At 38.6% G+C, this 72,089-nt stretch overlaps 1 protein-coding gene across 1 annotated transcript; it reads left to right on the top strand.

Annotated features, from left to right (window-relative positions):
• Nucleotides 1–35,606: 35,606 nt before the first annotated feature.
• Nucleotides 35,607–37,301, top strand: LOC140865589 (2-oxoglutarate-dependent dioxygenase 19-like). Its single transcript, XM_073270270.1, has 4 exons — nt 35,607–35,907; nt 36,078–36,316; nt 36,443–36,770; nt 36,859–37,301. The coding sequence occupies exons 1-4, from the start codon at nt 35,671–35,673 to the stop codon at nt 37,105–37,107; spliced, it is 1,053 nt and encodes a 350-aa protein (XP_073126371.1). The 5' UTR covers nt 35,607–35,670; the 3' UTR covers nt 37,108–37,301.
• The last annotated feature ends 34,788 nt before the right edge of the window (nt 37,302–72,089 follow it).

Here is a 72,089-nt window from a genome sequence, read left to right on the forward strand (position 1 = left end):
TTTTAACTACGTACATAACGTTTAACATCGGTTTTACAACCCCAATTAACTACATTTTTTCACCGTAGTCTTTCAACGTTTTTGTTGTAGTGATGATAAGTTCAAGCATAATACTTTTTCGATTTAGAACTATATAATATTGAACAAAAATCTAAACTTTGGAAAAGATGCATTGCACAATTTGTAATAAATAATAATAAAAAATAAAATGGTTATATAATGATAAAATTTACTATTAATTATATATTTAATTGATTAAAATAATATTTTTAATTAAATAACTCTGAAAAAATATTAGTTATTTTATCTTAGTATTAGTTATACGGAAAATATATTTTAATATTAAATTTTATCATTATATAAGCACTTTATTATTTTTTATTATTTACTGCAAATTGTACAATATATATTCTCGAAAAAATTAAATTTTGTTTCAATAATATATAGTCTTAAATTGAAAAAGTAAGTTGGAAACACGAAGTGATTTAATAAAATAATGATAGTAAGAATTATGGGCAAAGTTTTTTCGGTGAATTTTCTACTATCACGTACGAGAGCCATGCATGTTCAAACCATAGAAACTTGACTGCAAAGAGGCACAAACGTGGATGAATTACACATATATATTGAGTTTATTTAATATTAATCAATAGATGATATCATAGTAATAGTAATATAGTAAAAAACCAATCACGAGAGCCATCAAGTTCATGCATCTACATGATGAAAGGCTCGAAAAGCAAACTTGAAATACGTTTCTTGATTTTAGGGTTCTAATTTCCATGCCCATCTCCATTCTCGTATATATACATCGACATTTTACTTAAATCCGCATCAATTTCTGCAAATTCACAATAATCTTTCTGGTGCAAATTCTTGTTCATCTTTTTCCAGGAGCTGCGTATCAAACCCCTCACATGCTCTTCTGCCTCTTTTTTGGATGCACCACTTTGATTCATGTAACATTGGATCGCTTTTGGTGTATCGCCTCTTTTCGTCTCCTCCTAGTTAATTGAATCATGATTAGGGGCGGAGCCAGAAATAGATACTAGGGGGGGGGGGGGGGGGCAATTAGAGTTTTAAACAAACCAAGCCGACTCGCGAACTTTTCAATCCGGCTCGAAAAAATATTCGATTCGGATTCGAATTTATCAAACTCGAGCCGAACTTGAACATGTTCGAACTATTAGTCGAGCCGAACTCGAGCCGAAAATATATTGTCCGAAAGCTCGCGAGCCTTTATTTAATATATATATATATAGTTATATATTATATTATATAAAATATAATAAATTTATTGAAAGTTCGCGAGCTGGGTCGTTATTTCCGAATCGAACTCGAACTCTCTATCGAATCAAACTCGAGCCAAAAATTAAAAAAAATTCGAGCTTCGAATATCTCAATTCAAACTCGAGCTCGATCTCGAATACTGAAATTTTGTTATAGTTCGGCTCGGTTCGGCTCGTTTACAGCCCCAGGGCCAATATCAAACTCGAGAAAGATCAAATATTTATTATATATAACAATAAAATTTTAAATATATTATATTAATATCAAATATTACATCAACATTTGTTGGGAAATTTAGTTTTGGTATTTACAAAAGAAAGCCAAACTACTCGAGCAACTACAAAAGGGCTAAACTGATATTCAGGAAATGATGCCAAACTACTTGAGCAACTACAAAAGGGCTAAACTGATATTCAGGAAATGATGACGTCACTATGAACAACAGATACAGTTTACATTGCAAAACTGAATCACTAAACTGAACCATCAATGACCACACTAAAGGGATACAAAGCAGTTGACCTCGCTAAACTAAATCCATCAGTTTACCCTTGCCAAACTGATTGTTTCTGGGATACAAAGTAGTTTACCTCGCTAAACTGAATCCATCAGTTTACCCTTGCCAAACTGATTGCTTCAGGTGTCCACAACAGTTTACTACCGTGCTATTTCCGGATAAGATCATTCGTACTCTGACATCTTTGCAGAAGGTAGTGCCGTGATACTAAGGGAATGTCGGCTCCAGAAATCGTTGATGATAGTGACAAATCCAACGGGAATAATTCAAATCTTATCAGAAGGACAATTCAAACTTATGACCGTTGGCAATCCAAAGGGTATAAATAGAGATCTTGATCAACATCAGAAGCATGGTAAAATACGCACTGAAAACTCTGTCATTCTTACGAGAACACGAAAAGCTCTTTACGATCAAGATTCGATCAAGGAACTCGAAGCACAAACGTTCAAAAGAATTATTCTGATCATTGAAGGGCCGATCTTTGTGCTAAGAATTTCGAGTTACATTTACTCTATTGTTATATCAGTCTAGCACTGAAACTAAGGTGTTATTCTAGGAGTTCTTGTTTAGGCAGTGTTTAAGTCCTAAATTAGATTGGGTTTGTGCAAACTACTTGTATAAATCAAAGTCTTCTATTGATATCCTTCCGACGTGGAAGAAGGGGTGACGTAGGAGTATTTGAAATCTCCGAACATCCATAAACAAGTACTCGTGTCATTTCAGTTTACTCACCATTAACACACACCCTAAACTAATATTCACTCAGTGTTTTAAATCTGCAGCTTGACATATTTCCGCACATATTTTGTTTGCCAAACTACATCCGACACTAAGATAAGTCTCGAACTCATTCATTAAACCGATTGAGTTTAATATTTCCTACTAAACTGCTTGAAAGTATATTCACACCCCTCCTGTCTAGACTTTCAACCGATCTTAACAACATTCATCATAAAAAAATATAAATATATCATTATTTATCGAATCTATTAGAATTTAAATATTCTCTTTGCAAATCACGAATATCGTCTACCACTACAAGAGAAATATATCAACTTTTCGAAAATTTGATTCTCAATATACACCAGCAAACAATCATTAATAATTTCACCTTTCATTATATTATGAAGCCTAATTATGACTATATTTCTAATATAATTACATATTTAAAAAATCAAGAAATCAATATATTTCAAAATACCAAGAATCTCTCGAGTACATGTTAGAAATAAATGAATCAAAGAAAGTTATTTTAAAAAACCCATAAACTTTGCCTATTTCTCGAACACCGTATCGTCTGGCTCCATTAGAGATGCGTGAGTTGAAGCAGCAGCTTCAGGATATGTTGGACAAGGGTTACATTCGTCCTAGTGTTTCTCCTTGGGGAGCACCTGTTCTGTTCATGAAGAAAAAGGATGGGCCTATGCGTCTGTGCATTGACTATCGCCAGTTGAATAGAGTAACAATCAAGAATAAGTATCCTTTGCCTCGTATAGATGATCTGTTTGATCAATTGCAGGGTACTTCAATTTACTCGAAGATTGATTTGAGATCTGGATATCATCAGATGAGAGTCCGAGATCAAGATATAGCCAAGACAGCATTTAGAACCAGGTACCGACATTATGAGTTCTTAGTAATGCCATTTGGGTTGACTAATACACTGGCTGTATTCATGGATCTGATGAATAGAGTATTCCGAGAATTTCTGGACAAGTTCGTCGTTGTATTTATTGATGATATATTGGTGTATTCACATGATGTGAATGAGCATGCATATCATCTGAGGCTGGTGTTGCAGACTCTAAGGGATAGACAGTTGTACGCCAAATTGAGTAAGTGCGAATTTTGGCAGGATCGGGTGGTATTTCTTGGCCACATTATATCCAAGGATGTTGTGTCTGTAGATCCGAGCAAGATTGAGGCAGTAATGAACTGGTCGCGTCCGACGACGGTAGCTGAGATCCGTAGTTTTCTGGGTCTAGTAGGATATTATCGTCGTTTTATCGCAAATTTCTCGCAGCTAGCTCGACCTTTGACACAACTTACTCGAAAGGGCGTGAATTTTGAGTGGTCCTCAGAATGTGAAGAAAATTTTTGTGAACTTCGTAGATGGTTGAGTTCTATCCTGTGTTGGCTTTACCGTCTGGGTCTGGAGGGTATGTAGTGTACACGGATGCTTCTCTTCAGGGACTGGGATGTGTCCTGACTCAAAATGGGCATGTGATTGCATACGCCTCAAGACAATTAAAAGTTCACGAAAATAACTACCCAGTGCATGATCTTGAGTAAGTAGCTATTGTATTTGCGTTGAAGATCTGGCGTCATTATCTTTATGGAAAATGATTTGAGATCTTCACAGACCACAAAAGTCTCAAGTATTTGTTTACTCAGGCAGAATTGAACATGAGACACAGACGTTGGATGGATTTGCTTAAGGATTATGACTGTGAAATTAAGTACCATCCAGGAGCTGCTAATCTCACTGCTGATGCTTTAAGTCGCAAGGTGCGAGTGTCTGCACTACAGACTTGTTCTGTGGCAAGTGCAATTGAATATTGTTGTTCTTCAGGTTATACCTTCAAGCATAAGAAAGGTATGCAGAGTATCCTGATGTTTGCGATCTTATCTGCGCCTGCTTTGTATTTTCGGATTCGAGACGCTCAGATGGCTGATCCGAAGACCCAGTGTTTGGCTTGTTTAGCCAGGGATGATAGTTCGTCTGGATTCCACTATCAGTCAGATGGTTTTCTTTATTTATCTGGACGTATTGTTGTTCCGGAGGATGATACTCTGAGGGAGAAGATTTTATCCCAGGCTCATCGTTCTAAGTTGAATATTCATCCGGGGAGCAACAAGATGTACAAGGATTTGCGTTCTAGGTTCTGGTGGAAAGGAATGAAAAGGAGTGTGTATCAATATGTTTCTAGATGTTTGGTTTGTCAGCAGGTCAAGGCAGAGCACCGATGACCTGGAGGGTTGCTTCACAGTTTACCTATTCCTGAGTGGAAATCGGAGTTGATCACGATGGACTTCGTGACCCATTTACCGGTGAGCTCGAGGAATTATGATGCTATTTGGGTTCTGGTGGACCGACTCACCAAGTTAGCACATTTCATTCCTTATAATCGGGACTACAGTTTTGACAGGATGGCACGGTTGTACATCCAGGAGATTATTCGATTGCATGGAGTGCCTGTGAGCATTGTCAGTGATCGAGACCCCAGGTTTACTTCCAGGTTTTGGGGGAGTCTTCAGCGTGCTATGGGTACTACTCTTAGCTTGAGTACAGCATATCACCCAGAGACTGACGGACAGTCAGAGCGCACGATCTTTACTCTTGAAGACATGTTGCGAGCATGTTCTATGGATTTTGTTCTAGCATGGCAAGATCAGTTTCCATTGATTGAGTTCACGTACAACAACAATTACCATCGCAGTATTGGGATGGCTCCGTTTGAAGCTTTGTACGGGCGACAATGTCGTACTCCACTGTTCTGGGAAGAGGTGGGGGAGCGACAGTGTAACGACCCATTTTTATCTTAAATGATTTTATTAGAGTTAATCGGTGATTACAGAGTTCTCAAGCCGATTTGATTTTGATCAGGGTCTTTTTTGCAAATTTTGGAAATTTCAGGGACTAAAACGCAAATAGTGTTTTTGATATATTATCTACACTTGGAATTGATTGGGAAAAGTCTTCATCTTCCTCTCCAAACCGATATCCACCATTAAAGACGCCTCAAACCCTCTTCAAGCTTTCAGAATCCAGTCCGAGCTCGATCCGGCCGTTGGAATTTATTTCTGAAGGCAGATTATCGATCACTGCAGTGAGAGCTCTGTTATATTGTAAGTTCTTCTACGATCGGATACATTCTAGTTTTTGGATGTTGTTAAAATCGTTCTAGATTCGAGTATGTTGTTCTAGACAGAGTTCTGATCGTTTATTATCTGTCGGTTTTGAATTAGAGCGACGTTCGGATTTGTTATGATTTTTGGAAGCCATTTTCGAAAATGTGGATTTTGAGATTGATGGGTTTGCTTTGTTATTGTTGTTTTGGGCATTGATATGAGGTTATATTGGTATTGAACTGCTGTCTGCGTTTCCAATTTGTTCAGTTTATAGCTGTTATGCCGTCGGTTTGAGTTTTGGGGTTTTCGAATCGTTTTTGTATTGATTGAAGCCTTGGCTTGAGAGTGATCATGGTTGTTGATCAACTCTTGTATTCGTACAGATTCGTTGGAGTTGTCGAGCCCTGTGTTAGCAGCATTGGTCGTCGAGAGTTGGACGAAGAACGGTAAAGAGACTTCATTGAACCGTTGTTTGTTGTTTAGGTTGTATAGTTGTTGATACAATCTTTTGTTGTAGCTTGTCCGAAGTTGGATCTACGACATTGAAAGGTAAAAGCAGTCATCGTAGTGGGATAGCATACTCGGGACAGTTGGTTCTCGAGTTTCCCTTTCAAATCACATATTGCATCTACACTTGTTCTAGCATGAGGAACTTGTGTCTTGTTGATTGATTTTACTTTTGACTATGTGGCTTATGTTTTATGTTTCTGTTATGCATTCATCTTGAGCCTACGTTGATTCAGCGGGCAGAACCGTCCTTTTTGTTTGGACGTTTGGGAACTATGATTGAGTGGCCTAGGTCGTAGTCGTATCGCCTAGTGCTAGCATACTCATTATGGTTGCTCAAAGTCTAGAGGAGTGAGATATGTGGCACCACCTCGATCGGGATAATCGGTGAGTCGTCCCATGATCTCATCCTCGGGATCCCAAAAGCACAGCAGCAATCATTTCATTACGTTGTTATTGATTGTGTTATTGTCTTTAAAGCATGTTTATTGTTGTATTACTTGATATGTTGCTTTTACTGGGATTATCATTCTCACCGGTTATCCGGCTGTTGCTTTGTTTTTGTATGTGTACTTGGCAACAGGAAGGGCAGGATCAAGTCAGCATAGACCTGGTTAGCGTCCAGAGCAAGAGATAGAAGTGAGACTCGTTTAGAAGTCGAATCAGCATGTCAACCTAGTTATGTTTTGCGAACATGTTTAGTCATTCGAACTTCTCGTAATTGTTTTGTAAGCAAGAATCGATGTAGGTACTACCGTATTGAATGTTTCTCTTCCCTAAACCTTACTTGTATTGTTATTGGCATGTCAAATACTTTTAATGCAAGTGTTTAGGTTTTGATTGAGCTTATTTCAGTGCCTTAACTCTTCTGGGCGAGAGGACGGCGCGGGTGCGCGGCCTCTTTGCGAGGTATGGGCGCGGGCACTCTTTCTTAGAGCGCGGGCGCGCTAGTTTTTGCGCAGCATCAGCGCAGGCGCGCTGCCTTAGGCTCGGGCGCGCTGGTTTTAGCGGAGCTTAGGCGCGGGCGCGCTGATGTCAACGCGGGCGCGCGAGCTTTGTTTTAAAAAAAAAAATTATTATTGGTTTCTTGTTTACTTATCGATTGTAGTCTGATATTAATTGATTAGAAACGAGGTCTCACATTAAGTGGTATCAGAGAGATAAGATTCTTGGTTGAACTAGAGTGAGCGGGTAGATCGAGTCTGCATGTATTGGCTCCTCGCATGTGTTGAATTATTTAAATTGTATACTTAATTCCATGCGAGCATGCTTTATTGTTGAGAATTATTTGAATTACATGGTTATGTGATTTACTTTTTATAAAGCATGATCTACTTGAGATATAACTGCTTATGTTATCGACGGGTATCCGGTTTTTCTGAGCGGTTGTAAAGAGGGCACCGGTTGTAGCGATTGAGATATCTTGTGCCCTAACCTTTATTATTCAGATAGGTCCTCGTCGAGTGATAAACAGAAACACACCGCTAGTTATCCCTGCGACTGAGCAAGCTAGCACTGAAGTTGATAAGTTGGATGCTTCAGCAACGCCTATGGCAACCTTGCTGAAGAGGTTTCAGTCGTTCAATCCGCCGTTATTGATGGGTTCAAAAAATCCAGTTGACTGCGAGAGTTGGTTGGATGATATCGATCAGCTGTTCGATTTCATTGATTACACAGATGACCGTAGAATCAGGTTAGTCATTCATCAGCTACGTGGGGTTGCTAAGAGCTGGTGGATCATGACAAAGAAAGCAATGGAGAGTAGAGGTACGAAAGTTACTTGGACTCTTTTTAAATCTGAATTTTATAAGCGGTTTTTCCCTATCTCGTATCGCAAAGATAAGGGAGCAGAGTTTGCCAATCTGAGGCAAGGGAATCTGAACATTGAACAGTACGTGGCTAAGTTCGATAGTCTGTTGCGTTTTGCACCGCTAATTGCCAGAGATGAAGAAGCTAAGGCAGATCAGTTCATCAATGGTTTGAACCCCGACGTCTTCACGTTGGTAAACACCAACAGGCCTAACAACTTTGCGGATGCCATGAATCACGCAAAGGGAGAAGAAGCAGGCTTGTGGAGGCAAAGAGGTAACCAGGTAGCACCTCAGCAAGAGAGGCAGTATCAGAACCCACCATCTCAGTATCAGAATCAGCCACCGCAGCATCAGAACCAGCAGCAAAGGTATGAAGGTGGAAACAGTGGGGGAAACAAAAAAGATCAGTACAAATCAAGTGGTAAACAGTTCAAGAGGCAGGGGAACAGTTCTTCTAGTTCCAGTGGTTCCAAGCAATTCGGTTCAAGACAGAGTTCTGGATCTTTAACCATGTACTGCAGCAAGTGTGGGGGAAGACACTCACCGGATCAGTGTGTGAGAGTCTTCGGTTCAAGACAGAGTTCTGGATCTTTAACCATGGTTATTCTGCTCATATCTTGATAGATACGGGTGCTTCCCATTCCTTTATCTCTGAGAAATTTGTGTTATTGCATGCCTTGCCTACTGAGTTGTTGCCTACAATAGTAGTTGTTACTTCACCGTTGGGTGGAAGAATTGTTTCTGTTAGACTAGTCAGGAACTGTGAACTTTGTTTTGAGAGGAATTTGTTAGAATTCGATTGTATTATGCTTGGACTGTCAGATTTTGATTGTATTGTCGGTATAGATGCTTTGATCAAGTACAGGGAAACAGTTGATTGTTTTCTGAAGGTTGTCAGGTTCAGACCTGAAATGGCAGACGAGTGGAAATTCTTTGGTAAGGGTTCTCGACCTAGAATTCCTTTGATTTCAGTGTTATCTATGACTCGTTTGTTACAGAGAGGTGCAGAAGGATTTTTGGTTTATGCGGTTGATGTACTTAAATCTAGCCCAGCTTTGGTTGACTTACCAGTGGTTAGAGATTTTGCTGATGTGTTTCCGGAAGATGTTCCTGGATTGCCACCTATTCGAGAGATCGAATTCAGCATCGATTTGGTGCCAGGTACTCAGCCTATTTCCAAAGCTCCTTATCGTATGGCACCTATTGAACTGAGGGAGTTGAAGGAGCAACTGGAAGATTTTATTTCCAAGGGATAAATCAGACCTAGTGTATCGCCTTGGGGTGCTCCTGTTCTGTTTGTTCGGAAGAAGGATGGTTCTATGTGGCTTTGTATCGATTACCGTCAGTTGAATCAGGCTACAGTTAAGAACAGGTATCCTTTACCCCTAATAGATGACCTTTTTGATCAGCTGCAGGGTTCTTCTGTCTATTCGAAGATTGATCTGAGGTCAGGCTATCACCAGCTGAGAGTGCAAGAGGAAGATGTTCCTAAGACCGCATTCAGAATGAGGTATGGTCACTTTGAGTTTATAGTCATGCCGTTTGGTTTGACTAACGCTCCAGCGGTTTTTATGGGTTTGATGAACCGTATCTTTCAGCGTTATTTAGATGAGTTTGTCATTATCTTTATCGATGATATTCTTATCTACTCGAAGAACCGTACTGACCATGCAGAGCACTTGAGGACCGTACTGCAGATTTTGCGAGTTGAGCAGTTGTTTGCCAAGTTGTCTAAATGTGAATTCTGGTTAGATCGAGTTGTCTTTCTCGGTCATATCATTTTTGGAGATGGGATTTCTGTCGATCCCAGCAAGATTGAAGCGGTTATGAATTGGCCTAGACCGACATCAGTACCTGAGATCCAAAGCTTCATGGGTTTAGCTGGTTATTATCGCCGATTCATCGAGGGTTTCTCGTCTTTTGCCAAGCCTATTACCCAGCTGACTCAGAAGAATGCGCCTTTTTTCTGGACTGCATATTGTGAGGCTAGCTTTGTTGATCTGAAGAGGAGACTGACCAGTGCTCCGATTCTTTCTATTCCGAAGGGTACTGGAGGTTTTAGAGTCTATTGTGATGCTTCTAGCCGAGGCTTGGGTTGTGTTCTTATGCAGCATAAGCATGTGGTGGCGTATGCATCGAGGCAGCTGAAACCGCACGAGACTCGTTATCCGGTTCATGATCTTGAACTAGCTGCGATCGTCTTTGCTCTGAAGATCTGGCGTCATTATCTTTATGGTGAGTCTTTCGAGATCTTTTCTGACCATAAGAGCCTTAAGTACTTGTTTTCACAAGCAGAGCTGAATATGAGACAGAGAATATGGTTAGATCTGTTGAAGGATTTCGACTGTGAAATCAAGTATAATCCGGGAAAGTTGAATGCAGTTGCAGATACCTTGAGCCGAAAGCTATGTTCTTTATATCTTTCTACTATTGGTGTTTCTCAGTTGATCGATGATTGTTGCACTTCTGGTTTAGAGTTTGAAATAGATAGGGAGACTATCAGAGTGTTTGCTATTCATGCGAGTTGTTTGTTGCAATCAGAGAAGCACAGAAGTCTGAGCCGAGCATTCAAGTTTCAGTAGAGAAAGTCAGATCTGGGCATCAGTCTGAATTCCAGGTTAGAGATGATATTTTGTTTGTGAATAACCGTATTGTTGTGCCTGATATTTCGGAGTTGAGGCAGCGTATTCTTCGAGAGGCTCATTGCAGTCGGTTTAGTATTCATCCTGGAGGTCGTAAGATGTACAACGACCTGAAGAACCAGTTCTGGTGGAAGAGAATGAAGAGCGATGTTGCGAGGTTTGTATCTCGGTGTTTGAACTGTCAGCAAGTTAAAGCAGAACGGAAGCAACCAGGAGGTCTGTTGCATAGTCTATCTGTTCCTGAATGGAAGTGGGATCACATTTCCATGGATTTCGTCACGAAGCTACCACGATCCGTTCGAGGATGCGATGCCATTTGGGTAGTGATCGACCGATTGATGAATTCTGCGTGTTTTATTCCGTACAGGATGACGTATCGTCATGATCAGATGGCTGAGTTGTATGTTAGCAATGTTGTGAGATTGCATGGTGTGCCAAAGTCGATCATTTCAGACATAGATCCTAGATTCACTTCTCACTTCTGGCACAGTCTTCAGGGGGCACTTGGTACTCGATTGCATCTGAGTACAGCTTATCATCCTCAGACCGATGGACAGTCAGAGCGAACTATCCAGACGTTACAGGATATGCTGCGAGCGGTAGTGCTAAACTTTGGCACTAGTTGGCAGGATTCTTTGCCTCTTGTCGAGTTTTCTTACAACAATAGCTTCCAAGCGAGTATCGGTATGACGCCTTTTGAGGCTTTGTATGGTAGAAAGTGCCGATCTCCGTTGTTTTGGGATGATTTGTCCGATTCACCAGATTTGGGACCGAAGATGCTTAGAGATATGGCAGAGCAGGTTAAGATCATTCAGACCAAAATGAAGTCAGCTCAGGATAGACAGGCTAAGTATGCGAATGTCAGGCGTAGACCTCTGAGTTTTGATCAGGGAGACCGAGTCTTTCTGAAGATTTCTCCATTCAAAGGCACTGTCATATTCGGTAAGAGAGGGAAGTTATCTCCGAGATTCATCGGGCCATACGAGATTCTCGAGAAGATAGGCGATCTTGCCTATAGACTTGCACTTCCTCCGTCTTTATCTGGTATTCACAATGTTTTTCACGTCTCTATGCTGCGAAAGTATCAACCAGATATTTCTCATATCCTTCAGCCTGACGAAGCCGAGTTAGACGAGACTCTGAGCTATTTTGAACGACCGATTCAGATCCTTGATCGGAAAGAAAAGCAACTCAGAACCAAGTTGATTCCGTTGGTGAAAGTGTAGTAGAGCCGTCACGGCATCGATGAAGCAACTTGGGAGACAGAATCTGACATGAGATAGCGATTTCCAGAGTTATTCGGATGACGTGAGTTCTTCTTACTGTCTTTAGTTCTTTATTCTATCTTATGAGTTGTGGTTCTTGTTGATTTCGAGGACGAAATCTATTCTTAGTGGGGAAGAATTGTAACGCCCCGTTTTTATCTTAAATGAGTTTATTAGAGTTAATCGGAGATTAAAGAGTTCTCAAGCCGATTTGATTTTGATCAGGGTCCTTTTTGCAAATTTTGGAAATTTCAGGGACTAAAACGCAAATATTGTTTTTGATATATTATCTACACTTGGAATTGATTGGGAAAAGTCTTCATCTTCCTCTCCAAACCGATATCCACCATTAGAGACTCCTCAAAACCTCTTCAAGCTTTCAGAATCCAGTCCGAGCTCGATCCGGCCGTTGGAATTTATTTCTGAAGGCAGATTATCGATCACTGCAGTGAGAGCTCTGTTATATTGTAAGTTCTTCTACGATCGGATACATTCTAGTTTTTAGATGTTGTTAGAATCGTTCTAGATTCGAGTATGTTGTTCTAGACAGAGTTCTAATCGTTTATTATCTGTCGGTTTTGAATTAGAGCGACGTTCGGATTTGTTATGATTTTTGGAAGCCATTTTTGAAAATGTGGATTTTGAGATTGATGGGTTTGCTTTGTTATTGTTGTTTTGGGCATTGATATGAGGTTATATCGGTATTGAACTGCTGTCTGCGTTTCCGATTTGTTCAGTTTATAGCCGTTATGCCGTCGGTTTGAGTTTTGGGGTTTTCGAATTGTTTTTGTATTGATTGAAGCCTTGGCTTGAGAGTGATCATGGTTGTTGATCAACTCTTGTATTCGTACAGAATCGTTGGAGTTGTCGAGCCCTGTGTTAGCAGCATTGGTCGTCGAGAGTTGGACGAAGAACGGTAAAGAGACTTCCTTGAACTGTTGTTTGTTGTTTAGGTTGTATAGTTGTTGATACAATCTTTTGTTGTAGCTTGTCCGGAGTTGGATCTACGACATTGAAAGGTAAAAGCAGTCATCGTAGCGGGATAGCATACTCGGGACAGTTGGTTCTCGAGTTTCCCTTTCAAATCACATATTGCATCTACAGTTGTTCTAGCATTAGGAACTTGTGTCTTGTTGATTGATTTTACTTTTGACTATGTGGCTTATGTTTTATGTATCTGTTATGCATTCATCTTGAGCCTACGTTGATTCAGCGGGCAGAACCACCCTTTTTGTTTGGACGTTTGGGAACTATGATTGAGTGGCCTAGGTCGTAGTCATATCGCCTAGTGCTAGCATACTCATTATGGTTGCTCAAAGTCTAGAGGAGTGAGATATGTGGCACCACCTCGATTGGGAGAGTCAGTGAGTTGTCCCATGATCTCATCCTCGGGATCCCAAAAGCACAGCAGCAATCCTTTGTTTATCAGATTTGATATCCCGGTTTAAAGACATGCATTTCATTACGTTGTTATTGATTGTGTTGTTGTCTTGAAAGCATGTTTATTGTTGTATTACTTGATATGTTGCTTTTACTAGGATTATCATTCTCACCGGTTATCCGGCTGTTGCTTTGTTTTTGTATGTGTACTTGGCAACAGGAAGGGCAGGATCAAGTCAGCATAGACCTGGTTAGCATTCAGAGCAAGAGATACAAGTGAGACTCGTTTAGAAGTCGAATCAGCATGTCAACCTAGTTATGTTTTGCGAACATGTTTAGTCATTCGAACTTCTCGTAATTGTTTTGTAAGAAAGAATCGATGTAGATACTACCGTATTGAATGTTTCTCTTCCCTAAACCTTACTTGTATTGTTATTGGCATGTCAAATACTTTTAATGCAAGTGTTTAGGTTTTGATTGAGCTTATTTCAGTGCCTTAACTCTTCTGGGCGGTTGTTGGAACGGGCGCGCGGCCTCTTTGCGAGGTATGGGCGCGGGCGCTCTTTCTTAGAGCGCGGGCGCGCTGCCTTAGGCGCGGGCGCGCTGGTTTTAGCGGAGCTTAGGTGCGGGCGCGCTAATGTCAGCGCGGGCGCGCGAGCTTTATTTTAAATAAAAAAATTTATTATTGGTTTCTTGTTTACTTATCGATTGTTGTCTGATATTAGTTGATTAGAAACGAGGTCTCACAGACAGGTTGAGGGACCAGATTTAGTTCAGCAGGCTATTGATATTGTTGTACAGATCAAGAAGAGAATTAAGGTTACGCAGGATCGATAGGCTAGCTATGCAAATGTTAAGCGCAGACCTTTGCAGTTTGAGATGGGCGAGAAAGTATTCTTAAAAGTCTCGCCATTTCGAAGGATTTTGAGATTCGGTTTCAAGGGTAAGCTATCTCCTAGGTACATTGGTCCATTCGAGATTCTGGAAAGTGTTGGAGATCTGGACAGGTTGCCGTTACCACCGTATTTGTCAAGTATCCACGACGTGTTCCATGTTTCACTATTGCGATGGTATGTGGCAGATGAGTCTCATATCTTACAGTCGTCTGAAGTACAGTTGGAATCGGATTTTACCTGGATAAGGTGTGTTACGCAACAAAACTATTCCTCTTGTTCTAGTTCAGTGGCAGCGCCGAGGCACTGAGGTGGCCACTTAGGAACTTGAGATTCGTATGCGTACAGATTATCCAGAGTTATTTTGAATTATCGTATTTTTAGATTGTAACTTGTAAAATGAATCAGTTTGAATAAAAGATGTTTATTCAGTATTTTACTGCATTCAATACTTAAGATTGTTCGAGGATGAAATATCTTAAGTAGGGAGAGAATGTAGTAGCCCGGTTCCATTTTACAAGATTAAGTGATTTTAAACATGTTAGAAAATGACATATATTTTTAAAAGTGTCAAAACATATTTAAGGAGTCCTTATTTGGTAAAAATAAGTGGAAAATCAAATCCGGAACGTCCAAAAATGGTGGGGTAGGTCCAAGGGGTCCAAAAATGACTTCGAAAGGACCAAAACAGTTCGGAGCACACGGACCACTTCGGGCCCTCCGAACCACTTCGGGCCATCCGAACCCGAGTTCGGACGTTCGAACTCCGCAGGGTCCAGGTGTCTAAATGGCTTGTACAAGTGGCAATTCGGACCGTCCGAACCCAGTTCGGACCGCCCGAACTCCACCTATAAATAGGCCTTTCGAAATTCAGAATTTTCACACCAATTTCCAACTTCTCTCTCGGTCTTAAGTGTATTCTAGGGGTTTTGGGGTGTTTCCAGCCTTCCTAGGCTTGGTCTGGAGGTTGGCCAGGCGCTCCGGGGTTGCGGCGGAGCAGTGCCCAAGTTCTGGGGCAGTCGTCATCAGCGGGCTGACGACGGACGCAGGTATAGCTCTGGATCCTTATAGTAAATAGGGAGTATGCTATAGCGTAGTTAAGGCTTTTAGAATAAGATTATAATGCATGAGTACTTTGTTGGAACACGTGTTCTCTGATCACACGGATGTGATACCCAGAGCAGCGAAAGTTAAAAAATTTTATTTTTTGATATGGAACGATTCCATATCGTGGGTCAAATCCAAATGATTAAAATCTTGCAAGTAAAAATAAAAAATCACAATTAAATATTTTTATCTCTTCAAGCAATGGCTTGATTAGTGGACTCCAACAGATTTAATCTGCTCTTGTTGTAAATCCCAGGAACTGATGACTTGCTCGATCAATCTCCGGAATCAGGTCCACGAATAAAAAACAGAAACCCTCTGATTGATTGCACTAGAAATCAATCAGATTTTTATCGATGAGATTAAACAGATTTGATCTGTCAATTCAGAAAGTGATTTTTAAGAAAAAATTTTCTCAAAAAGGAGAGAGGAGAATTCGAAATTCCTCTTATAATATAAAGTGTGATTTTCGAAAATTGCTTGATCAAAAATTGTTATTTTCGAAACCTACACACACATATATATATATATATATATATATATAATTTTTAAACTGGATTAAGTTATAACTCTATTAGGACACTAACTCCTTAGGGCCCATAGTCCATAACTTAAGCCCAAAAAGCCAAGCCTGTTATTATAGAAATTAATATAAAATTCATCATGACTCTGATTGATAAACCGATTTCACCAATGTGCACAGAAACCATTTCTGCACCTTTTAAAGTCAAGATAATTTTTCTGAATCCAAATTCAGTGATTTCCAAAAATGCCCATCCCTATGTCATTTTAGGAAATTCCACTCCCTTTAGTTAAGAAGTCCAACTTCTCTTTCATTAAATTTAACTCTTTAAATTTAACTATCTCAACGGGAATTAGTAATCCATTACTTGTGTGACCCTCAATGGTTCAAGGATACAGCTAGCCGTGGGCTCACAACTCCTTGTGACTCGGAACAACAATTTCCGACTTACCCATCGAATCATGGTAAGAGCGCCTAGCAACATCACCCCATGATTCCCTAGGTATCACTGATAGTTCCTGCAAGAACCAGTAGGTTTTGGTTAGCGTACAGTACGGTCCCTTCATCCATATATCCCAATCGAATCAACAACCATTGGTACATCGAGAGTCATTCGAGATTCGATAACTATGCAATGCATCTGGAAGATCAAACAGTGACATCGCATGTGCTACTAGGAAACCAAGTAACCTAAAGCACATCATGTACTCTGGCCAGAGATTTTTCACACTAATATCTCCTCAGATCGCATAGGATATCACACTCGCAAGCATGTGGTGAATCGTTGACAACAAGGCATCGACTCCTATATGTGTCGTAAGTGTACCCAATCCCGACACCTGATGACCCCTTAGAGTTGGTAAATGAGTCAAAGTACAGTACTAGCATATAGAGTCTCAATGATGTTTCAAGTAGTAAGGACTAATGGTGTACAACCAAAACCGCGGACTTATCCACTCAAATAATAATAACCACTTAGAAAGTCCGAATAGGGTAGTTTGATCATCCATCATATGAATATCCATTTGCATGCTTTGAACATCTCCATGTTCATTACCAATGAAACGTGGTACTTGGCATCACAAATGCTAGTCTCAATCTCGAGCGATCCTTATCCTTATTAGCGGATGGCTCAATTGACTAGGAACTGTTTAGAATATACAGTGACTATAAGATGTGTTTCATAATAGTGATCTCTCTTTATTCACTATCTCATCTTACTTACACTATAGTATATTCAAGGTATTTATCAAAACAACAATAGTATATCACAATATAACAATATGAAGAAAGATAAAGAAAATTCCATTAATGAATGTAAATTATATTAAACAAAGATTTTTTATACATAGAGTCATAAAATCCTTAGCCACAAGTTGGCTAACCGGGCACCCACTTGTTCAATCTCCCACTTGCCCTAAAGCCAACTAGTCATACTACTTAATCCCATTGCTTCGCGATGTTTGTGAAACAATGGTCCTGGCAAGAGCTTAGTAAGTGGATCAGCGATATTGTCTGTAGAGGCCACTCTCTCGACAGTGATGTCCCCTCTTTCCACAATCTCCCGGATGATGTGGTATTTCCTCAGTATGTGTTTGGATCTTTGATGAGACCTTGGTTCCTTTGCCTGAGCAACGGCACCGGTGTTGTCGCAGTATACCGGGACTGAACCAACAGCTTCAGGAATTACGCCCAACTCTTGGACGAAATTCCTCATCCAAACGGCCTCTTTAGCAGCAGCTGATGCTGCAATGTATTCTATCTCAGTGGTGGAATCCGCTGTGGTGTCCTGCTTGGAACTCTTCCAAGAGACAGCACCACCATTGAGCATGAATACAAATCCAAAGGTTGACTTCGAGTCATCCACGTCACTTTGGAAGCTAGAGTCGGTATAGCCTTCCAATTTCAACTCTCTTCCTCCATAAATCATGAATATATTCTTAGTCCTTCTCAAGTACTTGAGAATATCCTTCACGGCTTTCCAATGTATTTGACCGGGGTTGGCCTGATATCTGCTCGTGACACTCAGAGCAAAGGCTACATCCGATCTGGTAGATATCATCCCATACATAATACTACCTATGGCTGACGCATATGGTATGTGTGTCATTTTCTCTATCTCTTCGTCAGTCTTGGGACACATAGACTTGGATAGAGAAACTCCATGACACATAGGTAGATGTCCTCTCTTGGACTCATCCATTGAAAACCTTTTCAATATAGTGTCGATGTAGGTTTCTTGAGTGAGTCCTATCATTCTCTTAGATCTATCTCTATAGATCTGTATCCCTAGAATATAGGAGGCCTCACCCAAATCCTTCATCCAGAATCTACCTGATAACCATATCTTTGTTGACTGCAACATCCCTACGTCATTCCCAATGAGTAGGATGTCATCAACATAAAGCACTAAGAATGTCACCGCATCCTTAACTACTTTCTTGTACACGCACGGTTCCTCCGGGTTTTTGATGAAACCAAAGTCCTTTATTGTTTCATCAAATTTCTGGTTTCAACTTCTTGATGTTTGTTTGAGACCATATATTGATCTCTGAAGCTTGCATACCTTATGCTCGCTTCCCATAGATGTGAATCCCTCAGGCTGCATCATATAGATCTCTTCCTTAATGTTTCCATTAAGGAATGCAGTCTTCACATCCATTTGTCATATCTCATAGTCATACCAAGCTGCTATGGCAATAAGGATTCTTATGGACTTGAACATTGCAACTGGTGAAAAGGTTTCATCATAGTCAACTCCTTGTCTTTGAGTATAACCTTTTGCCACCAATCATGCCTTGAAGGTCAATACCTTAATATCAGGCCCAAGTTTTCTCTTGTAGATCCATTTACACCCTATTGGAACAATTCCATCGGGAGGATCTACTAAAGACCAAACTTGGTTTGTATGCATCGAGTCTATTTCCGACTGCATAGCTTCAAGCCATAAATTCGAATCCGCATCAGAAATTTCTTCCTTGAAGTTTCTTGAATCACATCCAATGGCGGGTTCACTTTGATCCCCTTCAAGAAGAAGACCATATCGAATATGAGGTCTAGAAGTCCTCTCGGATCTCCTAGGTGTAGGCATGTCCACTGAAGGTTCTTGAGGTGTGGGATCGTTATTTTGTATCTCGGGTTCTTCTCGAATTTCTTTGAGTTCCATCATCTTGCCTTTCTTATCTAATAAGAACTCCTTCTCCATGAAGGTGGCATTCCTCGAAACAAACACTTTTGTTTCAGTAGGATGATAGAAATAATATTCGATTGAATTCTTTGGATATCCTAAAAAATAACATAAGGTGGATCGACTATCTAACTTATCTCCCACTGTCTGCTTCACGTAAGCAGGACATCCCCAAATCCTCAAGTATGAATACTTAGGAGTTTTGCCATTCCATAACTCGTATGGAGTTTTATTCACTGCTTTGGTGTGAATATTGTTCAACAACAATACCGCCGTTTCAAGTGCATAGCCCCAAAACGAAGGAGGGAGCTCAGTGAAGCTCATCATAGATCGAACCATGTCCAACAAAGTTCGATTGCGACGCTCCGAGACACCATTCAGCTGAGGTGTCATAGGAGGAGTCCACTGAGAGAGAATCTCATTCTCTTTTAGATAGCTCAAAAACTCGGTACATAAGTATTCTCCACCTCGATCCAATCGAAGTGCTTTAATACTTCTACCTTGTTTGTTTTCTACTTTAGCCTTGAATTCTTTGAACTTTTCAAATGATTCAGACTTATATTTCATTAAATATAAATACCCATACCTAGAATAATCATCAGTAAAGGTAATGAAGTAGGTGTGATCAAATTTAGTACCGATACTAAATGGTCCGCAAACATCTGTATGGATCAAATCCAACAGATTTTGACTACACTCAGACTTTCCTTTGAAAGGAGATTTAGTCATTTTTCCTTTTAGGCAGGACTCACAAGTAGGTAAAGAGTTAATATCAGACATATCAAACATGCCCTCTCCCACTAGCTTGTTCATCCTCCTTGAGGAAATATGACCTAGCCTAGCATGCCAAAGGTTTGCCGGGTTTTGACTATCGTTTTTCCTTTTATTTGTTGTTACCGGTTTATCAACATAATTAATTGGAACGTTTTTTAATTTTAAGTTATATAGATCGCTTTCAAGTTGTCCATTTCCAATCAAACATTCATTCTTGTAAATATGTCAAATCTCATTCACAAAATTACAAGAAAAATCATCTCTATCAAGCATAGAAACAGAAATAATGTTTTTAACTAAATCTTTGGCTTCAACTCTGGAACCATTTCCGAGCCTCAGCTGGGTCTCACCCATCCTAAGCTTACGACTTCTTGTCATCACCTGCAAATCATTGCAAATGTGAGATCCACATCCGGTATCCAATACCCAAGAAGTAGTATTAAGTGAAACATTTATTTCAATGTAAAACATATCCTTTGCAGTTCGCAACTGCTCGAGGTATTCCTTGCAGTTACGTTTCCAATGACCGGGTTTCTTGCAGTGATGGAAAACATCTCCATATATGTTCACGTATGAAGCTTTTGTCTTGCCCTTCATCTTTGGTACAATTTTCTTGGGTGGGGTAGAACGTTTTTTACCCTTTCCACTTGGCCCCTTCTTGGAGTAAGAAGAGGAGCCAACCAAGAGTACCGGTTTTTCCTTCTTTAATTTGTCCTCATAAGACACAAGCATATTGACCATCTCTTCAAGGGTGGCCTCTATCTTGTTCATATTGAAGTTCACCACAAATCTGTCAAACGACGAAGGAAGTGAAAAAAGCAATAAGTCCGTATTCAATTCATGCTCCAATGTCAAATCGAGTGTTACCAACTTTTCAATTAGCCCAATCATGTGTACCCCATGCTCACGGACAAAAGTCTCATCTCGCATGCGGCATGTCATGAGCTCTTTGACGGTAGCATACCTCTCCGACCTTAACTGAGCTCCAAAAAGTTCCTTGAGGTGCATGTGTATGTCAGCAGCATTCACGGCATACTCAAATCGCCTCTGGAGTTCATCAGACATTGAAGCTTGCATATAGCATTTAGCCTTGATATCATGGTCCCACCATTGATCAAGTTTTGCCAATTCTTCCGGACTTATATTAGCCGGTGCTTCCTTTGGAGGATTCTTTTCTAACACGTAGAAAATTTTCTCCGAGTTTAGAACAATCTTTAATTTACGGAACCATTCCGTATAGTTTGCGCCAGTCAATTTGTTTTGTTCGAGAATTGAGTATAGTGGATTGCGCGAATTCATTGTAATGAAATACTGAAAAGAAACAGACAATAATCAGTGATTATTTAATTAATTTACTAAGACATAAAATATGGCGAGATTTAATTTTATGAATTTCACTCCCACTATTTTAACGATTTCACTACCCTCTAGTGAAAACGGGAAACTTGTTTCTTTAGTGGAAACATGGAGTCCAATTGACAAACTATAGTCCCGAATAATATCAGCCAACCATAATTTTCAAAAGGTAGAGCCCAATTGCTTCCAAAGCAATCCCCATTTGTTTACCTCATGTCCAATAAGGGCCCAATAATATGACGTCGTTTATTGTGACATGTCAAGATAACCCATCAATATTAAGTTGCGATGGACGGTCGCCATGTGGATCCCCAATAATATGAGCCAATCCCATGAGAGTTCCACCCAACTTACAACATGTGTTGATCCAATGTACAGCTTTCCGACGAACGGGCCCCCCTAATAATATGAGCCGGACAGTGCCCGCGGGTATCATCTCATACATTGATCGTTGATGGAAGGTAGAAACATTTAAACAATATTTAAATTTCCTTTTGTTAATCTTGATATCAATTTTAAATCATATTTAAAATGAGGGATTTTTAATTTTAAAAAATTCGTCTCATCAATCAACATTTGTATGTTTGCGGGATTCATGCAATTTAGTTCTAAACATGCATACAACTATAATATCAAATATTATATTTAGGATGATCGACTCCAATACTAATCGACCCGTGGTTTTCAATCACGAGTCTAAGTCCAATCCTAGGTGATATGCAAGTATGCAATGCAATCCTATTACATTGAGCTTTCAATTTACATTTCTTCGGTCTTTATTGTCTGTTGGGCCCACCTTTGTCTTCAAATCTTTATCTCCCACTAAGTCTAATAAATTTACAATAATTTTCGATGACAAGTAGGGGATACATATTTAAGGGTGAGAACGGGCCATAAACCAGCCCCACTTTTTATTACAAATGACAATTCAAATTGGTCCATATACGAAGCCCATTAATAAAACTCAACAACAATAAAACCAAATGTAAACAACCTAACATACACCTACAATATTGGTCATGGCAATCGATCATCCTTTTATCCAATAATTAATTCAATAATTAAATAATTGGATAACATGCAATGGCATCATAATTAAAAAGATAAAATCAAATTTTATCTTATCCTTTCATAAGATCATATCTTATCATCAATTGTACCAAAATAATTAATTTTATAAAATCTAATTTAACGGATAAAATTTATAAATTTTCAAAAAAATTCAAATTTATCCAAAAATCAATTTTAAAAATTTCGGACTCAAACAATTTGATCCGACGCCTCGTGGACCAATCAAAAACAATTTTCGATCGGACCAAAAACTAAAATTTCAAAAATTTCAAATTCTTAAAAAATTAAAATTTTAATTTTTTTTCATACTGCCTGGGACATTTTCGGGCAGCCCCGCCTCCATGTGGGACAGGGCTGCCCACGTGGAGGTAGGCAGCGATCAAGTCGCTGCTCTGGGCAGCGATCTAATCGCTGTCCGTGATGCCCTGTTTCCTTCAAAATTTTAATTTAAAAATTCGTTTTGTTTTCAAAAAAAAACGAGGCTAAAAATTTTGTACAATCGATTAATTTTAATCGTTTGATCAAAGAACAACCTGGCTCTGATACCACTGTTGGAACACGTGTTCTCTGATCACACGGATGTGATACCCGGAGCAACGGAAGTTAAAAAATTTTATTTTTCGATATGGAATGATTCCATATCGTGGGTATCAAATCCAAACGATTAAAATCTTGCAAGTAAAAATAAAAAATCACAATTAAATATTTTTACCTCTTCAAGCAATGGCTTGATTAGTGGACTCCAACAGATTTAATATGCTCTTGTTGTAAATCCCGGGAACTGATGACTTGCTCGATCAATCTCCGGAATCAGGTCCACGAATAGAAAATAGAAACCCTCTGATTGATTGCACTAGAAATCAATTAGATGTTTATCGATGAGATTAAACAAATTTGATCTGTCAATTCAGAAAGTGATTAAGCCTGTTATTATAGAAATTAATATAAAATTCATCATGACTCTGATTGATAAACCGATTTCACCAATGTGCACAGAAACCATTTCTGCACCTTTTAAAGTCAAGATAATTTTTCTGAATCCGAATTCAGTGATTTCCAAAAATGCACATCCCTATGTCATTTTAGGAAATTCCACTCCCTTTAGTTAAGAAGTCCAACTTCTCTTTCATTAAATTTAACTCTTTAAATTTAACTATCTCAACGGGGATTAGTAATCCATTACTTGCGTGACCCTCAATGGCTCAGGGATACAGCTAGCCGTGGGCTCACAACTCCTTGTGACTCGAAACAACAATTTTCGACTTACCCATCGAATCATGGTAAGAGCGCCTAGTAACATCGCCCCATGATTTCCTAGGTATCACTGATAGTGCCTGCAAGAATCAATAGGTTTTGGTTAGCATACAGTACGGTCCCTTCATCCATATATCCCGATCGAATCAACAATCATTGGTACATCAAGATTCGTTCGAGATTCGATAACTATGCAATGCATCTTGAAGATCAAACAGCGACATCGCATGTGCTACTAGGAAACCAAGTAACCTAAAGCACATCATGTACTCTGGCCAGAGATTTGTCACACTAATATCTCCTCAGATCGCATAGGATATCCACACTTGTAAGCATGTGGTGAATCCTTGATAACAAAGCATCGACTCCTATATGTGTCATAACTGTACCCAATCCCGACACCTGATGACCCCTTAGAGTCGGTAAACGAGTCAAAGTACAGTACTAGCATATAGAGTCTCAATGATATTTCAAGTAGTAAGGACTAATGGTGTACAACCAAAACCGCGGACTTATCCACTCAAATAATAATAACCACTTGGAAAGTCCGAATAGGGTAGTTCGATCATCCATCATATGAATATCCATTTGCATGCTTTGAACATCTCCATGTTCATTACCAATGAAACGTGATACTTGGCATCACAAATGCTAGTCTCAATCTCGAGCGATCTTTATCCTTATTAACGGACGGCTCAATTGACTAGGAACTGTTTAGAATATACAGTGACTATAAGATGTGTTTCATAATAGTGATCTCTCTTTATTCACTATCTCATCTTACTTACACTATAGTATATTCAAGGTCTTTATCAAAATAACAATAGTATATCACAATATAACAATATGAAGAAAGATAAAGAAAATGTCATTAATGAATGTAAATTATATTAAATAAAGATTGTTTATACATAGAGTCACAAAATTCCTTAGCCACAAGTTGGCTAACCGGACACCCACTCTTTCATACTTTGCATTGTAGTGCGGATTATAGGCTTGGACATAGTGCTGGTCTAGCTTGCCTAGTTTATGAGGTACGGAAGTATTATTCGAGATATCCAAATTGAGTATGCATGTATTATGTGTTTGCATGGATTATGTGATTGCATGTTTTATATGCCTTTATATATACAGCATGTCATGACTGTATGTTGCATACATGAGCATATTGAACCTTTATCTTAGAGGTATCCTGTAGTAGGGCGCTCACCCTACGAGTTTGTGTGGATGGTTGGATATGTAAGTCTTGTGTTAGGTCACCTTTATGGTTGGACACTTGTACTAGTATCAGGTCACCATTATCCACATGGTATATGAGCCACTTCCTGATGCGATGGCGCAGCGTGCTATATACCTTAGGTCTAGTCTATGAGCTAGTTTCTTGACCTGAGAGTCTTGGTACCCTGTACACTTGCATACATGCACACATAACACCGTATACTTATACTCTCGTACTGAGCTTATCATGCTCACGTCCCGTACTTTGTTGTATCTGGACACCCTATTCCATGGGGCAGGTCTGCGGTTGGACGATGCGGGTGGTTCCAGGAGAGCTTAGGCGATGGAGGACCAGCAGGGTTATTGTCTAGGCTTTTGTTTTCTGATGTATTTGGGTTAATACACTGGTTTATTCGATATGGTTGTAAACAATATTTTATTGTTGTTTAAGTTTTCCGCTGTTTAATTTTTTATTTATTTAGTTAAGTTAAATGCATGCTTTGATCACGGTGCGTGTCAGTACAATAGGATTTCCAGAATGATCTCGAATAATACCGCCAATGTCAGACTCTCCATCCCCTTTGTAGCAGCCATCTGTATTATGTTTGTACCAACTAGTCGGAGGTAGAAGCCAGCGTACCACTCGACAAGAAAATGATCGGGTGAAACAAGGACGGAACCTCAACTGGTTGGAAATATGGCCGATACCTCTCCAATGTTCAGTCTTCAAAATACCTGCATCTATCAAGATATGACAAATAACGAAATCTGATAAGTTGACTCATGAGATAGAATGTTTGAACCTGATCTTTGTATTATTAGAAATCATTCTTGAATCAACAAAACACATGCATCAGCTAATGTGTGGATTGATCTAGAGATTTCTTGACAAACCTAGGTAGGGCTGTCAGATGGACTAATTCATGGTGGAACGGGCCGGTCCTCCAAAAACCAATCATTTGATCGGTCAAGGATGGGCCGGCCCACCATCCCGATAGACTGAAAATCTCCAACCCAATGTGAGTTGCGAGTTAGGCCCGCCTTTAGTTGGGTACCCAACAACTTAAACTGTGTGGTGGGCGGCCAATCGGACGTGCCCAACCCAAATTGACGGCTCTAAATCTAGCTAGTATGTGGAAGTTTGATGATTTGAAGATCCAGCTCGATATAAGAACAGACTAGCTTGATTTCTAGAAATAGCTCGACTTACGAATCTGTTAAATATCTTATCTAAAGAAAGTCTAGCAGGTCCACCCAGCAGACCAACTAGCTAGCTAGATTCTTGAATGAAATACGATAATCCAAATTGAGTTTGGGACATCTAGTTTGATACATGTGATTACAAAAAATCAACAGTTGGTTCCTAAAACAGCTTGATACTGTTTTTTTATTACCTATAACCAAAACTGAATTTTACCCTAACATATTTAAATGTCCTGATCAAGTTTCATAAAATCAATCATCATATTAAAGAAAGGTTCGAGAGCTAAAAATAATTAATTTAATTGCAATATACATTATATATCATATATATTTATATACACACGCACACATATATATCCTTTAAATAGAGAGCCAAATATGATATAAAATTTACATGCAAATACTGGTATAATTCAAGACGACTCTATTTACACTGGGAACATTGAAGTCTCAGTATTGTTTTAATTTAAGGCAATCATATGAACATCTCACTATAAAATAAAAAATCATGTGTAGTCCACTAGTACTTTTTTATCGTATTATGAGATAATGTTCATATACACAAATAAGTTTGATAAAAAAAAATATAGAGAGAGAGTAGAACTCCAAAAATCTATTACATCCATTCTCTTTGTTTTCTGCCATGTGTTGGCAAAACTTGAGAAGAGTTAGGCCCACGCTAAAAGAAACAACTTTTCGTCGAACACATACAAAATGAATTAAGAGAAAGGAAGATAAAGTTCCTTGTATATGGGTGTCAATATCATCTTATATTTATTGTAGTTGATAATAAAATTTTGATGTTTTCGTAATTGTATAATTCTAATTAAAAAAAGATTATAAAAAAAAAATAAAAGGTATGAGAGAATTATACAAATTTTACTCGATTTTTTTGATTAAAAATATTGAATATTTATTTTTTAAAAAATAAATAGGAAATTAACTTTATGTCTAAATTTTTTGATGATGTTGAAATTTTTGAAATTTATCAAAGAGATTAACCACCATCACGAAAAAGTAGACATTGAGGACTAATATTCTTTTGACTATATTTGGTCCATGTATCATTTTCCTTCTTGTGTTGGGATCGGTTGTTTGTATAAGTGAGGGTGAATATAAACTCTTTAAGACATTTTGAAGATTTTTGCTGATATAATTAACGGTCTTGATAGGGTTAGCTAATCAAGATAATTTTTCGCAGTCCTAAAAACAGTTGGAATACAAAGTAGTGCGGATCAACGGTCCAGTATTTTTATGACTCTTTATAATTAGCAAGTTCAATAAGATAAATATGAGCAGTTAAGTAAATAACACAAGATATGTGGAAGTTTACACGCGAAGCCCTTCTACGTCTCTCCTTCTTTCACTTAGAAAAAAATGCACTAAAAAACTTTGGTTTATACAAATCTTTGTGTATACAACTCACTCCAATCATAAGACTTATCTCTTTCATAGACTAGAACGCCTAGCTAAAAACTGGTTAAGACAATAAATCTTAAAACCAACACAAATACAATAATGAATAAATCCTTAGATTCAAACCAGCGAGCAACTCCTTCAATGGTTTAAGATGAACGGTTGACTCGAAGCCCTTATTGATCCTTGAAGATCTGATTAATATGATGATAAGAGTGGGCAACTTGAGACTTGAGAGTTCTAAGAATGCAGGCTTGTGATTTTTAATAAGTGTAAATTATTTGTTGTGTTCTTGTATCACTTTATATCATCTATATATTGGCAGCAGGGCTAACGTTCAATTGTACTCTTCATTAAATACGAGAAGTAAAGATGTCTTATTTCATTTTTACTATTTGTACCTTCTCATAAATGCGAAATGAAACCCTTTTCCAACATGGATGAGAGCGGTTGCATCAACTGTAAAAGTAGACTTCTCACATATACTACTTTTGGCAAAGATTTAAATTATGTTTTTTGTGCATTTATGACGATCAATTTGTCAGCTCTTGAAGAACGTGAAGAGTGACTTCACTTGCAAGAATATTGAAGTAGATTTATCAGCTCAATGACAATATCTTCAATGATAAGTGGTTTGAGATATTATGGCCAGTCGACAGAATGTCAGCGGTTTAAAGCCTTTAGATATACTTTGAGCATTTGTCTTGTTTGAGCAGTTCAATCCTTCTAAACTATTGACAAACATGAATGGTTCCAGAATTTGTCTTAGACTGGCTATACTGACTTGATCTCTCTTGAGTGGTTTCTGAACTGGTAGAACTAGTTTGAGCTTGTGAACCATTAAGCATTTGACAGCTTTGAGTGTGCCGGTGAGGAAAATACAAGTATAAAGGCAGTTCCTATAACAATGAGTTGTTGTTTGTTATCACCAAAATTAAGATATCCAACATCTTGAGTCTAGAAACTTTATTATATTTTTAGAAAAAGCAATTAAATCAATTAAGTCGGACTAGCTATCAAGTTTCATTCAAAAGTTGAATAAAAATAGTTAATTTAAGCAATATACATTATAGAGATATTATATTATGGACGTTTGTTTGTGTGCATTTCATGAGCAGTACGAGCATTTTTTGTAATGTATTAAATTCTTTCATAATGTTCAAATGAACATCTTCCAGTGCCCATAAAATGCCCACAACAAATGTTTAGAATATCAAAATTAATACATTATAGAGCTTATATTTATATACATGCACACGAACACACACATATATCCCTTGAATAGAGAATGAAATATGATCTACGCTTTTATCAACCACTTGTATAATTCATAGTTAGCTTATGCTTCCTTCTAAAAATCTATTACATATATCAATTCTGCTTTTGGGGGGCGGGAGTGCTTGGTCGCTGGGGTTTCCTTTTCCTCAACCAATTCGGTTGTGTTAGCCTTGGTCTAACATTTTGTTATGAACTGGCTGGACAAAGATGGATTGAAGGTCAGATAGATTGGAGTGAAAGTGGCACAGGACCTTCGATCAGGGGAATACTACGAAAGATCCTACCCCTATTGCAGCTATACTAGCTAGAACAGAACTCAGTGGAGAATATACTATACATTAGAAGTACACCTTCTTTCGACATAAAAAATTCTTTCAATAATTCCGAGCCTAATCTTTCAAAAAATAACGTACCCTGCTTTTGTGTTTCAAAGGCAAAGTTCAAGAAAAATTTTCTATCGTGGGGCGCATCGAAGGAGCGGAGAATGAATCAATCATGCTTTTTGTTCCCCTAGCTCCTGTTGTTAGGACGAATTCATTAACTAGGTAGAGTCTAGTCTCTAGAACTGAAAAGAAAGGTAAATCAGGCTATGGCATTAGTAGAAAATCGTTTTCCAAGGATTTCGGTTATTTATAAATATGAAAATTCAAATAACCTGGTTAAGGACACAACCATCGTCCGAACCATCTGCTACCAAGTTTTTCAGACACATATGAAATTGCGTTAAAATCACCTGAAAACATCCATGGACCTTGTATGTCTTAGGACAGTAATATAATTGAAGTTTTCCCCAAAGAAGCCGAGGACGGAAACGGCAAAAAGAAGTACGGAACAACTCTCAGAAATCTGCCTTACCACCTCACAAACAAAACATCTCATGTGAACCTCCAAGTTGTAAACCACGTTTTAATAGAATCAACCTAGCTAGCGGCGCATAAACTATGTTCGTCAACCAAGTTTGTTCAGTGCTCGTAAGCTAATTAGTTAGTGGGGAAAAAGAGGGTCGGGATTCCTAAGAATTAGGCGAAATGTTTGATCCTGAACGAAAGCTAGAGTCAAAATATCAATCATAAGAGAAGAAAGCTCTTAGCCTAAGGCAGATTCGACGGTATGCGGCTATCCAACGTCGAATCATCTAGTTGCTCTTACTTTTTACTTGTCTTGCTTTGTCGGGATTCCCTTAGTGTTTTATTTTCTGTGATGACATTAGAAAAATTTTAGAAGAATTATAAGGGTTACACTAGTAAAACAACTTTTCATATAATTTTACTTTATTCCATGTACTATCTCTAGTTTTGTGAGTAGGTCTCTCGTGAAACGGTTTCACGGATATTTTTCCGTGAAACATATAACTATGTCCATATTTATAATAATAATATTTTTGACATAAAAATAATATTTTTTCATGGTTGACCAAAATAGAAGATCTATCTCATAAAATTGTCACATGAGACCATCTAACAAGAGTTTTTGTTTCCCTAGTTACAACCTGATTCGGAAATTGTGAGCACAAAGTGAATAGTTTTAATCTTAAGTAAGTAAAAGTAGACCTGGCCAAGGGCCGGGTCTAACCCGGTGTAGTGACCCATATCCATAATTAACGATTAATAAGTATATTAATCATGTGATCATGTTTTGCATTGTTAATACATGATTAAGGAAGTTTCGGATGGATTAACGAACTTCAGAATGGATTCAGAATGATCGAAAATGACCCAAAGGGTGACCAAGTACGGAAGCAACGTTCTGGTAGCTGATGTCATCTGTGACGTCAGCAAGATGACATCATTGCTTACGCACTTGATGGGACATCGAAAGCAACGAAGAGGAACAGACGCAACGTTCGTCAAGCAGAACGGACGCAACGATGGAGAATGGACGTTCCGTTTCGTGTCTATAAATATGAAGGCCAGGACTTCATTTAAGGTGCACCAATTCCTTTCTTCTCTCTCGACTCCTAGGCCTTCTAACTCAGATCTAGGGAGATCTAGGTGTCCTATCGGGATTTCGGAAGTGGCACAGCGATCTAGATGTCGTAGCAGAGCTGTGGCCTAGTTTTGAGGCTATCGACAACAAAGGGCTAACGACGGACGCAGGTATAACTTTGGTTTTCTAAAAATATTTAAGAGTATAGAATAGCTTAGTTAAGGCTTTTAGAGCTTAATTATTGATGCATGGGTAATTGCATTGTAGTAGCAGTAAACTGGACTAGTAGGCTTGGAGTTTAGACCAGCGGAGCTAGGTTTTGACCAGCAGTGTTAGAGGTACGTAACTACTGACCGAGATAGCCGGCATGATATATTTACATGTATGTTGCATGAGTATGTGTTATATGTTTTATCGTGCTTTAGTATCTATTACCGCCTTAGCACATCCATGATTTACGTGTGACTGCATCCTGAGAGATGTGAGTCATTGACAGTCTCCATAGGGAACAGTGATCTCATGTTGGACTCGAGTCAGGTATGACAGTTTTCATATGGGACTTGTATCCTATTTTGGATTCGGGTCAGGATGGGGTTGGCTCAGCCCTGATATAGAATATGCGAGTACCCCGCGGAGTCGCTCTCTAGCCGGTACTGTATATTCCTGGCGCAATGAGCAAGTTTTTTACCTGGGATTCTAAATCATCTGTGTGCGCATATTTGTACATATATCATTGCTTATGTATTGAGCGTTGTCGCTCACGCCCCTGTGTTTGGGTATTGTGGTGTACCTTGTGGCGGGGCAGGTTTGAGGCTGGACGGTCCAGACAGATCTCAGCAGGATTGAGGATCCGAGAGTGTGAGGTTTTAGAGGGTAGGGATTTGTTTACCCTGAACCTTTGATTTGGTTGTATAATGGTATTTATACACTTTTGTTATCGTCGGTTGTATTCTGCCGATTGGATTTGTTGTATTTTAAATTATCCGCTCCTTACGCTTTAAGTATTATTGCATGCGCTTTATAACTCTGATTAGGTAGTGGATCCGGGTTGGGTCACTACACCCGGACCCGGACCGTGGTCAACGGGTCGGTTAACCGGGTCAACAGATTTGACCTGTGTAAAAAATATATGGTTGCACATAAAATCAGATTCAGATGTTGTCACTAGATGTTGACAACATCTTTCATAACATGCAGCGGAATTTATGAAAGCGTGAATAAAATAACCAAACAACCAAATAAACAGACTCAAATATTTAAGCACAAGTACAAAGTACTTGTGCAGCTACTCAGGACAAAACTTTCATTAGAAAAAGTAATAAGGAGTTTTTACAAAACCCTAAAACTAATGAATCATTGTAAAAAAAATTTATCAAAACATGTGAGAAAATAAATAATAAAAACAACTCCTAAAAAGTCTACGTAAAGTAGAACAAGAAAATAAGTAATCGGAGTTGATCATTGACGACTAAACACGAGAGAAACACAACGATGACCTAATCTTCTATGCTCTCAAAACCTTCAAATTCGATCAAGTAAAGTAGCACGAACAAAGCTGTAAATCCAAGCTTCAGAAATCTTCAAAGTATACGCTCAAATCCTCAAATTCAACTCTCTCTCGTTCGTCCTAATCTTCTATGCAAGTCTCCATGCCTTTTATAAAATCCTTCATCATTTGTTTTCATGTAGGCGTGGACTCTTATCTCCAAAATTAGCTTGATCTAGCTTCCTTGATTCAAAATTGAATATGCAAAGATAAGATAACAAAAGATTAAGATATGAGAGATACAAGATAATATCATAAGTATATAATATCTCATATCTTATCAATTAAGAAAATAATTCAATTGAAACTTTGAGTCCAAGAAAGGCAAAAAAATATAAATATTTTATTTGAAAACGTAAGAAATCTTTACAAGGGAATAAATAATTCATTCAACCCGGAACCGTGACCGGAACGGCCATTTGGAGGTCCGATTACGGTTCACGGGTATCAAACCCCTCGACCCGCTGGGTTGGACAGGTAAACTTAGCGGGTCAGCCTTTAAAAAAATAAAATAAAATATATATTTAATATATAGTGAAATGCGAGTGAATTGAAAATAATGAAATGTAATAAATTTTTTATGTAAGTGTTGAAAGTTGAAATATAATATATTTTTTATTGAAATAATATAATATTTGATAAAGTTTTTATAAGTTCAATTGTGCATGCCTTCTTTTTTTAATTCATTATCTTATTCTTTTAAATATTTATTAAAAAAATAATTTTTTAAAAAAATAAAAGGGTCGGTCCAGACCTAGACCCCAACCGCCGAAAAAAGTTATAAGGCCAATTGATAGGGCTAAATCTCTGAACAAGCACTGTTTCTTGAAATAAGAATGAGTTTTCTCGAACCCCCAAGGGGTGTCCAAGTTGGTGAAGTAGGTGAACTTTTGGCCAGAGGTTAGGAGTTCGATTTCTCCTGCCAACACATTCTAGAATTAGCCTGTCGCATAGGGTTTTCTCAGTGTGGTTTACCTTACTAGCGTAGTTTGCAGGCTATTGCATTAGTCCGGAGGTTTACCCAGAGCGTATCGAAAGGTAGCGGTTGCGGATTCCCACGTCAACAAAAAAAAAAAAAAAAAAAAGAATGGGTGTTCTCGAAAAGGAAAAGGAAAAGGAAAAGGTAAGGTCAATTGGTAGGGCTAAATAAATGTCATTTTTCCAACCTAAATGCGTAATGTGTCAAACTGGCATAATAATTGTGTGTTTACTGAGTTAGATTTTCTAGAAAACAAGCATTTTTTTCAATTTTGTACTCGATAGTCGTTTCCACTTTGAGGTGACGAGAGACGTGATAAATCCCACAAAAAAATGTGCGAATATTAATTTGCAACAAAACGGGGGAAAATATTTCCAACTGCAAAATTTCTTACATTTCACACTGCTCATGGGCGGAGCATTTATAGACCCATGCAGATTAATAAATAAATATATTTATTTATTTATTAAAATCTCCGGTTCTTAAAAATATATCAAACACACTTGCCATATTTATCAGATAATTGTCTTATTTTTAATAGTAATTAATTAATCATTTTATATAGGAGATTTTTCTGTTATTTTGATTAATCTTTTAAAATCAAACTAAAATGTCATTATGCCATTTATCACATTTAAAACCATAAACAAACTTAATTCAAGAATCGAGACGTATTTTTAAACTAGTGTCATATCCACTCACCACTTATATATGTTTAATCTTTAAGCCATTATTGGGTGATTCTATAACCGGGCTGGCAATCTACTTTCATAGCTCCAGAGAGAATTCGTTTGGAAATGTAAGCAAAGTCTCATATTGAAAATATGTGAAGAAGGATCATCAGTTCATACTGCCCTTAAGGCTTGCTATCCCAAGGCAGCATGAACGGTCTAGATCAATCTGCAGATCAAATCATTTGATTTGCAGATTGATTCTAGCCATTCGATCTGCCCTTGGGTAGCAACCCTAAGGGCAGCATCGACCGAACCGTGAAGAAGATGGATGTATCTTTATTGGAACGAGGTATTTTGGGTCAGTCCAAAAACAAATATATAAAAATTTATGTCAGTAATGAACAATATCATATCATTTTGGAGATATGTGAGTTCCATTGTACAACACAAAGATTGCGACCTTATAAAACTCGAGATTGGGGATGGCTACATATATACCAAATAACATTATTTATAGAAATAATTAAACATTACATATATATAGGGGTGTTCAAACTTCAGATAAAACCGAAAAAACCGGAAATCCAAACCGGAAAAACCAAACACCGAACCGAACCGAAAACCGAAATTTGAAATTCAGATATAAATGTTAAAACCGAAATTTATTTGGTTCGGTTTTGGATTATATATCTCAAAACCGAACCGACCGAAAAAACCGAAATTTTATTAAATTAATAATTTTATTTATATAATTTTTTATATTATATATTTTTTGAGATGATACCTAGTGAATAAAGAATCATTTTTAATAATTTTTAGTTGATTGTTGTTTATTTAAGTCATTTAAACTTTGAATTTAAATATTTTACAAAAAAATCATTTAAAAGATAACATATTATATTTTAAAATATATTTATAATATTAATTAAAATAATTATATCAAAACCGAAATAATCGACCGAAATAACCGAACCGATTTAGTAAAAAACCGAACCGAACCGAAGAAAAACGGTTCGGATATCGGATTATATATTTCTATAACCGAAAATCGGAAAAACCGAAATAAAAAACCGAAAACCTGACCGAACCGACCGATGAACACTCCTACATATATATGTGCACGACAAAATGAGATTATTATTAAAGACGTAAACTATCTAAGCTACTCGCGAGCTATTCAGAGCTCGACTTGGTAAGAAAACTTGTTTTAAGATCGTTAGTTAATCTCATCGAATCAAGCTCGAGCTCGTGCTTAAGGATGTTCTTCGTGTGAGTTTGTAAATTAACATGCTTGTTTATAGACTCGTGAGCCTATTCCCAAGCTCGAGTTCAAACTCGGCTCATATATGTGGCTCATCACAGCTCGAGATCAGTTTGTTTACTGTTTGCAAACAAGTTAATTTACAGATCGATTCTATTTTTAACGAACTCGAGCTCTATTATATATATATATATATATATATATATATATATATATGCATAATGAGCCCAAGTGAAAAGTATACTTTTTTTAGTTATATATATGTATGAATAAATATTGTGTAATATATGTTAATTTAAGTTAAAAGTATTATATTTATGTTCAAAATATTATATTTTAAATGCGAAATATTTTACATTTCACACTTCTCATCATGTGCCGGACATTTATTAGAGTAGGGAAATATGCATTATATTTTTCCACCAAGATTTTGTGGATTCTGATGTTGGACATATGTTGCACCTTCTTACAAGTTCCAAATCCGTTCAATTAAGCCACTCTGTGACAAGAAAGTCGATATTGATCGATGTTTATGACATTGAAGCTAGTTAGTACACACTTGCACAAAATGGGCAGCTAGCTAGCTAGCCGATATATTTGACTATATGTAAGTTATTCATATGGACAATTGCATGGGCACTTCAATTCGTTCCCTATAAATGCCCACTCATTTTCTTTCATTTGCTCCACAAAAACAGCATTAATTATTCCAGTGATCCAATTAATTAATAAGATCAATGGCACCCACTGCCACAGCTGCTCTTGTTAATGATTTGTGCGTAAAAGACCTTGCCCAGTCTTCCCACCTCAAATCCATCCCTTCCCAGTTCACTTTCATAAATGACTCCAAAGGCTCGGAATCTGATTCCCTCCCCGTCGTCGATTTCTCCATGCTCGTCTCCCATAACGTTGATCAACGATCCAAGGCCCTCTTGGATCTTCGCAAAGCCTGTGAAGACTGGGGATTCTTTGTGGTCCGTTCTCTACTAATACCTCTGTCCCAAGAAAAATAAAAAAATTTAAAATAATTTTATAATGGATTACAATAAACTTCAATATAAATTTATTTTATAAAATTTTTAAACCTGCTTATTAATCAACTTTTATTTTAACACGTGAATTTATATATGTTAAATCATTGCAGCTGACAAATCATGGGATCCCAGAAACTCTGATGAAGGCCATAGTGGACGTGAGTTTGGAGTTTTTCGAATTACCGGAGGAGGAGAAGCGGCGATACGAGGCTAAGAGTGCGTCGGATCCCATAAAAGCCGGCACAGGCACTGCCAACGCTGCAAACCACAAGATTCTCTTGTGGAGGGATTTCATGAAATCCTATGTTCATCCTAACTTTTACTGTCCAGAGAAGCCTCAACATCTGCGGTACTTATAACTTTATAATCTATGTATTGAGTATATTTTTTGGCTCAATCACTGTTTTATGGTATGATGGATCTCATAATCATCGGTTGGATATATGTATAATGTGTTGATTTTAATTTTATCCAGGGAAATCGTATCCGAATATACCGAAAAAAGTCGACTGGTTTTGAGAAAACTCCTGCAGGGGATTTGTGAGAACCTGGAATTGGAAGAAGGATCCATAGATGAAGCAATGAACCTGGATTCTTGTTTTCAGTTGTATGCCGCAAACTTCTACCCGCCGTGCCCGCAGCCGGATCTAACAATCGGTATCCCTCCACACACTGATCATGGTCTTTTGACATTCCTGATTCACAATGGAGTTGCTGGCCTTCAAATAGAGCACAATGGAGTGTGGTTTAACACCAATTCTCCCAAAAATTCGATCTTGGTCAACACCGCTGATCATCTCGAAGTAATTAAACTATCATTCAAATTTATACTGTAACGCCCGTAGAAAATATAATCGGAAATCTCATTATTATTTCAAACTTTTTGACCAGATATTTAGCAACGGAAGATACAAAAGTGTGAAGCATCGGGCCGTCGTGAACACTGAGGCGACAAGGATTTCAGTCGTCATAGCGAATGGTCCGGCACCGGACGTGATCGTGAGCCCGTCCGCGGAACTGGTGAAACGTGATGGTCGTGCTTTGTACGCTCCTTTGAAATACATAGAATACGTGGAGACAATGTTGAGCAATCAATATGGTGGCAAAGGAAACTTGGAATGCTTGAAGATCCAAGAATAGAGCATTTCATCTTCTTTACTTAATTATATATAATATAATATACTATCTACTACACGTTTGTGTTAAATATTACTTATACCGGACGTACGTATTGTAGCTGATAACATGTACTTTGATCATGCTGTCATCAAGTTATAATTTTAAATAAATTATAAAAAAATCTAGATGGAATTAAAGAGAAGTATACAAATTTTACTCGAATTGTTTCTATTATAAAATATTGAAGATTTATGATTTTTTAAAAATAAATAGGAATAAATTAAACCCTATTTATTATGTATTTAGACAGCTACGTAACAGTAGCCATTGAGGACTAATAGACAATATGGTCAAATTCAATAATGCTTTTGACTATATTAGGTCGACCGTCAACGTATCGTTTTCTTTGTGTCAATGAATTAGCAGGAATGCAACCAAATGGTCCAAATCAATATTTAATTTACACTCAAAATTGTCAAGCTAACTTTAACAAAAATTTTCGATCAATTTGAGTTCTTTGTTTGATGTAATAATTATTTGAGAGTACATCTTTATATGAGACGGGTCGATTTGATTTATGTGTACAATAAAAAATAATAATTTTAGCATAAAAATAATATTTTCATAGGTAGAGTCAATATATATATATAGAGCCGTCAATTTGGGTTAGGCCCGCCAGGTTGGCCCGGTCCGTCACACAATTTAAGTGGGTTGGGTTGAAATTTTTTTAACCCAACAAAAAGTGGGCCTAGATAGGCCAACCCGCCTATGCCCGCGACCCGCGCGGGTTGGCCCGCGGGCCTGAAAAATTAATAATGTATTTTATTTTTATTGTTATATATGCATTTTTAAATAAAAGTTGTGACTTTTTTTGTATTAATTAATTTATATAAAATTTACACACATGAAATCAATAATTAAAATTTTTATTAATATGTTTCTATTAATATTTATTTATAAAATTATATTTATAATTAATTTTAATATTTTTTATTTATTTTTATTTGTCGTGATCCAACCCGTGGGCCGACCCGCCTAACCCACAACCCACCTTGGGTTGGGTTGGGTTGAGGATTTCCAGCCCGCCAGGATGGTGGGTCGGCCCACAATCGACCCGCCAAAAGGGCAACTGAAATATCATTTATATATATATATATATATATATATATATATATATATATATATATATAACATATGCTAGTCAAAAATGTTGGGTGAAAAAGTCAAAATGGGGTATGTGGCATTTATGTGGCCTTTGGAAAATTAATTGCTGAACACGTTGAGGCCAAATGTGCAGCAAAGATTGAAGAAAAATTCTGTTTCTCATTTACATGCTGAAGATGAGGCCTATAAATAAGTGCCTCCGCTCCTCATTTCCATCATCCCAACATCGAGTTCATTTCTCATTTATAACATTCAAGTGTTTTGAGTGTGTTTTTATAAATATTTGTGAGATAGGTTTTCTTCTGTATTAAGAGAGTGAGTGTCTCTTTGGAAACACAGAGAAAGGTTGTAATTCTCCAAATATTATAGTGAAATCTTTTGGTCTTGCCCGTGGTTTTTACCCTAATAATTTTTAGGGGTTTTCCACTTAAATCTTGCTGTCTATTTTATTCTTCAATTTTCTATAGTTTCTATCTCGTAATACCGCACCTGAGACCAACAAGTGGTATCAGAGCCTTGGCATAAAATTTCTTAAAATTCTGAGTATGCTCTGTGGTTGCAGCTGTGACTGATCTTTCACATTAGAAAAGACTTTTTGAAAATTTTATAAGGCAGGATTCTTGTAGTCAAGATGACGACAAAATACGAAATAGAAAAGTTTAATGGGAGCAATTTTTTGTTGTGGAAATTGAAGGTGCAAGCAATTTTAACAAAGGAGCGTTGCTTGGCAGCAATTGGAGATAGACCGGCGGACGTCACGGACGATCAAAAGTGGAACGAGATGAATCACAATGTTGTTGCCAATTTGCACTTGGCTATAGCGAATGAAGTTTTGTCAAGTATCTCTGAAATAAAAAGCGCAAAAATTATTTGGGATATTTTGGCAAAATTGTACGAGGTCAAGTCACTACACAACAAGATTTTCCTAAAGAGAAAGCTTTATACTCTTCGGATGGCGGAATCCTCATCGATGACCGACCATATCAACACATTGAATACTCTATTTTCTCGGCTCACGTCTATGGCGCATAAAATAGAGAAAAAAGAACGTGCGGAGCTTCTACTTCAGAGTCTACCGGATTCATACGATCAGCTCATCATCAATGTTACCAACAATGTTCTTTCGGATAATTTAAATTTTGACGACGTCTTAACTGCGGTTCTTGGAGAAGAGAGTCGTCGAAGGAACAAGGAAGATAGGTTGCCAACGTCGAAGCAAGCAGAGGTTTTACCGATGACGAGAGGAAGATTGACGGAGCGTGACTCCAGTGGGAGCCACATATATGGTAGATCCAAGTCAAGAAGTAAGAAGAAGAATATTTACTGCTTTAAATGTGGCGGTAAAGGGTACTTCAAGAGAGAGTATACGAAGAGCATCGAAAAAGGATCTCAAAGAAATGTGGTCAGTACTTCAGGAAGTGGTGAAATATTATTCAGCGAAGCAAAAACAGTTGCGGAAGGCAGACACAAATTTTGTTATGCATGGATTATGGATTCAGGAGCGACGTGGCATATGATGTCAAGGAGAGAATGGTTCGATCAGTATGAACCAGTCTCAGGAGGATCTGTATTCATGGGAAATGATCATGCCTTGGAAATCGCTGGGGTCGGTACCAACAAAATCAAAATGTTTGATGGTACTATTCGCACCATACAGGAGGTACGACATGTGAAGGGTCTGACAAAAAATCTTTTGTCTTTGGGGCAACTGGATGATATTGGGTGCAAAACCCGTGTTGAGAAAGGGATCATGAAGATTGTGAAAGGCGCGCTTGTGGTTATGAAGGCTGAAAAGGTTGCTACAAATCTGTATGTATTGTTGGAGGAAACACACAAAGAGGCTAAAGTAGCTGTTGCATCAATTGGTTCGGGAGAAAAATCAACAGTGTTGTGGCATACAAAGCTAGGGCATATGTCAGAACGAGGAATGAAGATTCTCTCAGAACGGATGCTGTTGCCGGGGCTTACAAAAGTGACTCTACCCTTTTGTGAGCATTGTGTTATCAGTAAACAACACAGATTAAAGTTTGGCACATCTACTGCCAAAAGCAAAGGCATATTGGAGCCGATTCATTCTGATGTTTGGCAAGCACCGGTGGTATCCCTAGGAGGAGCGAGATACTTTGTATCGTTTATTGATGATTTCTCTAGGAGATGTTGGGTGTATCCAATCAAAAAAAATTCAGATGTTTTCGAAGTCTTCAAAGTTTTCAAAGCGCGAGTTGAACTTGATTCTGATAAGAAAATCAAGTGGTTGAGGACTGACAATGGAGGAGAATATACCAGTGATGAATTTGATGCATTTTGTCAGCACGAGGGCATCAAAAGACAGTTCACGACGGCTTACACGCCTCAACAGAATGGAGTGGTAGAGCGGATGAACAGAACTTTGTTGGACAGAACAAGGGCCATGTTGAGTACTGCGGGTCTTGCCAAGTCATTTTGGGCAGAAGCAGTCAAAATCGCTTCTTACATCATCAATCGTTCTCCTTCAGTGGCGATTGATTTGAAGACTCCAATGGAGGTGTGGACTGGCAAGCCAGCTGATTATTCTCAGTTACATACATTTGGAAGCCCGGTGTACGTATTGTACAATGAACAAGAAAGATCGAAGTTGGATTCCAAATCCAGAAAGTGTATCTTTTTGGGCTATGCTGATGGAGTAAAGGAGTTTCGCTTGTGGGATCCCACTGTCCACAAGCTTATCATCAGCAGAGATGTTATCTTCGAGGAAGATAAAGTAAAGGGAGACAAAGGCACACTGAATTCAAAAAATACTATCATTCAGGTGGAAAATAAGACATATGAAGATCAAGTTTCTTGTGAAGCAGTACCAGAGCACGAGGTACAAGAACCAGTTGAGTCAGAAGTTTCCAAAGTGAGGCAGTCAACTCGAGAGAGAAGACCACCAGGTTGGCTTTCAGATTATATCACTGAAAGCAACATTGCATATTTTCTATTAACAGAGGATGGTGAGCCATCGAGTTTCCATAAGGCTACTCAAATCTCGGATGTATCCCTGTGGATAACAGCGATGCAGGAAGAATTGGACAGGAATAAAACTTGGGATCTTGTTACACTACCACGAGGAAGGAAAGCTATCGGTAACAGATGGGTCTATAAGATCAAGCGTGATGGCAATAACCAAGTGGAGCGGTATCGTGCAAGATTGGTTGTCAAAGGGTATGCTCAGATAGAAGTAATCGACTTCAATGAGATATTTTCTCCTGTGGTTTGACTTTCAACAGTCAGAGTAGTATTGGCCATGTGCGAAGTGTTTGACCTACATCTAGAATAGTTAGATGTGAAAACAGCATTTCTTCATGGCGATCTTGAAGAAGAAATCTATATGCTCTAGCCAGAAGGTTTTGCAGAAAAATGCAAAGAGAACTTGGTTTGCAGGTTGAAAAAATCTCTGTACGGTCTCAAACAGGCGCCGAGGTGTTGGTATAAGAGATTTGATTCTTATATCATGAGCCTTGGGTACAACAAACTCAGTGCAGACCCTTGTACATATTTCAAGAAAACTGGTGATGATGATTATATCATTTTGCTGTTGTACGTGGACGACATGTTGGTAGCAGGCCCCAACAAAGATCGGGTCCAAAAATTGAAGGCACAGTTGGCTAGGGAATTTGATATGAAGGACTTGGGACCAGCAAACAAGATTCTAGGGATGCAAGTTCACCAAGACAGAAGTAATAAGAAGATTTGGCTTTCCCAAAAAAATTATTTGAAGAAAGTCTTGCAACGCTTCAACATGCAAGATAGTAAGCCAGTTTCAACCCCTCTTCCTATTAACTTCAAGTTATCTTCTGAGATGTGTCCTAGCAGTGAAGCAGAGAGGATGGATATGTCTCGAGTACCGTATGCATCAGCAGAGGGAAGTTTAATGTTCGCTATGATTTGTACAAGACCAGACATTGCACAAGTAGTGGGAGCAGTCAGTCGGTATATGGCGAATCCTGGACAAGAGCATTGGAGCACGGTTAAGAGGATCCTTAGATACATTAAGGGTACCTCGAATGCTGCATTATGTTTTGGAGGATCAGATTTTACACTCAGGGGCTATGTAGATTCAGACTATGCGGGTGATCTAGATAAGAGAAAATCTACTACAGGTTATGTGTTTACAATTGCAGGAGGTGCAGTAAGCTGAGTTTCAAAATTGCAAATAGTTGTGGCATTATCTACAATGGAAGCAGAATACATGGCAGCTACTCAAGCTTGCAAGGAGGCAATATGGGTTAAAAGGTTATTGGAGGAGCTTGGGCACAAACAAGAAAAGATTCCTCTGTTTTGTGACAGTCAGAGTGCCTTGCACATTGCAAGGAATCCAGCCTTTCATTCCAGGACTAAACACATTGGAGTACAATTTCACTTTGTACGAGAAATAGTAGAGGAAGTAAGTGTGGATATGCTGAAGATCCATACGATGGATAACATGGCTGATTTTCTGACCAAGCCAGTGAATACGGAGAAGTTCGAATGGTGTAGATTCTCAAGTGGCCTAGCAGGAACGTAAGCAGCAAAAATGGCAAGATTGAAAGGATGTGTGGAAACGTGTTTGATTCTCAAACAAATCTCCAAGTGGGAGAAATGTCGGGTGGAAAGTCAAAATGGGGTATGTGGCATTTATGTGGCCTTTGAAAAATTAATTGCTGAACACGTTGAGGCCAAATATGCAGCAAAGATTGAAGGAAAATATTTTCCTTCTCATTTACATGCCAAAGATGAGGCCTATAAATAGGTGCCTCCGCTCCTCATTTCCATCATCCCAACATCGAGTTAATTTCTCATTTATAGCATTCAAGTGTTTTGAGTGTGTTTTTATATATATTTGTGAGATAGGTTTTCTCCTGTATTAAGAGAGTGAGTGTCTCTTTGAAAACACAGAGAGAGGTTGTAATTCTCCAAATATTATAGTGGAATCTTTTGGTCTTGCCTGTGGTTTTTACCCTAATAATTTTTAGGGATTTTCCACGTAAATCTTGGTGTCTATTTTATTCTTCAATTTCCATAGTTTCTATCTCGTAATGCCGCACCTGGGACCAACAAAAAATAATCACGACTTTATCAAAATAATTGAAAAAATTTTAGACGAATTATAAGTGTTACACGTATCCATAGTGTTAGGGCGGTGGTATTGTTAAGTTTGGGTTTATCAGGTCAGATAGTCATTTCGAACATTGCGGTTGAACTTTTTATCATACGATATATCGATGGATTCACATTTTCGAAACGATCCTACCGTAAAAATTTCAAGACAATCGGAGTTGTTTTTGGTACGGATGCACGTGGAACCCCACACACCTTAGGGTGCATGGGATCAAAACTATATATATATATAAAATTATGAACCAATGTCAAAATTTTAGCTATAAATAGAACACATATATCTATCTATCTGAATCAATTATAAAAGTTTGATCAAAGTCAACATTTTTTGATTGTGTATTATCAACTTTTTCTTTGGTTTGCACACAATTGATAAATTCTGTGATGCTATTTTTTTTAAAATCAATTATTATCATATGGTCAAATTAATTGACAAACTATGTTCATTTTAGATATGGATCCAGTTTCTTGAAAGATTGAAATACCAAATACTTTGATTTTAATTTGAATTGATTGTAGATAAGGTAAAAATATTTTTTCCACAAATATTTTTAAGATTTTTTTTTACAAAAATCTAATTAAATACTTATCCAGTTTCGTAGAAGATTGAGAGGGTGTTTGGCTAATCTTATTAAAAATAGGTCTAAAAGCTTATAAATTTTTTTAACGAGCTTATAAGCTATCAAATCTTATTTTAAAAATAATTAGTGGTCTAGAAGCTTAAAAATTATTTTACGAGCGTATAAGTTGTCAAATATTATTTTAAAAATAATTAGTTAAAATGTTTGGATGAACTTATTTTATTTTAAAAGATGTTGATATGTTTTGTAACACCCGGTATTTTAAATATGTAAATCCGCATGCATAATTAGGGTATTTAATTATTTAAATTTGTGATTTATGGGTTAAATAATTATGTGAATTATTTGTGCATAATTTAATTTATTTTTTTTAAGCATTTAACCCATAATTAGTGATTTTCAGGATTTTTAGTATTTTAATTATTTTATCGCGTAGACGGGACCGTGGACGGACGAGATGACAATTTTCTATCCAATTTATTTTATGAATTTTTTTAGAGCCCAAAAATATTATTTTGAGTTTTATTTCCTCAATATATTTAGTATTTAATTTTATATAATTTTAGGAGTCCATTTTTATTCAAATTTAGCCATTTTAATGACTTTTAATTATTTTTAAAATTCCCTAAATTTGTAATTTCGGGATTTTTATATTTTTAATTTAAGTTATCAGATTTTAACTTTTATTTAGAGTTTTAAAATTTTATATTTTATATTTAAAACTTTTAATTATCCTAAAACCTATTTTAATTAAATTAAAAACCTAAACCTAACCTACCCAAAACCTTCAACCGATCACTTAGCCGCCTCCATCAGTTTCTCACCCCCATCTCCATCGTGTTCTTCGCGTCTTCAGCCTCCATAGCTCGATTTTGAAGCTTCCAAGCCGGTTGTCATCGCCCCGTCGTCCCGGAATCGTTCTACGCACTCCTTTCTCTTCAAACTACGGTGCAAGACATAATTCTTTCTCTTTTTCTTATCATATCAGTTATTATGTGCGTGTGTGTGTGAGAATCAGATTTTCTTTCGAAAATTTCAGAAACAAAACGGGATGTGTTCGATTTTATGCATTTGTTCTTGTGTTTATTGATCAATCTCACGTTTTCTTAGCCATGGCTCGTACCACTGCTGGTCGAAGGGTTGTAGGGTGTGTGAAGGTTGCCTAGACTCGAATGGCTCGAGTGGTTCGAGCCAAACGAGCCCAGGAAACCACCTAGAGCTGATCGGTCTCCAAGGAAGCGCAGCTAGGGTTTCGGGGAAGGGGGCTCGGCTGATGTTCTGTGGGGTGCATGGGCCGGGGTCAGGGGCTAGGTTCGAACCGCCCAGACGTGGGCTACGTCTGGGCGGCGGGGCTCCGGCCAGGGGTGGCCGGAGTAGGGCGACAGCAGCCCTAGAAAGGCTGCTGCTCACGGCGGCCGAGAGGAACAAGGGGGGGGGGGCGTCGGGTTTAGGGTTAGGGTTTGGTTCCGGGTCGGGTCGGTGGTCCGGGTCGGGTCAGTAGGGTATTGGGTCGGGTTAAGTTGGTCCGGGTCCGGGTTGGTGGGCCGGGCTCGAGTCTTTTTAATTTTAAAGTATTTTATGATTTAATGGGTTTTTGGGCCAATTAATTAGAAATAAAATGATTTGGGCTCCATTTAATTATTTTGGGTTGAACTTAATTATTTGGGCTTAATTAATTTAATTAAGTGAGCCCACTAATTTTTAGGGGCTTTAGGGCCCATGAAAGTTATTGGGCCTCTTTGGGCTTTTGGGCCCATTGGGCCAGAATTGATTGTTAATGGACTTGAATTATTTAATTTGGCTTAGAATAATTTTATTGGGCTTAAGTATGTTAATGGGCCAGTCTCAGTGTTAATGGGTCAGATTTAAGTAAATGGGCTTGAGAGTTTAGGGCCAGCAGTCCAGTACAATCCATGAAAAATTGCATGTGTCCTGATTATATATTTAATTATTTTTATGCATTGAAGTTATTTTAATATGTATATGTTAGTATGAAATTAAATTAAATATATATGAAGGACACACACATTTTATGCAAGTACATGCATTCATGAAATAATTTTATGTATCATTAAATGTTTAAGGTTGAGCAATAAGAAAATATTTTATGTTGGAAGTTGAAGTAGTGTGACAATTTGAGATTTGAGGGGGATTCGTCCCCATATGTGAACTATTGAAGGGCAGTTTACTGCCAATTTAAGAGGTGATTCGTCACCGCCACGTACGTTGGTTTCCACGCTGATCAGTATTTAATGTATGATTTAAGGTTACACTACGGATACAATCATGCGATGTTAGAAAATAATTTGCTCAACAATATTTATGTATTATGTTATTTAAGATAATTTAAGTTATGATATGTTATGATATTTTTAAGCATGCACCTTCATGTATATGTTATGTATTAGCAGCAATTTGATTTAAATTATTTTAAACCCTTGTTATGTTAGCATGTTGGGCCTCTAGGCTCACTACACTGGTATGGTGCAGGTGAGTACGTAAAGCAGGATGTAGCTCCTACCGGCGGCGAGGACATATGAGCGGACATGCAGTGACCCCGTGACCGTAATAGATATTTGAGTCACATTGCATGTTTTGAATACTTCAGCATGTTATACATTTTAATTATTTTCAGTGGTTGTGGTTTGAAATATTTTATTTAAATATTTTCAGTGCATGCAAACTTTAATCATTTTATTTAAGTAGTATTTTAATTCAATGTTTGACTCAGATATTTATTTTATTAAAGAATGCATTTTATTTGAGTTATTTATTTATTTAATTATTTTTAAATCTTTTTATTCTGTGCATATATGTATGAGCATATATGTACATATTTTTATTTAGTAAGTAATAAAAAAAAAATTTTCCGCATATTTATTTATAATTAGAGAGTTAGGGTCGTTTCAGTTTGTATCAAAGCACGGTCCTTGGAGGGGTCATTACTGCTATGCGAGCTCAGAAATCCACGCTACCGGTCTGTAAGTTTTAAGTGTTTATAGCATGATTTAATTTTTAAAATTTAAGTTAGCATTAATTTTAAACAACTTAGTTATGCATGACGATTTACGTAAAAAAATATGTGGTGGTGCAGAATGCCTCCCAGACTGATGAACTGACGTGGGGGATCTCCACCTACACCTCCACCTCCACCTTCACCTCCGCAGAACCCTCTAGCAGCATTGGAGCAGGCCAATGCGAATATGATGGCAGGGATTACTGCTCTGTTAGAGTAGCAGGCTACTCGTCCTAGGTTGTCCCATGAGGAGGACATTGCTGAGAGGTTCCAGAAGAAGGGACCCAAAGAGTTTTCTGGTACCACCGATCCTTTGGTGGCTGAGGGGTGGATTCGCTCTCTGAAGTCCATCTTTGCTTATATGGGGATCACAGACGCCGACAGGGTGAACTGTGCGACGTATATGCTGAGGGGAGATGCAGCTCTTTGGTGGGAGGGTGCTGCCAGGGGAGTTCACCTTCCTACACTGACTTGGGCAGAGTTCAGGCGTATCTTCTACGCCAAGTATTTCACTGAGGATGTGCGCAGTCGCATGATCCGGGAGTTTATGAGTCTCTGTCAGAGGGACAAGTTAGTGGTTGAGTATGTGAGACAGTTCGAGAGGGGCTGTCGCTTTGTGCCTCTGATTTCAGACAGTACACCGGAGAAGTTGAGGCAGTTTGTGGAGGGATTGAAGGCGGATATCAAGCATGATGTTCGCATGGCAGACGTCCTTACTTATGAGTCTGCGGTCAGTAGAGCCTTGCGTTCCGAGGAGGGTCGGAGAGAGATCTAGAGGGAGCAGCAGGGGAATAGGCAGTTTCAGGCTGGGTATCAGCGACCATCTTCGCAGCCTCCTGCGAAGAAGCAGTTTACAGGGCCGGCTAAGGGCCCGAATCCGCAGCAGAGGCTGCAGCAGCAGAGGCCACAGCAGCAGAGGGGCGGGGCCCCTAATGCCATAGGTTTTCCTACTTGCCCGAAGTGTCAGAAGATGCATTCGGGACCGTGTTTGTTGGGAGCAGGGGTTTGCTATCACTGTAGGGAGCCAGGGCATCAGATAGCTAACTGCCCGAGGAAGAAGAACACTGCTGGTAGAGTGTTCGTCATGCAGGCCGAGGAGGTAGATCCAGACACCTCCTTGATCACCGGTATATCTTATCCCTAGTATTTTATAATTTTCCTTTGGTTAAGAATTTCGTTTCTTTATGGAATTGTTGTTCTTTGGGTTATCTAGCTGCATGTTAGAATAAGAAGCATGTTTTACTTGTGATTAGAATTAAGAGTTAGTAGTGACTCGTTGGGAAAAATTTGGTAGTGGTATGAAATTGTTGGGAATTTTCTGCGTGCAGAGAGAATTCTAGTTGGAGGCAACTCCATGTTTGCGTTGCTAGATTCAGGGGCTACGCATTCGTTTATCTCCCTGGAGTTTATCAGGCGGGTAGGCATCACACCTGAGATTATTGACAGTAGGTATGATGTTACTATGCCGTCAGGGCAGATTATTTCTACCTCGAAGGTTATTCGAGGACTGGAGTTGGAGCTGCAGGGACACTCCATTCGAGCAGATGTGGTGGTTTTGCCATTGATTGGATTCGATTTGATTTTGGGTATGGACTGGTTGACAGTCAATGGAGCTTCGATTGATTTTTGTCGGAGATCAGTGTCAGTGAGACCTACAGTAGGCGACCCGTTCACTTTTCATGCATCTTAGAGCAGTGATATTCCTCAGGTGATATCTCTTATTCAGGCGAGGAAGTTGTTGAGACGGGGTTGCCAGGGGTTTCTAGCGAGTATCGTCACGACTTCAGAGCCATCTAGCAGATCATTATCAGAGATAGAGGTGGTTCGTGACTTTCCGGATGTCTTTCCGGAGGATGTTGCAGGAATTCCACCAGTGAGAGATGTGGAGTTCAGCATCGACTTGGTGCCAGACACCGTGCCTATCTCTAAGGCACCATACAGACTTGCTCCTACCGAGATGAAAGAGTTGAAGGAGCAGATTCAGGAGCTATTAGAGAAAGGCTTTGTTCGTCCTAGCTTTTCTCCATGGGGAGCTCCGGTGTTATTTGTGAAGAAGAAGGATGACAGTATGAGATTGTGCATCGATTACCGAGAGCTCAACAAGGTCACAGTGAAGAACAAGTATCCACTGCCGAGGATAGAGGATTTATTTGATCAGTTGTAGGGAGCTTCAGTGTTCTCCAAGATCGATCTGCGATCTGGTTATCATCAGTTGCGTGTTAGAGATGCAGATGTGTCCAAGACTGCTTTCAGGACACGATATGGGCATTACGAGTTCTTAGTGATGCCATTTGGGATGACCAATGCTCCAGCGGTTTTCATGGATCTCATGAACCGAGTATTTCAGCCGTATCTAGATCAGTTCATCATAGTCTTCATTGATGATATCTTGATCTATTCTAGGAGCATTGAGGAGCATAGACAGCATCTTCAGACGGCCTTGCAGACTTTGAGGGAGCATCGTTTGTATGCCAAGTTCAGCAAGTGCGAGTTTTGGCTCGAGCAGGTGGCATTTCTTGGCCACATTATTTCGAGGGATGGGATTGCAGTGGATCAGTCGAAGGTTGAGGCAGTGCAGAATTGGGGTATTCCGAAGAATGCTTCGGAGATTCGCAGTTTCTTGGGTTTGGCAGGATATTATAGGAAGTTCATCAAGGGTTTTTCCTCTATTGCAGTACCCTTGACTTCCTTAACCAAGAAGAATGCGAAGTTTATCTGGAGTTCAGACTGTCAGAGGAGCTTTGATCAGCTGAAGGAAGCACTCACTACTGCACCGGTGTTAGCAGTGACAGTACCACACAAGGAGTTAGTGGTGTACACCGACGCGTCTAAACTGGGTTTAGGCGCAGTGCTTATGCAGTGTGGTAAGGTTATTGCGTATGCGTCGAGGCAGCTGAAGATTCATGAGCAGAATTACCCGACGCATGACTTGGAGTTGGCAGCAGTGGTTTTCGCTCTGAAAATCTGGAGGCACTATCTGTATGGCAAGAAGTGCAAGATTTTCACAGACCACAAGAGTCTCAAGTACTTCTTCACCCAGAAGGAGTTAAACATGAGACAGCGCCGATGGTTGGAGTTGGTGAAGGATTATGACTGTGACATTAGCTACCATCCGGGTAAAGCTAATGTAGTAGCAGATGCTTTGAGTCGGAAGTCGTCAGTGGTCTCATATTTGACCATACAGTTACCACTACAGAGCGAGATTCAGAGATTTGATTTGGAGTGTTATCCGAGTGGTCATGCACCGAGCTTGTCAGTGTTGACTGCAGCCAGTTCTGCGAGATCGGATTAGGGATGGACAGTCTATTGATGAGGAGTTGCAGCGATGGAGACAGAGAGATGAGGCTAGGGTAACCTCTTGTATACAATGGTGGATGGTATCGTTCAGTACCATGGTAGGATGTGGGTACCGAACGTCGATCAGTTGAGAGCTGAGATTTTAGCAGAAGCTCACACATCTCCGTACTCCATTCACCCCGGAAGTACGAAGATGTACAAAGACTTGCAGCTATTGTATTGGTGGCCCGGGATGAAGAGTGACATCGGGAGAGTGGTGTCAGAGTGCTTGACTTGTCAGCAAGTCAAGGCAGAGCATCAGCGTCCAGCAGGACTTCTTAGACCTCTTCCTATTCCGAAATGGAAATGGGAGAATATTACGGTGGACTTTGTGGTTGGCTTACCGAGGAGTGCCAGAGGTTGCACAGCGATTTGGGTGATTGTGGATAGACTCACCAAGTCAGCTTATTTCTTGCCCGTGAGGACTACCTATTCATTGACATGCAGAGCTTTACATCAAGGATATTGTTAGACTGCATGGCATACCAGTGTCGATTGTGTCAGACAGAGATCTGAGATTCACATCTGCGTTTTGGAAGAGTCTGCACACAGCATTGGGGAATAGGCTTTTGTTCAGCATAGCATTCCATCCCCAGACAGATGGTCAGTCTGAGAGAGTGATCTAGGTTCTCGAGGATCTTCTGAGAGCTTGTGTCATTGATTTTCGGGGCTCTTGGGAGACTAGACTTCCATTAGTGGAGTTTACCTATAACAACAGTTTTCAGTCGTCTATAGGTATGGCTCCTTATGCAGCATTGTATGGGAGAAGATGCAGATCTCCTGTGCATTGGGATGAGGTTGGTGAGCGGATTTTACTGGGTCCTGAGATTGTGCAGCAGACAGCTGACATTGTGACTCAGATTCGAGATCGGATGAGGACTGCTCAGAATCGGCAGAAGAGTTATGCAGATGCCAGACGACGAGATTTGGAGTTCGCTGTAGGTGATCACGTATTCCTGAAGGTGTCACCTATGAAGGGAGTAGTGCGTTTTGGCCGGAGAGGCAAGCTTAATCCGAGGTATATAGGGCCATTTGAGATCTTGGAGAGAGTTGGCACGTTGGCCTACCGTTTAGCTCTACCACCAGGGCTAGCGGCAGTGCACAACATTTTTCATGTATCCATGCCTCGGAGATATGTCTCTAACCCGTCGCATGTGTTGGATTTCGAGCCCTTGCAGTTGCCACCAGATCTAGTGTATGAGGAGAGGCCAGTGCGGATCTTGGCTAGGGAGGAGCGGAGGCTTAGGACGCGGGTCATACCGATGGTCAGAGTCCAGTGGCTGAATCACTCAGAGGAGGAAGCTACTTGGGAGACCGAGGCAGACATGAGGACTCGCTACCCGGGGTTGTTCGGGTAAGTACTTTAAATTTCGAGGACGAAATTCAATTTAAGGGGGGAAGAATTATAACACCCGGTATTTTAAATATGTAAATCCGCATGCATAATTAGGGTATTTAATTATTTAAATTTGTGATTTATGGGTTAAATAATTATGTGAATTATTTGTGCATGATTTAATTTATTTTTTTAAGCATTTAACCCATAATTAGTGATTTTTAGGATTTTTAGTATTTTAATTATTTTATCGCATAGACGGGACCGTGGACGGACGAGATGACAATTTTCTATCCAATTTATTTTATGAGTCTTTTTAGAGCCCAAAAATATTATTTTGAGTTTTATTTCCTCAATATATTTAGTATTTAATTTTATATAATTTTAGGAGTCCATTTTTATTCAAATTTAGCCATTTTAATGACTTTTAATTATTTTTAAAATTCCCTAAATTTGTAATTTCGGGATTTTTATATTTTTAATTTAAGTTATCAGATTTTAACTTTTATTTGGAGTTTTAAAATTTTATATTTTATATTTAAAACTTTTAATTATCCTAAAACCTATTTTAATTAAATTAAAAACCTAAACCTAACCTACCCAAAACCTTCAACCGATCACTTAGCCGCCTCCATCAGTTTCTCACCCCCATCTCCATCGTGTTCTTTGAGTCTTCAGCCTCCATAGCTCGATTTTGAAGCTTCCAAGCCGGTTGTCATCGCCCCGTCGTCCCGGAATCGTTCTACGCACTCCTTTCTCTTCAAACTACGGTGCAAGGCATGATTATTTCTCTTTTTCTTATCATATCAGTTATTATGTGCGTGTGTGTGTGTGAGAATCAGATTTTCTTTCGAAAATTTCAGAAACAAAACGGGATGTGTTCGATTTTATTCATTTGTTCTTGTGTTTATTGATCAATCTCACGTTTTCTTAGCCATGGCTCGTACCACTACTGGTCGAAGGGTTGTAGGGTGTGTGAGGGTTGCCTAGAATCGAATGGCTCGAGTGGTTCGAGCCAAACGAGCCCAGGAAACCACCTAGAGCTGATCGGTCTCCAAGGAAGCGCAGCTAGGGTTTCGGGGAAGGGGGCTCGGCTAATGTTCTGTGGGGTGCATGGGCCGGGGTCAGGGGCTAGGTTCGAACCGCCCAGACGTGGGCTACGTCTGGGCGGCGGGGCTCCGGCCAGGGGTGGCCGGAGCAGGGCGGCAGCAGCCCTAGAACGGCTGCTGCTCGCGGCGGCCGAGAGGAACAAGGGGGGGGCGTCGGGTTTAGGGTTAGGGTTTGGTTCCGGGTCGGGTCGGTGGTCCGGGTCGGGTCAGTATGGTAGTGGGTCGGGTTAAGTTGGTTCGGGTCCGGGTTGATGGGCCGGGCTCGAGTTTTTTTAATTTTAAAGTATTTTATGATTTAATGGGTTTTTGGGCCAATTAATTCAGCTTTGGCATACCAACAACTAGATCAAGTTTTAAAAAAAAATTCAATGGTACTAGGACCAACATGACCTAAACGTCTATGCCAAAGAATATTGTCATCAACATTCAAGGATACAAGACTTTTGATTTTTGAAAAAAATAAAATATTTAAAGAAACCTTATAAATTAGAAATAAAATGATTTGGGCTCCATTTAATTATTTTGGGTTGAACTTAATTATTTGGGCTTAATTAATTTAATTAAGTGAGCCCACTAATTTTTATGGGCTTTAGGGCCCATGAAAGTTATTGGGCCCGTCTTTGGGCTTTTGGGCCCATTGGGCCAGAATTGGTTGTTAATGGGCTTGAATTATTTAATTGGGCTTAGAATAATTTTATTGGGATTAAGTATGTTAATGGGCCAGTCTCAGTGTTAATGGGCCAGATTTAAGTAAATGGGCTTGAGAGTTTAGGGCCAGCAGTCCAGTACAATCCATGAGAAATTGCATGTGTCCTGATTATATATTTAATTATTTTTATGCATTGAAGTTATTTTAATATTTATATGTTAGTATGAAATTTAATTAAATATATATGAAGGACACACACATTTTATGTAAGTACATGCATTCATGAAATAATTTTATGTATGATTAAATGTTTAAGGTTGAGCAATAAGAAAATATTTTATGTTGGAAGTTGAAGTAGTGTGACAATTTGAGATTTGAGGGGGATTCGTCCCATATGTGAACTATTGAAGGGCAGTTTACTGCCAATTTAAGAGGTGATTCGTCACCGCCACGTACGTTGGTTTCCACGCTGATCAGTATTTAATGTATGATTTAAGGTTACACTACGGATACAACCATGCGATGTTAGAAAATAATTTGCTCAACAATATTTATGTATTATGTTATTTAAGATAATTTAAGTTATGATATGTTATGATATTTTTAAGCATGCACCTTCATGTATATGTTATGTATTAGTGGCAATTTGATTTAAATTATTTTAAACCCTTGTTATGTTAGCATGTTGGGCCTCTAGGCTCACTACACTGGTATGGTGCAGGTGAGTACGTAGAGGAGGATGTAGCTCCTACCGGCGGCGAGGAAATATGAGCGGACATGCAGTGACCCCGTGACCGTGATAGATGTCTGAGTCACATTGCATGTTTTGAATACTTCAGCATGTTATACATTTTAATTATTTTCAGTGGTTGTGGTTTGAAATATTTTATTTAAATATTTTCAGTGCATGCAAACTTTAATCATTTTATTTAAGTAGTATTTTAATTCAATGTTTGACTCAGATATTTATTTTATTAAAGAATGCATTTTATTTGAGTTATTTATTTATTTATTTATTTTTAAATCTTTTTATTCTGTGCATATATGTATAGGCATATATGTACATATTTTTATTTAGTAAGTAATAAAAAAAAAATTTCGCATATTTATTTATAATTAGAGAGTTAGGGTCGTTTCATGTTTGATATTATACGATCTTAATTTTATTGTTAAAATTACCAAAAAAATATAATAATATGAAAGTAATGTAAATAGTAGTATATATACACTGTCACTACGACAAAAAAAGTATTATATATACACAAATATATTTTTAAATTTATCATAAATGTTAAATGTATATTTTAAAAATAAAAATATTTTAATTTTAATTTATAACAAATTTGATAAATTATGTACAAAAAATGGGCTGAGGGCATGGTGGGAATTTAATAAAATATATGAGGATAATATGAATAAATAAAATATCAAAATAAGATCTTTTATAAAAATAAAAAATAAAAATTGGTGACTCTAATATTTTAAAAACAGCCTATTTTGATAGCTTATAAGTTGTTTGACAAAAAAAATTTCAAACAAAGTTAAATAGCTTATAAGCTCTGAAAAGATTATAAGCTGTTTTCATAAGCTTATAAGCTCTGCCAAATACCAGCAGCTGAAACACCGAAACACTTTGATTTTTATTTTTTTGTAGATAGAATGAACAAATTTTTTTTCCACAAAAAATTTTATGTTTTTTAATTTGTGTAAAACCTATTAAGCTAAAATAATTATATCATGAGTTCATAAATATATATTAGAAATATCATGTTTGTACATTTTATTAATATATATATATATATGAATTAAATTACGCGTCGATGTTGAAAAAAATCAATTCAAATAGAGTTAAGTTTTAATCCAAAATAATAAATAAAAAACAACCAACACACATCATATATGTAAAATTTTAAAATTAAAAAATTTAACTATTTTTTCCTCCTCATAAAGCTAAAAATTATGACAATTATTTTATGATATGGTCTTGCAATTAACGAATGAATATTTTTACAAGAGATGGAGAAGGATAAACGAGTTATAGCTTTCTGTAACTTAAAAATACAGTTTTGAAGGTAAATTTTTGAATTACAAAAATTATTTATTAACATTACCCACTTTATGATAATAGGAAAGGTCCATCTCAAAACAACGACGTCCTCAAAATTTGTGTAAGAACCTATTGAGCTAAATAACGAATGAATATTTTTACAAGAGATGGAGATGTATAAATCGTTTATATCTTTTATTTAACTTAAAAATGCATATTTTGAAGGTAGTTTTTAAAATTTTTGTAAATATTTTTTTGCAAAAATTATTCATTAACATTACTCACTACTTCTCTTTATGACTAACAGTAGAAAATGTTCAGCTCAAAACAATAACGGCGTTCTCAAACCTAACTTGCATAGAAAATGAAACAACGAATATATGGTATGAATATCTTCATTTTTTTAACAAAACTATAAGATTGATTTTATTTCTTTTATTTATTCAACTTTGTAAATATATCTATGCTAATCAATCTACTACATGCTAGGTAATAACTTTGAAGAAAAAATTGAAAAAGAATTATGGATGACACATCAAATTAAGGATCCTGGAGAAGATCACCTTGAAAATCCAATCCAAGCTTTCAGCAACGAAAGCAATGCAAACAAAAAGATATCAGTAGATTTCAAAAAACAAGAAACGAAAAAGAAAAGATGATGTCTGTTGGAATATTACATAGTTTTGATATTTACGAAACTGAACAAGAGAAATCAGAAGTAAACTACACGTACTCAACGAGCAGATCCAAAGGAGAAAAATGGACGAGTCTCGGAGCTAAAATGAAGATGTTAATTAAGTTGACTTGACTGAAGCTTAACTGAAGAAACGAGATAATTGCATTCAATTTAGGAAACTAAACTGAATCAGTTTCACATATACTAAACTGAATCAGTTTCTCGGAGTCAAACTATCTCAAAGCCAAATCAAAGGTCAATGATTTCTAGACTGAATCATCCAAGAGACTAAGTGATCAAGACTGAATCAACCTAACTCTTGTGGATAGACTTTTCCGTACATAACCGACATCGCAGAATCCAGAGCACAACAGTGTACAATAAACGTTAGAGAATGTACGAGGAAAAGACAAGTTAACGACATTAATTTGAATTTGAAAGGGTCGCAAGTATAAATACATATCAAGGGGTGCTTGAAAATGCATCCGGATCCTTAGAAAAATACTCGCGCAAATATTCCAATTATCAGAGTTAAACTGGACACCTTAAGTTTATCCACAAACATTCTAGTCGAGGAACTTACGCACACGTCAAAGTATATATCAAGAAGCCGAAGAACACAAGCGCAAATATATCAATGTATCAGATAAGTAGGATTGATTTGTACTGTAGTGTTGAGTTATAACATAAGTGTTGTAAAGTTAGGTTAAAACTGACCAGTTGAGTTGTGTTAGCAAAACAGTTGAGGTACTGCAAACCTCGTTGTAACAAGAATCATTCGAGAGTTGAGTTCTTGAGTCTAGGAGTTCTGGGTTAGGCGTTTGTGTATAAGTCCTAGTCTTGGAGTAGGTTTTTACAAAGTGTTGTAATAGTAAAAGTCTTCTATGGTGAATCCTTTCGATGTGGAAGAAGGGGTTACGTAGGAGTATTGAAATCTCCGAACATAAACATTTGAGTTATCTTACTTTCAGTCAAGCACTCTCACTCACTCACTACTCAGATACAACCATTTAATCACAAGTTCTAATATGTTAGTTGGCATCATTCCATATAAAATATTTTTTTGCCAATTAACAACGACACGCGAGAAAAAAAACAGTTCAGTTGACCAACCTCAACTGAACACAATCTTGAAGTTTCAAGGATCAACTGCTACAGTGATATCAAGAAAGCAGTTTTGCCACCCTTAATCGATTCTCATCAATTTCCAACAAAGTCATCGATCGTTAACGATATTGGCATACAAGTAATAGAAGACGATAACATACCAAAATGTAAATTGAGAATGATGACATTATTGTTATTGTTGCAAGGAAATACTTTAGACTAAAAAAATAGGCCGTTCAAAAAAATAATAAAATGATAAAGATATAAAAATTCAAATACTTGATGAAGAGAGCACCACAAGAAATTTTGAAGTAAAAGATGAAAAAATGCATAGGCAGACAAGAAAAATTTTCTATTTCCACGGAATGAATCATAGATGTTGAATACATATTTATAAATACCATAGGAGGCTTATCACATCAAGATACTCTACCAACAATATATCACTCTTTTAAATACAAATAATTATCCTAATCAATAAATTATCTAGATAATATTAATATCTAAGACTCTCCCTCAAGCTGGGTCATATATGTTGATCAAGCCCAGCTTGGAACTCATGTCATCAAAGTTCGGTCAGTGAAGGGCTTTAGTCATGATGTCCGCGATTTGTAAGTGAGAGGGGATGTTCTTGGAACCTAATTAGTTTTGATATTGAAAAAACTGCACGAGCAAAACTCAGAGGTAAACTTCACTTGTTTTCACGAGCAAAATTGAAGAAGAATAAGACTGAACAAGTTTTCGAGCAAAAATGCATAAGAAAACTATGTTGACTTTAACCAGAGTCTAAATAAATACATCAAGCAGTCGAGTCAATCTAAGCTTACTTAGTAAACTACATTAATTTTAGGGAACTATAAAAATCAGTCTTACATCAAGCTAAATTGAAGTACCAGGATAAAAAAAAAAATTGCGAGACTGAACTATCCAAAGACTACGTGACCTAGACCGAACTCATTACATCAGTCTTATTTCTGCGGATAAACTTTTCCATACATAGTTGACGCCGAAAAACCAGAGCACAACAGTGTACTATCATGTTAGAAGATGTACAAGGACAAGACAAGATAACGGCCTCAATTTGACTTTGAAAGAGTCGTTACCCGCCAAGTATAAATAGTGAACAATGGGTTATTGAACAATGGGTGATTGAAGAAGCATCCTGCTCCTTAGAAAAGAACTCGCAAATACATTCAAGCTATCAAGAGGTAAACTGAACACTTTCAGTTGCCCATATATATTCAGTCGAGGAATTCAAAGATTACTTCAAAGAATAAATCAAGAAGCCGAAGAACACGAGCACACATATCACATATCAGTGAGGATCACATTGTGCTAAGTGTTGAGTTGTAATACAAGTGTTGTATTAGTTTATCAGTTGAGGTGCTGCAAACCTTGTTGTAACAAGAATTAGTCGAGGGCTAGGAGTTCTGAGATAGGCTATGTGGTACGTCCTAGTCTTTGAGTGGGCTGTTGCAAAGTGTTGTAATAGTCAAAGTCTTCTAGAGTGAATCCTTCCAATGAGATTTAGCTCCGAACATCCATAAACAAACTCTTGTGTTGTTTAGTTTCTGTCAAACACTCACACGCAATCATTCGAGCCATTTTATATAAGTTCAATCTGTTAGTCAACCTCATTCCGCAATTAGTTAAAGTTGGTTGATTAACATAGACATGCGAGGAGAAAAACAGTTCAGTTGACTAATTTCAACTGAACTCAATTTAGAAGACTCAAGGGTCAACTGCTACAACAACTTGAGCTTGGGAAGTTAGCGTTCACCTTTTGAGCAGTTTCAAAGATTAACGACCCCCGAAATTGATCTCAACAATTGATATCAGAGTATTTGATGCACCCATACCGATCCTGACAAGTGGTATCAGAGCGAGGTTCTTTCTAATATCTGACATTATTTCAAATGGCTACTTTGAGTGAGATCGCCAAGAGCTTTTGGTACACTATTGTGGACAACTGCACGGCCAAGCCTGCTGAGACATACTCTACGGCTAATATTTGTTGGCATCAATTTATCAAGCTAGGGGATGAGGAAATAAATACTGAAGAGAGCAGGAGTCCATTAATCGAGCCTATTGAAGAACCCTGCTGCTCAGATAAAGCCACGAATATAAATGAATAAAACTGCTGAAAGAGTGGGTGCCCAGTGAGCCAACTTGTGGCTAAGGGCTTTGATGACTCTTTGTATAAACAATCTTTTGTTTAATATAATTTACACTTTTATTAATGGCAATGGCTTTGTCTTTCTTCATATTGTGATATTGTGATATACTATTGTTGTTTTGATAAAGACCTTGAATATACTATAGTGTATGTAAGATGTGGTAGAACATGGGGATGTCTATCATGAAACGCATCTTATAGTCACTGTATATTCTAAACTGTTCCAAGTCGATTGAGCCGTCCGAAAATAAGGATAAGGATCGCTCGAGCTTGAGGCTAGCATTTGCGATGCAGAGTACCACGTTTCATTGGTAGGGAACATAGAGATGTTCAAAGCATGCAAATGGATATTCATATGATGAATGATCGAACTACCCTATCCGGACTTTCCAAGTGGTTATCACTTATCGAGTGGATAAAGTCCGCGGTTTTGGTTGTACACCATTAGTCCTTACTACTTGAGACATCATTGGGACTCTATATGCTAGTACTGTGCTTTGACTCGTTTACCGACTCTATTGGGGTCATCAGGTGTCGGGATTGGGTACAGTTACAACACATATAGGAGTCGATGCTTTGTTGTCAAGGATTCACCACATACTTGCGAGTGTGGATATCCTATGCGATCTGAGGAGATATTAGTGTGACGAACCTCTGGCCAGAGTACATGATGTGATTTAAGAAATGGTTTCTTGGTAGCACATGCGATGTCACTATTTGATCTTCAAGATGCATTGCATAGTTATCGAATCTCGAGCGACTCTCGATATAGCAATGGTTGTTGATTCGATCGGGATATTTGGATGAAGGGACCGTACTGTACGCTAACCAAAATCTACTGGTTCTTGTAGGCACTATCAGTGATACCTAGGGAATCATGGGGCGATGTTGCTAGGCGCTCATACCATGATTCGATGGGCAAGTCGGAAATTGTTGTTCCGAGTCACAAGGAGTTGTGAGCCCACGGCTAGCTGTATCCCTGAACCATTGAGGGTCACACAGTGTAATGGATTTTTAATCCCCGTTGAGATAGTTAAATTTAAAGAGTTAAATTTAATGAACGAAGAAGTTGGACTTCTTATTTAAGAGTAGAGGAGTAAGATTTTCTAAAATGACATAGGGATGGCCATTTTTGGAAATCACTGAATTCGAATTCAGAAAAATTTATCTTGACTTTAAAAGGTGCAGAAATGGTTTCTGTGCACATTGGTGAAATCGGTTTATCAATCGGAGTTACGATGAATTTTATATTAATTTCTGAACATGCGGGCTTTGCTTGTCGGGCTTGAACTTATGACTAATGGGCCCTAAGCTGTTAGTGGCCTACATTATAAATAAGTTATTGCAGTACAGAAATTAGACACAACAGGTCACAAGGATTTTTCGAAAACCCTAGTTGATTTTTAAAGGTGGCCGTCCCCCTCCTCTCCCTCTGCTCGAGAAAAATCCAGCCTGTGATTTTGAATTACAGTCTGGTTTAACGGATCAAATTCGTTAATCTCTTCGTAGAAAACTTCTGATAGATTTTCTAGTGCAATCTATCAGAGGGATTAAATATCCGTTCGTGGACCTGATTGAAGAACAGTTCGTCCATCAGTTCCAGGGATATACAACAAGAGCAGAGAAATCTGTTGGTGTCCAAAATCTCGATTCGTGATTAAAGGTAAAAATTTTATAATTGTTATTTAATTTTTACACACACAATTTATGTAAGAGTGGGTGCCCAGTGAGCCAACTGTGTGGCTATGGGCTTTGATGACTCTTTGTATGAACAATCTTTTGTTTAATATTATTTACACTTTTATGGCAATGACTTTATATTACTTCATATTGTTATATTGTGATATACTATTGTTGTTTTGATAAAGACCTTGAATATACTATAGTGTATGTAAGATGTGGTAGAACATGGAGATGTCTATCATGAAATACATCTTATAGTCACTGTATGTTCTAAAACCGTTCCTAGTCAATTGAGCCGTCCGATAATAAGGATAAGGATCGCTCGAGTTTGAGACTAGCATTTGCGATGCGGAGTACCACGTTTCATTGGTAGGGAACATGGAGATGTTCGAAGCATGCAAATGGATATTCATGGGATGAATAATCGAACTACCCTATCCGGACTTTCCAAGTGGTTATCACTTATCGAGTGGATTAAGTCCGCGGTTTTGGTTGTACACCATTAGTCCTTACGACTTGAAACATCATGGAGACTCTATATGCTAGTGCTGTGCTTTGACTCATTTACCGACTCTATGGGGGTCATCAGGTGTCGAGATTGGGTACAGTTACGACACATATAGGAGTCAATGCATTGTTGTCAAGGATTCACCACATACTTGCGAGTATGGATATCCTATGCGATCTGAGGAGATATTAGTGTGACAAATCTCTGGCCAGAGTACTTGATGTGATTTAAGAAATGGTTTCTTAGAAGCACATGCGATGTCACTAATTTGATCTTCAAGATGTATTGCATAGTTATCGAATCTTGAGCGACTCTCGATATACCAATGGTTGTTGATTCGATCGGGATATTTGGATGAAGGGACCGTACTGTACGCTAACCAAAATCTACTGGTTCTTGTAGGCACTATCAGTGATACCTAGGGAATCATGGGGCGATGTTGCTAGGCGCTTTACCATGATTCGTTGGGCAAGTCGGAAAGTGTTGTTCCGAGTCACAAGGAGTTGTGAGCCCACGGCTAGCTGTATCCCTGAACCATTGAGGGTCACACAGTGTAATGGAGTTTTAATCCCCGTTGAGATAGTTAAATTTAAAGAGTTAAATTTAATGAACTAAGGAGTTGGACTTCTTAAATAAGAGTAAGGGAGTAGGATTTCCTAAAATGACATAGGGATGGACATTTTTGGAAACCACTGAATTCGGATTCAGGAAAATTTATTTTGACTTTAAAATGTGCAGAAATGGTTTCTGTGCACATTGGTGAAATCAGTTCATCAATCGGAGTCACGATGAATTTTATATTAATTTCTGAACGAGCGGGCTTTGCTTGTCGGGCCCCAGCTTATGACTAATGGGCTCTAAGGTGTTAGTGGCCTGCATTATAAATAAGTTATTTCAGTACAGAAATTACACACAACAGGTCATAATTTTGAGAGCAAATTTTCGAAACCCTCCTCTCTCTCAAAGCATTCGGCCGACCCCTCCCCCTCTGCCCGAGATTTTCCGGTCTGTGATTTTGAATTGCAGTCTGGAATAGCGAATCAGATTCGTTTATTCTCTTCGCAGAAAACTTCTGATAGATTTTCTAGTGCAATCTATCAGAGGGATTAAACCTCTGTTCGTGGACCTGATTGAAGGAGTTCATCGGTTCCAGGGAGAGACAACAAGAGCAGATAAAATCTGTTGGTGTCCATTAATCTCGTTGCGAGATTGGAGGTAAAATTTAATAACTGTTATTTAAATTTTACACACACAATAATTTAATCGTTGAACGGTTGATACCCACACTATGGAATTGTTCCATAACAAAATTTTTAAACTTCCGCTGCACCGGGTATCAATCGTGATTGATCTGAGAGCCGCGTTTTCCAACAGTGGTATCAGAGCAAGGTTGCTCAGATCAAACGATTAAATTAATCAATTGTACAAAATTTTTGAGTCTCGGTTTTTGAAACAAAATAAATATTTTTAAATAAAAAATTTTTTTCGGGGCAAAACCCGGGCAGCGATTGGATCGCTGCCCGGTGGGGCAGCAATTGTTGCTGCCCCGGGCGGCGCACGGCGCCGCCTAGGGCAGCGCTGTGCGCTGCCCAGCGCAGCGCTGGGCGCTGCGCAGGGCAGCGCTCGGCGCCGCCCAGGGGCGGCGCTCGGCGCCGCCCAGGGCAGCGCACGGCGCTGCCCTAAGGGGCAGCCGGGCTGCCCCCGGCCCGCGCCCCGGGTGCGGGCCGGCCCGGGAGTGTCCCGGGCATCCCGCGGGAAAAATTATATTTTTTATTTAAAATTAATTTTAATATTTAAAATTTTATTTTTGGTCCGGTCAAAAATTGTTTTTGATTGGTTCACGAGATTTCGGATCGAATTGTTCGAGTCCGTAAATTTTAAAATTGATTTTTGGATAAATTTGAATTTTTGGAAAATTTTAATATTTTATCCGTAAATTGAATTTTGAAATCAATTATTTTGGTACAATTGATGATAAGATATGATCTTATGATATATTAAGTAAAATATGATTTTATTTGTAAAATTGGATTTTATAGATAAAATATGATTTTATTTGATATAGAGATAAAATATGATTTTATATGTGAAATGAGATTTTATATATAAAATATGATTTTATCTTGTTTAAATTTGAATTGCCACAGCATGTTATCCAATAAATTAATTTTGAATTAAATGTTATTGGATAAGGATGATCGATTGCCATGACCAATTTTGTAGGTGTATGTTAGGAATTTACATTTTGTCTTTATTATTGTTGGTTTTATTAATGGGCCTGGTTTATGGCCCGATATGAATGTCATATGTAATAAAAGTGGGCTTGGTTTATAGCCCGTTCCCACCCCTAAAAATGTATCCCCTACTTGTCATTGTTATTTATTGTAAATACATTAGATTTAGTGGGAGATCAAGATTTGAAGATGGTGGGCCCAGCAGACAATGAAGACTGAAGAAATGTAAATTGGAAGCATATGTAATAGGATTGCATTTGCATACTGCATATTACCTAGGATTGGACTAAGACCCGTGATTGGCAACCACGGGTCAATTAGAAATGGAATCGATCATCCTATATAATATGTGATATTATGATTGTATGCATGTTTAGACATAAATTGCGTGAATCCGGCAATGCATGCAATAAATTAAATATGATGAGACAAATAATTTTATAAATAAAATCCCTCATTTTAAATATGATTTAAAATTTATATCAAGATAAATAAAGGAAATTTAAATATTGTTTAAATGTTCCTACCTTCCATCAACGGTCAATGTATGTGATGCTACCCGCGGATACGGTCCGGCTCATATTATTGGGGGGGCCCGTCCGTCGGAAAGCTGTACATTGGATCGACAAATGTTGTAAGTTGGGTGGAACTCCCATGGGATCGGCTCATATTATTGGGGATCCACATGGCGACCGTCCATCACAACTTAATATTGATGGGTCATCTTGACATGTCACTTTAAACGGCGTCATATTATTGGGCCCTTATTGGACATGAGGTAAACACATGGGGGTTGCTTTGGAAGCAATTGGGCTCTACCTTTTGAGAATTATGGTTGGCTGATATTATTCGGGACCATAAGTTTGTCAATTGGACTCCATGTTCTCACTAAGGAAAAAGTTTCCCGTTTTCACTAGAGGGTGGTGAAATCGTTAAAATAGTGGGAGTGAGATTCATAAAATTAAATTCGCCTATTTTATGTCTTAGTAAATTGTTAAACAATCATTGATATATGTCTGTTTTTCCTTTTCAGTATTTCATACAATGAATTCGCGAAATCCTTTATTCTCGATCCTCGAACAAAACAAGCTGACTGGCGCCAACTATACGGAATGGTTCCGGAAGTTGAAGATTGTCTTAACTTCGGAGAAAATGCTCTACGTGTTAGAGAAAGCACCTCCGAAGGAAGCACCAGCTGACATAAGTCCGGAGGAATTGGCCAAACTTGATGCATGGTGTGACCATGACATCAAGACCAAATGCTATATGCAAGCCTCGATGTCTGATGAACTCCAGAGGCGATTTGAGGACACGGTGAATGCTGATGACATTCACGCGCAACTCAAGGAACTTTTTGGGGCTCAGTCGAGGGCTGAAAGGTTCTCTACTGTTAAGGAGTTGATGACGTGCCGCATGCGTGAAGGGACTTCGGTCCGTGATCATGGGGTACGAGTGATTTGGCTCATACAGAAGTTAGCGACCCTTGATTTGGTGTTGGAGCATGAACTCAATGTGGACTTGCTGCTTCTATCTCTTCCTTCTTCATTTGATGGATTCGTGATAAATTTTAATATGAACAAGATAGAGGCCACCCTTGAAGAGATGGTCAATATGCTCGTTACATATGAATCCACACTTAAGAAGGATAAGCCAGCTTTCTTGGTGGGCTCCTCATCTTCTGCTAAGAAGGGGCCAAGTATGAAGGGCAAGAAACGTTCTGCCCCACCCAAGAAAGTGGAACCCGAGAAGAAGCAAAAGACAAAGGCTTCAAACAATGGAAAATCCAAGGATGTTTGCCATTACTGCAAGAAGCCGGGTCATTGGAAGCGCAACTGCAAGGAGTATCTTGAGCAGTTAGGAACTGCAAAGGGTATGTTCTATATCGAAATAAACATGTCATTTAATACAACTTCTTGGGTATTGGATACCGGATGTGGATCTCACATTTGCAATGATTTGCAGGTGATGACAAGAAGTCGCAGGCTTAGAATGGGTGAGACCCAGCTGAGGCTCGGGAATGGTTCCAGAGTTGAAGCTACGGCCATTGGAGATGTTTGTTTGATTTTGCAGAATGGTTTTAAATTATTGTTGAGAGATGTTTTATTTGTGCCAGATTTAATTAAAAACATTATTTCTATTTCTATGCTTGATAGAGATGGTTATTCTTGTAATTTTGTGAATGGGATTTGCAATATTTACAAGAATGAATGTTTAATTGGAAATGGACAACTTGAAAACGATCTATACAATTTAAAACTAAAAGACGTTCCAGTGAATTGTATTGACAAACCGGCGACAACAAACAAAAGGAAAATCGATAGTCAAAACCCGGCAAACCTTTGGCACGCTAGACTAGGTCATATTTCCTCAAGGAGGATGAACAAGCTAGTGGGAGAGGGCATGTTTGATATGTCTGATATTAACTCTCTACCTACTTGTGAATCCTGCCTAAAAGGAAAAATGACTAAATCTCCTTTTAAGGGGAAACCTGAGCGTAGTCAGAATCTGTTGGATTTGATCCATACAGATGTTTGTGGTCCATTTAGAGTAGGGACTCAACATGGCCACACCTACTTCATTACCTTTACTGATGATTATTCAAGGTATGGGTATTTATATTTAATGAAATATAAGTCTGAAGCATTTGAAAAGTTCAAAGAATTCAAGGCTGAAGTAGAAAACAAGCTAGGTAAAAGTATTAAAGCACTTCGATCGGATCGAGGTGGAGAATACTTGAGTACCGAGTTTTTGGACTATCTGAAAGAGAATGGGATTCTCTCTCAGTGGACTCCTCCTATGACACCACAGCTTAATGGTGTATCGGAGCGTCGTAATCGAACTTTGTTGGACATGGTTCGATCTATGATGAGCTTCACTGAGCTTCCACCTTCGTTTTGGGGCTATGCGCTTGAAACGGCGGTATTGTTGTTGAACAACGTCCACACTAAAGCAGTGGACAAAACACCATACGAGTTATGGAATGGCAAAGCTCCTAAGTATTCGTACTTGAGGATTTGGGGATGTCCTGCTTACGTGAAGCGGACAGTGGGAGATAAGTTGGATAGTCGATCCAGCTTATGTTATTTTGTAGGGTATCCGAAGAATTCAATCGGATATTATTTCTATTATCCTGCTGAAACAAAGGTGTTTGTTTCTAGGAATGCCACCTTCTTAGAGAAGGAGTTCTTATTGGATAAGAAAGGCGAGATGATGGAACTCGAAGAAGTTCGAGAAGAACCCAAAATACAAAATAACGATCCTACACCTCAGGAACCATTGTTGGACACGCCTGCACCTAGAAGATCCGAAAGGACTTCTAGACCTCCAGTTCGATATGGTCTTCTTCTTGAAGGGGATCAAGATGAACCCGACATTGGATTGTTGGAAAACTGGCGAGTTCCCAGACCAATTACGATTGATACCCGGTGCAGCGGAAGTTTAAAAATTTTTCATGGAACGTTTCCATGGTATGGGTATCAACCGTTCATCGATTGAATTACGTGTGTGTAAAATTTAAATAACAATTAAATAAATTTTACCTCAAATCTCGCAACGAGATTAATGGACACCAACAGAACAATTCTGCTCTTGTTGTCTCTCCCTGGAACCGATGAACGCCTTCAATCAGGTCCACGAACAGAGGTTTAATCCCTCTGATAGATTGCACTAGAAAATCTATCAGAAGTTTTCTGCGAAGAGAATACACGAATTTGATTCGTTATTCCTTACTGCGATTCAAAATCACAGACCGGAATTTCTCAGACAGAGAGGGAGGGGGGCGACGGCCAAGCTTGAGAGAGGGGCTAGGGTTTCGATTTTTTTTCCTCTCAAAATTATGAGCTATCGTATGTAATTTCTGTACTGAAATAACTTATTTATAATGCAGGCCACTAACACCTTAGGGCCCATTAGTCATAAGCTGGGGCCCGACAAGCAAAGCCCGCTCGTTCAGAAATTAATATAAAATTCATCGTGACTCTGATTGATGAAACGATTTCACCAATGTGTACAGAAACCATTTCTGCACGTTTTAAAGTCAAAATAAATTTTCCTGAATCCGAATTCAGTGGTTTCCAAAAATGTCCATCCCTATGTCATTTTAGGAAATCCTACTCCCTTACTCTTATTTAAGAAGTCCAACTCCTTAGTTCATTAAATTTAACTCTTTAAATTTAACTATCTCAACGGGGATTAAAACTCCATTACACTGTGTGACCCTCAATGGTTCAGGGATACAGCTAGCCGTGGGCTCACAACTCCTTGTGACTCGGAACAACACTTTCCAACTTGCCCAACGAATCATGGTAAAGCGCCTAGCAACATCGCCCCATGATTCCCTAGGTATCACTGATAGTGCCTACAAGAACCAGTAGATTTTGGTTAACGTACAGTACGGTCCCTTCATCCATATATCCCGATCGAATCAACAACCATTGGTATATCGAGAGTCGCTCAAGATTCGATAACTATGCAATGCATCTTGAAGATCAAATTAGTGACATCGCATGTGCTACTAAGAAACCATTTCTTAAATCACATCAAGTACTCTGGCCAGAGATTTGTCACACTAATATCTCCTCAGATCGCATAGGATATCCATACTCGCAAGTATGTGGTGAATCCTTGACAACAATGCATTGACTCCTATATGTGTCGTAACTGTACCCAATCTCGACACCTGATGACCCCCTCAGAGTCGGTAAACGAGTCAAAGCACAGTACTAGCATATAGAGTCTCCATGATGTTTCAAGTCGTAAGGACTAATGGTGTACAACAAAACCGCGGACTTTATCCACTCGATAAGTGATAACCACTTGGAAAGTCCGGATAGGGTAGTTCGACTATTCATCCTATGAATATCCATTTGCATGCTTCGAACATCTCCATGTTCCCTACCAATGAAACGTGGTACTCCGCATCGCAAATGCTAGTCTCAAACTCGAGCGACCCTTATCCTTATTATCGGACGGCTCAATCGACTAGGAACGGTTTTAGAATATACAGTGACTATAAGATGTATTTCATGATAGACATCTCCATGTTCTACCACATCTTACATACACTATAGTATATTCAAGGTCTTTATCAAAACAACAATAGTATATCACAATATAACAATATGAAGTAATATAAAGTCATTGCCATAAAAGTGTAAATAATATTAAACAAAAGATTGTTTATACAAAGAGTCAACAAAGCCCATAGCCACACAGTTGGCTCACTGGGCACCCACTCTTACAATCTCCCACTTGCCCTATAGCCAACTAGTCATACTACGTAGACCCATTGCTTCGCGATGTTTGTCAAACAATGGTCCTGGCAAAGGCTTAGTAAGTGGATCAGCGATATTGTCTGCAGAGGCCACTCGTTCGACACTGATGTCTCCTCTTTCCACAATCTCCCGGATTATGTGGTATTTCCTCAGTACGTGTTTGGATCTTTGATGAGACCTTGGTTCCTTTGCTTGAGCAACGGCACCCGTGTTGTCGCAGTACACCGGGACTGGACCAACAAATTCAGGAATGACGCCCAACTCTTGGACGAAATTCCTCATCCAAACGGCCTCTTTAGCAGCAGCTGATGCTGCAATGTATTCAGCCTCAGTGGTGGAATCCGCTGTGGTGTCCTGCTTGGAACTTCCAAGAGACAGCACCGCCATTGAGCATGAACACAAATCCAGAGGTTGACTTCGAGTCATCCACATCACTTTGGAAGCTAGAGTCGGTATAGCCTTCCAGTTTGAGTTCTCGTCCTCCATAAACCATGAACATATTCTTAGTCCTTCGCAAGTACTTAAGAATGTCCTTCACGGCTTTCCAATGCATCTGACCAGGATTAGACTGATATCTGCTCGTGACACTCAGAGCAAATGCTACATCCGGTCTGGTAGATATCATCCCATACATGATACTACCTATAGCTGACGCATATGGTACATGTGTCATATTCTCTATCTCTGCATCAGTCTTGGGACACATAGACTTGGATAAAGAAACTCCATGACACATGGGTAGATGTCCTCTCTTGGACCCATCCATTGAAAACCGTTTCAATATGGTATCGATGTAGGTTGATTGAGTGAGTCCTATCATTCTCTTAGATCTATCCCTATAGATCTGTATCCCAAGAATGTAGGATGCCTCACCCAAATCCTTCATCGAAAATCTACCTGATAACCATATCTTTGTTGACTGCAACATCCCTACATCATTCCCAATGAGTAGGATGTCATCAACATAAAGTACTAAGAATGTCACCGCATCCTTAACTACTTTCTTGTACACGCAAGGTTCCTCCGGGTTCTTGATGAAACCAAAGTCTTTAATTGTTTCATCAAATTTCTGGTTCCAACTTCTTGATGCTTGTTTTAGACCATAAATTGATCTCTGAAGCTTGCATACCTTATGCTCGCTTCCCATGGATGTGTACCCCTCAGGCTGCTTCATATAGATTTCTTCCTTAATGTCTCCATTAAGAAAAGCAGTCTTCACATCCATTTGCCATATCTCATAGTCATACCATGCAGCTATGGCAATAAGGATTCTTATGGACTTGAACATTGCAACTGGTGAAAAGGTTTCGTCATAGTCAACTCCTTGCCTTTGAGTATAACCTTTAGCCACCAATCGCGCCTTGTAGGTCAATACCTTACCATCAGGCCCAAGCTTTCTTTTGTAGATCCATTTACACCCTATTGGAACAATTCCATCGGGAGGATCCACTAAAGTCCAGACTTGGTTAGTATGCATCGAATCCAATTCTGACTGCATAGCTTCAAGCCATAAATTCGAATCCGCATCAGAAATTGCTTCCTTGAAGCTTCTTGGATCACATCCAATGTCGGGTTCATCTTGACCCTCTTTAAGAAGAAGACCATATCGAACTGGAGGTCTAGAAGTCCTCTCGGATCTTCTAGGTGCAGGCGTGTCCAGCAATGGTTCCTGAGGTGTGGGATCGTTATTTTGTATTTCGGGTTCTTCTCGAACTTCTTCGAGTTCCATCATCTCGCCTTTCTTATCCAATAAGAACTCCTTCTCCAAGAAGGTGGCATTCCGTGAAACAAACACCTTTGCTTCAGCAGGATAATAGAAATAATATCCGATTGAATTCTTCGGATACCCCACAAAATAACACAGGCTGGATCGACTATCCAACTTATCTCCCACTGTCCGCTTCACGTAAGCAGGACATCCCCAAATCCTCAAGTATGAATACTTAGGAGCTTTGCCATTCCATAACTCGTATGGTGTTTTGTCCACTGCTTTAGTGTGGACGTTATTCAACAACAATACCGCCGTTTCAAGCGCATAGCCCCAAAACGAAGGTGGAAGCTCAGTGAAGCTCATCATGGATCGAACCATGTCCAACAAAGTTCGATTACGGCGCTCCGATACACCATTAAGCTGTGGTGTCATAGGAGGAGTCCACTGAGAGAGAATCCCATTCTCTTTTAGATAGTCCAAAAACTCGGTACTCAAGTATTCTCCACCTCGATCCGATCGAAGTGCTTTAATACTTTTACCTAGCTTGTTTTCTACTTCAGCCTTGAATTCTTTGAACTTTTCAAATGCTTCAGACTTATATTTCATTAAATATAAATACCCATACCTAGAATAATCATCAGTAAAGGTAATGAAGTAGGTGTGGCCATGTTGAGTCCCTACTCTAAATGGACCACAAACATCTGTATGGATCAAATCCAACAGATTTTGACTACGTTCAGGCTTCCCCTTAAAAGGAGATTTAGTCATTTTCCCTTTTAGGCAGGATTCACAAGTAGGTAGAGAGTTAATATCAGACATATCAAACATGCCCTCTCCCACTAGCTTGTTCATCCTCCTTGAGGAAATATGACCTAGTCTAGCGTGCCAAAGGTTTGCCGGGTTTTGACTATCGATTTTCCTTTTGTTTGTTGTTGCCGGTTTGTCAATACAATTCACTGGAACGTCTTTTAGTTTTAAATTGTATAGATCGTTTTCAAGTTGTCCATTTCCAATTAAACATTCATTCTTGTAAATACTGCAAATCCCATTCACAAAATTACAAGAATAACCATCTCTATCAAGCATAGAAATAGAAATAATGTTTTTAATTAAATCTGGCACAAATAAAACATCTCTCAACAATAATTTAAAACCATTCTGCAAAATCAAACAAACATCTCCAATGGCCGTAGCTTCAACTCTGGAACCATTCCCGAGCCTCAGCTGGGTCTCACCCATTCTAAGCCTGCGACTTCTTGTCATCACCTGCAAATCATTG

Source organism: Henckelia pumila, chromosome 4 (genome assembly GCF_033568475.1).
Source record: "Henckelia pumila isolate YLH828 chromosome 4, ASM3356847v2, whole genome shotgun sequence".
Lineage (NCBI taxonomy): Eukaryota > Viridiplantae > Streptophyta > Magnoliopsida > Lamiales > Gesneriaceae > Henckelia > Henckelia pumila.

Excerpts from the sequence above, each read along its gene's own strand:
- LOC140865589 (XM_073270270.1), top strand. The coding sequence starts at position 35,671 with ATGGCACCCACTGCCACAGCTGCTCTTGTTAATGATTTGTGCGTAAAA. Across the intron at positions 35,908-36,077 it reads AAGACTGGGGATTCTTTGTG|CTGACAAATCATGGGATCCC; the intron begins GTCCGTTCTCTA and ends AAATCATTGCAG. Across the intron at positions 36,771-36,858 it reads ACACCGCTGATCATCTCGAA|ATATTTAGCAACGGAAGATA; the intron begins GTAATTAAACTA and ends CTTTTTGACCAG.